This window comes from Pholcus phalangioides, unplaced genomic scaffold (assembly GCF_987345545.1).
Source record: "Pholcus phalangioides strain wild (caught in Gottingen) unplaced genomic scaffold, Ppha-v1.0 ptg000014l_1, whole genome shotgun sequence".
Classification (NCBI taxonomy): Eukaryota; Metazoa; Arthropoda; class Arachnida; order Araneae; family Pholcidae; genus Pholcus; species Pholcus phalangioides.
Window position 1 is genome coordinate 10,367,379 of NW_028301607.1, and position 72,089 is coordinate 10,439,467.

The 72,089-nt window shown below is 37.7% G+C and overlaps 1 protein-coding gene across 4 annotated transcripts; it reads right to left on the minus strand.

Annotated features, from left to right (window-relative positions):
- Nucleotides 1–1,847: 1,847 nt before the first annotated feature.
- On the minus strand, nucleotides 1,848–39,581 carry Nmnat (nicotinamide mononucleotide adenylyltransferase). 4 transcript variants are annotated; one of them, XR_016193905.1, is made up of 9 exons: nucleotides 39,378–39,581; nucleotides 35,553–35,709; nucleotides 34,636–34,787; nucleotides 33,986–34,116; nucleotides 31,599–31,700; nucleotides 26,719–26,777; nucleotides 26,530–26,622; nucleotides 21,815–22,059; nucleotides 1,848–9,593 (listed from the first exon to the last, which is right to left on the minus strand). XR_016193905.1 is itself a non-coding variant. In XM_089241712.1 (9 exons), exons 1-9 carry the CDS (start codon nucleotides 39,454–39,456, stop codon nucleotides 9,564–9,566), a joined length of 897 nt encoding a protein of 298 aa, XP_089097838.1. In that variant the 5' UTR covers nucleotides 39,457–39,567; the 3' UTR covers nucleotides 1,848–9,563. The 4 variants fall into 4 exon arrangements, 2 of the variants coding, with proteins under 2 accessions (XP_089097838.1, XP_089097839.1); XR_016193904.1 differs by lacking the exon at nucleotides 21,815–22,059 and adding an exon at nucleotides 16,281–16,485 and having other exon boundaries at nucleotides 39,378–39,567; XM_089241712.1 differs by lacking the exon at nucleotides 21,815–22,059 and adding an exon at nucleotides 16,392–16,485 and having other exon boundaries at nucleotides 39,378–39,567.
- Nucleotides 39,582–72,089: the final 32,508 nt, after the last annotated feature.

The window sequence follows — 72,089 nt, forward strand, 5'->3', positions numbered from 1 at the left end:
CGGTCGACTGGGATTCTGTGTGCTAGAACTTTGCAGCTGTATATAGTCGCTCTCGTCTTGAATCTTTTCCCACGTCAAATCGAAAGATTTCCAATATTCCATATTTATTACTTTCAGCTTTCGAACCACTCACGAAATTATGCGGCTGATAAAACTTCAAACATCGACGAAGTAGTAGAAACACAATGAGGGGGAAAAAAAAATATCAAAACTAAACATCTAAATACGCCTCATATTGGCAAGTTATCGCTTCCAATGGCAGTTTTTTTCTTCGCCAATCACCTAAATACAAAACAAAGATTTTCGTAACGTATCGTGATACTTCTGTATATATTTCGTATGTTTGATAAAAATTTGGCTATTCTTTTGTTGTTGTTGTTCTGTTCCCCCCCCCCCCCCCGTGCTGGAACCATATGGTGTGCCCCTCTGGTAGTGATAACCCTTTTATCTCGCAGCGTGATATCAAACATCATGTGAGTGAAACCAAAACTTTTCTTTTCCCTATACACAGTAGGCCTATATCATTTATGAACAAAATATATATTAAATTGATACAAGTGTGCTTTCCGCTGCGCAAACAACGTGAGGTGCTCTTGCGAAGAAAGTTACCGGATAGATACTTTTATCGTAAATCAGGACCTAACTATGCCATTCAATTTAAAAATGGTTATGTCTTACAGAAATTTGTAATATTATTTTTGTTTTAGAAAGCTTTTCATGCGGAAATGGGAAAGCAAGTTTTAGATGACTAAGCTTCTACGTACATAGAGCGTGCACAACATGCTATCGAGCGTTAGATGTGCATTGTCAGCAAACTTGATCACATTAGAAATGCAGATATCCGTGCAAAAACAAATGTGAAAGATATTGTAAAAGCAAATATAAGCAAGAGGAGACCGACAAGTCACACAGATTCAAAGACACCAAATGGACATCCAGAGTCACCAGCTGGTATCCTAGATATGGTCAACGAAAACAAGGTAGACTTCCAACAAGATGGGAAAATCCAGTTGTCGGGGTGATGGGGAGGACATGTAAGAGAAAGGCTACAGACAGAGAATGTTGGAAGCTTTGCGGCCTCTAGGATCAACGCTTAACCAGTAAAATGCCATACCCCTGTTTTCAATGTATTCTGTATATTATGACTCCCTCTCTCATTATACCCCTTTTAATTTTCAAAAATTCCTTCCACTTAGAAAGTTTTTGTCTCTCTATTGAGCGAAAAGGGAGGTGGGACATGTTTCCAAGTTCAATATTCAACGGTATTGGCTGAAAATTAAGGAGGAGGCATCTTAGAATTTAGGAAAGTTTTAATAAACCGCAACTTAAAAGAAAATTTGTGCTGTTTTTTTTCTTCTTTCTCTTGAGTTTATCAATATACACTGTTCTTTCATTTTGAGTGGTTTTTAATTCAAATACTTCAGCTAAAATCACACTTAGAAACATGATTTTTTTGGGCTTGGGAGAGAGAGAGCGAGCAACTTTCTGATTGGAAGTTAAAGGACTTATCTCAGTACATATACACCCCCTCCCCATTAAAATGAATGGTAATTTTAGTAATAATAATAGTAAATTAAAAGAATGCTTCTATAAGGAACAGTTCAAAAGATAAAGGGTGTATGAGAATTTAACTTTACACCCTATATAATATAATGTGGGTAGCAGATACACATGAAGTGAACATTGAGACACCATTAATAGGTACCTGTTTATTTGCATAAATCTCTAAAACATTACAACATTAGAAGGTACATATATAAATTTTACTTTTGTCCATAGGATGAGAAAATTAAAAATATTAATTTCAGGAAAACTGAGCACATGCAGTTGTACCATTTTGCTTTATGATTCAGTGGCCAAAAAAAAAAGTTACCGTAACAAAAAAGACAGTTGTCGTAAAAAAACCCCTTATTTTTCTGCAATATCAAAGCTACTCGATTTGTGTTGCTGAAGTTTATTGAAGTTAAGGAATTATTACTACTAAAACAAATATAGAAATTCGGCAACCTGTACTACAAAAAATAATCCTGATACAGGTATGCAAAATTATTTCCAAAGTAATGGTAATTAATGGCCCAAAATTATGAGAGTATGTTCAAGATAATCTAATTCTGTTAATTCCCCTATAATCTAGTAGAAATGAAGAAAGATGTATGGTACTAACTTTAACAAATGAGATATATACAGTACAGCAGTGCCTCAAAATTTGATGCCTTGAGATTAATGACTGAATGTTTCTGGCGAATGCAGCATACACATGAAATTACAGGATAGATGTAAAGGAAGCATGCCCCCCAATAGAACATTGTTCTTTAGTTGAGGCACCACTGTATGAAAATTAGGGAAGATAATTGAGCACTAGGGTAGGTAAGGGTAGTCCCTGACATGATATAAACTGCCAGTCTCTGGTAAATTACTGACCACATTTTTCAATGGCAGTTATCCTAATGATAGCCTTTTATAAAACTGTGCAATAAATATCAAATTTTTCATAAAATTCCCACAGTTACCATCTAAATAATGATCTGAAATGGTACAACTGCCTGGAGACACATTTTACATTCGTACACTCGAACAAATATCATTATCACAATTTTGTCTCGATTTTGAGGTGTAACTAGAATTCGTGGCTTATTAAAATAAACTATGACTAGCTTGTGCTCATAATATATATATATTTTAGTCAAGTAAAATATAAAAACGGCCCCAGTTTTATTTTGTACAATAGCGCCGGAAACGTATATCGATCTAATTCAAAACACATTCAGTGACTATATTGCATATAAACTGTCACTAAAAAACAACACTCAGCACACAAATGCACACAAAATGAGAAATAACCTATTTAAATTAATTTATCGGCAGTTGAGATCCCATGTTTTTCACGAAATATTCTCACATACAACTACTATTTATAATATTATTTTACTATCATTGACAAACAAATACTTGCATAGCATTCTTGTGAAAATTACAATAACAATACAAAACCATGCAATATTCCATTATGAACAGGGCCATAGTGTGCCTTTTCGGGGGGGGGGGGGACAAGGGGCAGACTTTCCCTTGGGGCCTTTCTTGAAAGGGTTATTGTTATGCAAAATAAGTATAAATTTTTTTTTGGAAGAGGGGGGGGGGGGGCTGATTGTCCCCACCTAGTTACGACCTTGGAAAAGAAAGTAAGTCAATTTAACTATCTCAGCTAGATGCCAACCAGCATTGGCTTCCCTCCCACAGGGAAAGTAAATAATTTATTTGGCAAATATTCTGAAATTACAAGGATGGCAAATATATGGTTTGCATTTGACTTGGGAACATCAACTCACATGCTCAAGAGAAAATATGAACTGTAAGTAACCCTTTTGCGATATCTTCTTGACAAGTGAGGTGTCTGATGGTAATTTGAACCATCTGCCATATTTCTTTTCCATTTTGAACAGAATTTGACCAGTGGTGCTCATATTTTATGCAGACAATTTGTGTGAATATATGCATAGTTTGCACCATTTTAGTTTTTCAATTCCATTATTTCAGTTAACACATAAGAAATTCATTTTCTGAATGAAGTGTACATTTTGTTTTTGTATTTATAACTTTCAATTAAAAGTTTGTTTAGTTCAATAAATTTTGTAAATTAATAAGTTCTCATAAAGATGTTGATTAGTTCAGGTAAGTACATTGAGGACTTTATTAACCATATTACCTTCACCTGTTGGGAATATAGCCAAGATGTAGACTAGGGGTTCTTAACCTATGGGTTGCAAGGTCTTCTGAGATGGGTCATTCACAAATCCACTAACAACCAGCATCTCTTCTGCTATCGGTCATGACCAAGTTGATTCGTCAGGTCTTTCAAGAAGGGTCATAGAAATCCACTTAGTCAGGAATTTTTGGCTTCCGAGATAGGTCGTACAAATACACTTACGCCCAGTGGCCTCTTATGCTAAGACCCACACTTGATTCGTGGGGTCGTCCAAGAAGGGTCGTATGAATCTATTCACAGAAAGGGATTCTTGTAAACAGGTAACCTGCTTATACGGAAAAAAACATCTTGAACCAAGAAATTTTCCATAGAGACAATGTTAAAAAGTTCCCAGTTTAATAAAATAACTTTAAATTTCCCCCACCAGTAATGGAATACGATTCACACGAAAACTATAAATATATATTAATAACTGTTACTAATGGTGTGAAAAGACAATAACCTGCCTAATCGAATGCCCTGCTTGACTAGATATTACATGCTGGAAGCATTGATATCTGCTTAAGCAGGGCACAGACTACCTTGAATTATGTTTTTCTTTCAACAATGCTTCAAAATATGTTTTTTTTACATTACCTGTTCTTAAGAATTTATCAGGCACGGGTAAGCAAGAAGAAGCTTAGAATGACCTTATTACCCTCACTTACTTCAAGAATTAATGGAAGATGAGTGACATTAGTAAACCCAAAACAGAGTGGGGGATACACAGGATCAACCTTTGGACAGGACACAAAAATTTTCTTCCGGAGAGTTACTAATGTTCAAAAAACATTTAAATTAAAAGAAATTGGTTAATGAAGTTGTATAAATGGTATTTTCTTTTGATACTTCACATTTCTCACTGAAAAATATTACTTTTTTCCTTGTAATTTTTGGTTGCTTGGGAGGGGGGCACATGCCCCTTGAGCACCCCCCTGCATATGCCTCTGACATAGAGTAATAATAAGTGCTCTATATCTATATAACATTGCTCGTCTTCCATCTAGTTATTTTTTTTTTCATAATTGCTCTTAAACAGTTTAAACAATGATAGTTCTATGGACATTAATTGCATAGTACAGATTTGTAAGCTAAAACAAAACCAAAGAAAAATCACAATAAGTATTTATGGCAAGATTGAATTCCTAATCCACACACAAAAATAAATTTTTCTTTTTTCAAGTATACTAGCTTATACACTATGCATATTTTAATATTTTGAAATTTCTTGCAATATATTTTATCAAAATATAAAATTACTTTCTTCTTTTTCCATCATTTACACAGTAAGCGAAACCACCTCTGCACATACTCATTTTGGCCACACAATAATTCAAATTTTGTTTCTAAAAACCATGTCCGCTTAGACGATTACAAAAGGTCACATTTGGGAGAATTTCAAAACAAAAAATTTCATCCACACACACACATAATGTAAAAGCAATGTATTTGAGTAAGTGAGTGATAGCCACAAATTACAGTGAAATGCCTATATAATTATAATTGAGGGACTGAAAAGCATATCACTATAAAGGAGTTATCATTACAGATCATTGTGTACACTTCACCCATGAGGGTCATGACAGGCTTCATCATCTGCAACTTTCGACCAAATCACTGGTAGATTCCGCAACCATTGGCGACAAGTGAATGATGGATATGATTTCATCACTGCTAGAAGCTGGTGACCTTGTGAATATAGAATGGCTTTTTCAGTGATGCTAACATGACATGTGAATGAGTTTCTGGCATCGAGCGAAATATTTGATGTAACTATTTTCCCACACTGATTGGTGGCGAGTGCTCACACATATGATCCACCACATACTGCTTATCTGAGAACATATTGTCACAGACATTGCATTCGAAGAACTCTTCCTCATAATCATTAAACTTTATGGGATCCTGTTCTTAGTTTTCTTTGCAAAGTATCTCTTTGGTGGCTCAGAGACTTCCTTCGATCTCTGGGTCTTCATGTGGTGAACAAAGGCAACCACCATTGATAAGTGGGGATGACACTCATCACACTCTAAGTGCTGGACCAATCCTTTCTATAGCTGCCTATACACTATAATAACTGCATATGACTAGGGAGTAATGTCCTTATAGAGGATAATATTTTATAGGATTTCCACTGTATTTGAGTTAAGGTTAACGTGCTCACACAGAAGGCTGGCAAATAAGAATCACTTCAGTCATGCAAACAACATTAGGCCTACTTGTGAGAACGATGTGGATGCAGCACTGATCATGTAGAAATATAATAAAATTCTGAAAAGCTTCTATAAACTGGTACTAATAATAATTAAACCACCTTAACACTAAGATTTACTTATTACACCTAATTCAGGGAAATGTATCAATAGGAATCAATGCAGAAGCACCTTGAGTTATGGGGTTTAATTCAATCCTGAAAGTTAGTAGTGTTGTGAACAATTTGTAAATTAAAGCAAACTTTCTCACATAAAAAATAATAGGTCTTTGTCAAAATCCTCCCAGTGATAATATTTGCATAGAAATTGATTGTGTGTAAAGTGTGTTCTATGCATAAAAAGGAACTTTTTAGAAGCATCAGAGCTTCCATGTGTCCCATTAGCATTTTCTTATAGCTTTCATGCCAATATAAGTTTTTTCATTCTCATTAGTTGAATATATTATACTCACTCACAAATTTAGACACTCATAACTCAAGGTGAGACTGCCAATCAAGGAAATGAGCAGAAATTTATTTGAGGCCTGTATAAATTGATAGGACAATAACCTTGATCATGTGGCTCTTTTAGCTGTCATTTTCTCACATTTTTTAAGGGTCTATAATATGACTTTCATGACTGTAGCCTCGATATAATGAGCATGAGAAAAATACACATATTATAATCACTCAGAATAACAAAAATGAGACACCTCTGAAAAAATATGGTGTTTGTGAAAATGATTAAAAATAACCACAAGACAATTTTCATACTTGAACTAGAATCAGAAAGAATAGTTTTAGATCAAACACGAAATAATATCTGAATGACCAACTTGAAGTCCTTGGGAAAGTAAGGAATTATACAGATTTATATCTCACAAATGCAATAGGTGATGAGCGCAAGTTATCTAGGAAAATATATATTCATCCATTCAAAATACTATATACAAACACTGACAAAGGCAGCACACAAGTAATTAGAATAAGTTTTGGCCACTGCCAATTTAGGGATGCAAACTTCTAATTTGCTTCGATACTCATAAATAAGAAGCCTAAGCCTAATACTCTCTTTAATGATATACACATGACGAAAATGGCGTGAACATTTAGGCATTCAGTTAAAATTTCATATAGTACATTTGTGAAACCCAAATACATATTTGTTGTCCCAAAATCTCTGAGCATTAAGTGAATGAAGAACATAAAAATACAAACGTGATAGATGTTACACAAGTGCATCCATGAATATGCAATATGATCACAACACAAGTAATGGTAAACTACTTCAAATCTACATACCCATTTACAGCAATGGGTTTTTGAGAATCAGTAAATATGTAAATTTTTGACAAAAGTAAACTCAAACAAAACAGAGCAACAAAAATTGAAATTCACAAATCACAAATAGAAAGAATCATGTGATACAGAGACTAGTTCACGATTTGCACAAGATTGTAATATATATCAGTGCTCATTTGTATCTCATTCTGGAACTCATGATGAGGGCCAAAACCTGACTAGTACCAAAATCATTCAATACGTAGCACCCACGCTGTAAGACAGTGTTTCTCAAAGTGTGCAGTGTGGCTCCTAGAGGCAGCACAGACGTTTATCAGGAGTATTTTTTATGGCGAGCTACATGAGCAGATACAGACTCTATGAAAGTGAGTGGGGGAATGTTTACTTTTGTTCTTGTACCTATGCTAATACAATTTTTTCACTGAATGGGAAGGGGGCATTTACCCTTCCCCTGTATCCACCTATGGCAAGCTGTCCATATTGGTGTACAAATTATGTATTCTATATTTTTATTTGATTGTACTGAAAGAAGGAGGAGGGTGAACAAGCAGGTGCATAATAAAGGGTTCTTGTAAGAGGTAAGGGTCTCAGGTTGAGCTTAGGGAGCATTTCTGGTATCGATATACACAGTTTTTTCCATGAGAATCATTTTCTTTTAAACAACTGGTTTATATCCCTTATGAGGATGAATGGGGGGTCGTGGTCGATTTGTTGATGCCTATTCAATGCTACATAGTTCTTTTCAAGACTATCTTGGGGAGTTTGAGGTGAATGATGTCTAAGGCAAGGGAGCCACGCGTTGCAAAAGTTTGAGAACCACTGTTATAAGGTAAGGGGTGAGTAAAAGTTCTCTGGACTGGTTGTTTCCTTGTCAGTTGAGGGGGGGGGGCCGAGTTCAGAACATGTCACAAGTCATTTAATTAGCATCAAAATGCAATGAAAACTGAAATCGACATGTTCTGAAACTGTTGAGTATCAAGGTATGACCTTCTACCACATTGATAATTTGTATGCATCCCTTATAAGCGCAAAAACAATGTAAACAAAGCTGATAAATGCCAAGTAAGTTGCACAATTGTCATTGAGAATTTCGACAAAGACACTAGGACAAAATATCTTCTGCTGTATATATTATATATTCTAAACATAACTTACTCCCATAAAACATTTCATAAAAATAAAAAGCTGCAGTATTTCTCAGTATAAGAGTCACTTTCCCACGATAGAATAATACCCATGTGCAGCTTCTGTCTCCCTGTGCTTTACAAACACGTACATGCAAGAAAATGCTTTCTAAATGCTTGAAATTAATTCTGAATAGATGAAATGCAATTCAATTAAATGATATTTGAACATTACAAAATAAACATTCATAGCCAATTTCTTAAAAATTATGGTTTTTCAGAACAAAACTGATGCACATAAGCACCTGAAATCATGTAAGTGAAAATGCAATTGTCAGGGAATAAAATAGAGGATTTTTTAAAATGCAACAAATCAACAAATTGAAGAATAAAATTACTATTAAAAAACAATAATAAAATATTTACAAATTTTGGATGCACAGATCCACAATTGAAAATTAAGTAAAAAGTTAAATTTGAGCCGAGTTAGTAAGTACATACATATGGATGATCTGAAGACTATACTGGCTCAATTGCTAATATGAAATTTTGGCCTCTGCATTGGACACTAGTCATTATCCTCCAAATTTTCAAGAGATCAGTGACCAGAACTTCCACACATCAACTCAAAAATTGCACATAAAAAGTGTCAGAAACATATGATGTAAATTACATTTTGACACCCATTAACAAAATAACACAAATGATGTCCATACTCCACAGAGAACAAACATTTGCTTCAAACTTGCAATCCATGACATGTGATGCAAAAATCACATTCATTAGTAACATTTCATTAAAACAATTTCATGTAACAACAACGGGCACACCACAGCAATCTCTTGAACATCAGCTTTACTCACACGGTAAAAAAAAATCCTTATAAGAAGACTAATCTAAAAATGTCACATCATATATATATATATATATAGCGGATTACAGTGTCTACCGATGAATTATATTCATTACAAACCACTGAAACTGAAACTACATTTATGTTCGTCAGAGTTATTCAAATATTTTAATCTTATGCACAAGCTGTTAAAAACACTTATACACTGCAAAAAAGACATTTATTTGTTACGAATGACTAGAAACAACTACTTTTTTTAAAAATTTAATTATAACTTCAGACATTCTAAAAAGTACTCTGCAAAAATGTTTTCTATAAATTGATGGCAAAAAAAGAAATCACAGGATATTTTCAGTAATTTCTGAAATTCAGTATCAGCTCCTGAAATTGAAAAAAAGTTTTAGAGTAATTTTAAGGAATAGGACTTGACACAAGAATAGCAAAAAAAACCCTTTAAAAGTGTTAAATTTAAAATTTCATCATACAGCTAAACCTTGCTGCAACAATTAGTCAATAAAAAACAATGAAATCTCTCTACAACAACATTTTTCTGTTACTTCCAAACAAGATTTTTCCAAACTTGCTTGAAATTGCCTGTAAGCTCTTATAAAGTGTTTCTCAAAGTGTGGGTTGCGGCTCCTAAGAGTGTCACCAACATTTGTCAGGAATGTTGTGGCAAGCTGGAGAAATTAATGTGTGCTTATCAATGCTTTAACGTGGTTCTTTTATATGGAAAAATATCTACCAAACTACTCTGGAAAAGTGCAGATGAATCATGAATTGGGCAAGGGAGTTTGGGTTGAGAAAAAGTAAGAAGTTACAGATCAACTGTTCTAATGTAAAACTCTTCATATATCATCCTCTACATGAGAGAAGTATGAATGCCCAAATTTCCCCCCTTTTTTTCATCAGCTGGTTGGATATATATTATCTTATTTTGCTATCTAAGTTTTGCTTGAAATGTGAATGTTTCCCTATTGAAACATGTTACAAAACATTTCAGGAAAAATAAATTACACATTTATGAACATTACACATTTATGCTTCTGGCATGAGGGAATGATATCATTTACCACAGTAAACGACAGTAAATCCCTCTTTAATAAGTTTTTGAAGAGATTTAGAAACAGCTACAACAATAACTTTTGATATCTTGCTCAAAATCACCTGTTATGTAACTTAATTTTTTTTTCTTTTGCTCTTGAAAGGGTGTCTATATATATATATATATATAAATTAAAACCAGCATTTTATATCAACTTATGGTAAAAATGTTAAAGAATACGCCATTGCCGCCATTTTCTATGCAATTCATGGAAGTGTAATATGTCCATATAAAACAGTGTTTCCCAAAGAGAGCAATATTGCCCCCCTGGTAAACGATGGAATGGTATAGGAGGGATGATAAAACCTACAAATTTACTATAGGATCCTATGGGTTCACTTGAGTTGGGGGGGGGGGGGCGATGAGAGAAAAAAATTTCTGAAGGACGGGGAGATGGAATGAAAAGTTTGGGAAACTATGATATAAAATGACACTGCAAGCATATAGGAAATCTAAAAGTAACAAAAATTGCTTGTTGTATAATGTGGGTTTGATGATATATTTTCAATTACGTTTGAAACTTTATTTTAATCATATTTGAATGAAACTAGAGAAGGTTGCATGCTTACACTGGAGAAAGATGAAACTTTCCTATTACTTGCTCAGGAGAAATCGCTATTTATCTGTGCTTGGTCTAAGATGACTCAAATGTTTACAAATGTTATATCTAAATTACTGTTTCCAAAGCAGAATGTTTTGCAATGAGCCCTCAGCCGACTGAAAATGTTTATGGGGAAAAATTCCCATAATAATGTTTTCTACACACAATAGTTAATTCTTATCAATATTCTGCAGCAACCCTGATTGTTCTGTAATGTTCACCACATTTTTTGTATGTTCAGCTTTGGTTTGTGACTGTTATCCTATGATTATATGATAGCTCAAATTTCTTTTGGAAACATGATTTCATGGATATGTTCTTAATTCTATCAGATAGCAAATTATGTTTCATCCAAAAAAATGTGCATGAAACATATCTATGCAGCAACAGAAAAACAAGAATACAGTGAAATATCTTATCATGCAAAACTACAATAAAAGCAGTATATAATCATGTAAAAATATAATTGTAACTAAATCTTATGAAGTATTTTTTTTTTTCACTGAGCTAAAGATACTTTAATTGAACTGAAATTTTTTTTATGAGTCACAGAAATAGAAAAGGGAGAGAGCCCAGTGAATACCAGAGCAAGCTTAAATTAGAAAAAGAAATCTGTATAATTTTTTTTTATGCATCCTCTTACACTGTACAGGGTTATTCGGTTTAAACCCCGTTGGTTTTAACCAAGTATTTTTTTTAAAAACCAACTCTGTTTTTTTCAAAAAATCAAATAAAAGTGGTCTAAATATATATTTTTTTTTGTTGAAGAATATCATATTGTTCACATTATTAGCCAAAATTTTGCATTCTCTCCACATTTTATATTCTTGGGGTACACTCTGATAGTATATCTTTAAATGATATCAGATGATACAAGTGTTTTTTTTTCCAAGAAGGCTCATAAAAGTGGCCTGAATATATAAAGATATAGTAGGAACAAAAATGAAGAGATATGAAGATATAGAATGAAGAAATAGCAAAAATAGCTTTTCGAATGACAAAAGCGATAGTTCTGCTCACTTGTTCATTAAAAATTATATACTTAAAAGGTAATTATTTGAAGAAAAAATGAATACAAGATGGAATTTTATGAGAGTGAAATAGAACCTATGCAGTGTGTCGCCATCAGGGGGAACCCAATGCATGGTTCAAACAGATTAGGCGTTTCTGAAGGATGGCTATGCCTGATTGCATTAAAAATGCCAACCCTTGTTCCCCGATGCCTTCCTTCTCAAAAAATACATTGGACAAAAATATGACAATTAAAAAATATATTGAAGAAATACAATACAAGAAAAAAATATATACAGAACTTCAGATTATATAAGGAAAATGAAGCACGAGGAAAAATATATGTAAAGTGACGAGAATACAGAAATTACAGAGAATATTTTACAGAGATTACAAAAAAAATAATTAAAAAGTCCAAAATACAGTCAAAAATCATCGGACACCTTAACAATGGGGAACTGTTGTTGTTTTGAAGATTTTTTTTCGAAATGTCGTTAAAGAAGGTAGTGGGAATACTGTTGCCAGATGCAGCTTTGAAAAGATTGAGGAATGTTGTATTGAATTCCTGTTTATTATTACAAATGTGTCTGAATTTACAGATTTACAAAATGAGAGTGTTTCTGAATATTTTGGTGTTGATGTGTTTGAATGCCAGTGGCTTAAACAGTTAATGAAAATTTAAAGTATTTTCTTTTGTCATATACACCCGTTTCCCATTTATTGTTGTTTTTATATATTTTTATATCCAGGAAATTTATTTGGTCGATTAACAGCATTTCCACCACCTTCTTCAATGACATTTCCAAAAAAATCTTCAAAACAACGACAGTTTCCACATTCTTAAGGTATGTCCGGTGATTTTTGACTGCATTTTGGACTTTATTTTATGTATTTTTTTTAATCTCTGTAAAATATTCCCTGTAAATTCTGTATTCTTGTCACTTTGCATATATTTTCCCTCATGCTTCATTTTGCTTATATTTATATATATATACTAGCTATAATACCCGGAGCTGCCCGGATTTTCTTCAATGAGGCTTTTTTGGATCACGTGATATCTCCCTCACTTTTTCTTGAGGGACATACAAACCGTGTCCAAGTTAACCAATATGGCGACCTGCGCGATTCATGAAATAAACAAATATAGATTTACACAGAAACGTAGAAATGAATATATATTTTTCTTTTTTTAAGGGGCGATAGGTATTTCGATCCCCCCCCCCCCCTGAACTTCAAGTTATCCATCTGTCTGTTCCAGCTTCCAAAAATCCTTAGTTAAAGCTGTGGAATTTTTTCGATGCACTTTTCACGGGCTCATAACTAATTTTAAAATATCCTAACCCACATGAATTTATGCAAATAAATATCAAAAAAGACAATATGGAGACATTAATTTTCATACTTGAGAAGATATAAATGAAATCAATGATATTGCTCGAATATCCAACTCAAAAGTATAGGTTTGGCTAATTACTTCATATTTAATCTCCTGGGCTTCGTATATCTCTAAGCGAACTGAATATTTCAAAAATCGAGAATTCAATACAATTTTTAAAATTATTGATGGGGCGGAAAATCCCAGTAATTTCCGCATTCCTACAGTAAAATCGACAATTTTAGCACTGATTTCTATAAGGATCACCCTTTTCCTGACTCTCAAAGCGATGCTGATGATGATTATGACATCTATTCAAAAAGCCTCATTACTGAGAGTATATTGAAAATGTGGCAAACCATTATAAAGGCATAAACTATTATACATATACTAACAGGATTAAAGAAGTGACAAACCGTTGTAAAGGCATATACACGTCTGAAACGCATTGCTAGGGAACCACGGTAACCAAAGTAAACGTTCAGAAAGTGATTGTTGAGGCCCAAAAACCATTGTTGCCGGACAGTTTTTTGCCCGTTTGGGGCATTTGCCCTGGGCTGACAAAATTTTAAAGTAGCCTATCGTTCAAGTCGGGTCCCATTTGGTATATATGCAAAATTTGGCGACAATCGATCTAAAATTGTAGATTTGTATAGGAGACACACAGACAGACAGAAAATCAATTTTATATATATAGATAATCTGAAGCTCTATATATTTTTTTCTTGTATTGTATTTCTTCAATATATTTTTTTCATTGTCATTTTTTTGTCCAACATGTTTTTTCAGAAGACAGGCATCGCCACCCTTCAGAAATGCCTACTCTTTTCGAACTATGCATGGGATTCCCTTCTGATGATTACCCACTACATATAGGTTCTATTTCACTCTCATAAAATTCCATCTTGTATTCTTTTTTTTTCTTCAAATAATTGCCTTTTAAGTATGTGTGTGTATATATATATATTTTAATGTTTATACTTAATATTATATATATATTATATACAGAAGCCAAAATTTCTCGTTCTTACCACATTTTCTAACCTTTGGTTACATTCTAATGCTCTATCTTTAACAAATTCATGAATAAAGATTGCATTAAACATCTAAATGTAGTGGTGTATTATCTCACTGGGTTTTTTTCCCTTGACAAAGAAGCAGTAACAGTAGTGATGCCATTCTGCTAGGGGCACACACACACAGGTGGTCTTATAATCCAATAAAGACACCAGCTGTCCCTAAAGGACAAAAGACTGGTGTACTAGTAGTTACATTATCCCTCAGACATTTTCATCTTCTTTCCTATAAGAATTTGTACATCTGATACTGTATACCCCCCCCCCCCCCCCCAGTCTCACTATTCAATGTTTTTTTTATACTTTCACCATTAAGCCCAGTTAATCAGGGTTCCACTGTGTAGTAGTCACAGATTTATGAAAAATAATCAGCTATATACAGGGTGATTATAATTAAAGTTTTGATTCCAAAATTTTACAATAAGAACTACTGATCAGAATGACTTGAAAATTTGCATGGATATTCCTGAAGCAATGGAAATTTCTTTGGGAAAAGAAAAAAGTGCAAGTAGTGCAAGTAGATGATGGATGCTGTACTTGGCCAGCAGTAGGCCTATAATTTATGTTGTGCAACCTCATTTCCGCATTTCAACAGCATCAGTGTGTGGATGGCACAACTTTTATCAAGATGCACACTGTGATACCAGCAAAACAGCTGCTGAAGAGACATTTTGGCAATATCAAGATGATGCGACACTTGGCCAGCTGCCAGTTCACCTGACCTTAACCCTTGCAACTTCTGGCTGTGGAGAGGTATCTCAAAATGTTATGAACAGTGGCTGGATTGCAAACTTTGGTGAATTGAAAGCACATGCACATGATTACCATGACATAGCCTGGCCTGTTGTTGATCAGCTCATCTCACAGCCAGAATGTGGTGGACAATATATTTAACATTTCTTGAGTAAGTTGCAGTTTTTTGCTTGTTCAATTACTTCATTTTTTGTGATGTTTTCCAGAATTATGAAATTGTGCAATGCCAATTAAGTTATCAGTTTTGCCCTGAACGGCAATTGTTTCCATTCTGCGAGCAAATTTCCCACATGTTGGATGAGTACAGTGTCATTAATTTTACATTACTAAGTATTTTTTCCCCTTTGTCATACAAAATTCCATTACTTCAGGCATATTCATGTAAATTTTGAAGTCATTCTGACAATGGTTCTTTTTTTACAGTGTTTTAAAATCAGAATATTATGTTAATACTATTTAACCCAAAAAAAACCCAGTTTTTTTAGTTTTTTTACCAACCCTGACTGTAAAACACTTTTCTCAACTGACATCTTATTGTGAATTACAGCAGTGAATAAATTTGCTAGCCGGTCCCTGAATCATAAGGGAGAAGTCTGAATCCCTTTTGACACCAGTGAAAATTTTCTGTTTTTCCAAGGTGCTCACGTAAGTACAGATTGAATAACACACTGGACTAAACAATGAAAATCAATGATAAATTTCAGTGGATTCAAAACATTTCACCAGTAATTTAATGACCAGACACTGTTCTTGTGTTCTAGTTAACTAGTAAGATGCCATTTTGAATAGCACAGTGGAAAAATACAAGTGGACTCAAACTTTCACCATACATTATCACTAGCATGCATTTTACACACACTTTGAGTGGTTAGTAAATTTAAAAATTAAAACTATTAACAAGGTCCAGACATTTACTGGATGCTTTATGCAGTTTTTCTCATGTGTTTATGTAATTTTATTAACAAATTTTATGATTGAAAAATAAATAAATTAAAAAACAGCTCAAACATATAATAAAAAAACAAATCTTGCATAAGCATTTAGTTATGTAATAAAATGTGTATATTCTTAAAAGTGAAGACCAGTAAAGACTTTTTGCAAAAGCAGAGTTAAGAAGAAGAAGACGCAAATAAAACTAAGCTCATACTTCGGCAGCGAATGTGCATTTGGCAATGACATGCATGAGCGTAACAGCGGCTTGCAGGTGCCGTCATACAGCAGTTTCTTGCTCATGATCAAAACACATTTCATCACAAACCTTATTCGCGTAATTATCGTTAACTACAGATGGATCATAGAAAGGTGCGGGTTGAACATCTTGTGTCTGCATATTATCAAGTACTGTATACTTACTGCACATCACATTACGATTGCAATTAAGAAAAAAGAAGAAAACATGGGTTAAAAATCTGGGAAATAAAAAATTAATCAAATAGGAATCAAGACAATTATTCAAAGTGTTTATTTGAATTTGCATTCAATAAACTGCTGTTTAATTCGGGAATATGAGGACCAAATTCAATTTCTACATCTCTGTAGCAGGAAATTAACCAACGACTGTGCTTTAAAAATGTCATGATGCCTTTTTTTAAATGAAAAATGATGAGGGTTAAGAGCATTATATCATATTTTAGTGGCTCATATTCCCAAGGGTTAAGACATGGTTATGTGCACAAAAAACTCAAAATGTAAAAATCATCCAAACTCTCAGAAAACATCTAGCCTATGTTGATTGCTGGTAGTTTTTTAATGTCACTGATACAAATGTAACCTAGGCTAACGAATGCCTCAGCTTACAATTTTTTAAAAAATTTTCTTGCCTCTGCTAATGAATACAGATTCGGCTAATGGAAATTTTTTTATGTGGTTGCACACGCTAATACAGAACAATCACATTGTGAGATGAATTTTCGCGCCAATCATCAGAATTAGTGTTACTTGAGCCCCATTAACATATGTCTACCTCCAAAACCTTTTCCCACATGTACCTCCCTTTTTTTCTGAAAGTTTTTGAAATATTTTGTGTAAAATGAAACATTCAATTAATAGAAAATGCATTGAAAAAATAAAAATAAATAAATAAAGGAGGCTATGCTTTCACAGCACAACCTCCTGCTGGTACAAGACCCTTGGCATCAATCTGAACAGTCTGGATATTTTTGGAGCTTATCTTTTCCATCTGCATGCATCAAGATGGGGATACCTACAAACTCGATTAGGCTGTGTCAACATTAGATTCAGTAGACTACAGCTGATTTTGGTGTATACATTGCAAAATAGAAAGATTTTCAGAGAGAGTGTACCATCTTCCTGTAAATTCTCATTTATCCAATTTTGAAGCTGTTCAGCTTTAGTCAGTTTTATGTTTTTCTATAGCACTCCTTGGTGTTTTGAAAAACTTATCTTCATATTTTAGGGAGTACCTTTAACAAATTGAACTATTTTATAACACAAACACAAATACAACGCCACAACAGGCAAAATGCCCAATGAAGTGGCTGAGAAAAAGATGCCCATAAAAATATGGATGCCATATATTTCAAAAATACAGCAACCCAATTAAAAATGCAATTAACAAAAATTATAAACAATATATACACGTGATAAAATATTATACAATGCCCATAAAGAATACTTATGGTTGTCTTACTCCAAGCATGGATAGCTTCTCGATTTACCCCAACATGTTTATCATATTTCTTTTTGAACGTGTCAATTGTGTTACAATTTACTACCTCTAGGGGTAAGCTATTATAAGCTCGTGGGGGTAGACACTTTTGAAAAATTGTGTTTCGGCTAATGTTTGTACATTGCACCCTCTATGGTTCATGAATAGCGTGTGTAACCTTTATCTTGAAAAGAAAAGAGCATTCAGAGAGGAGACGTGCCAACTTTTGGATTTCAGAAATCCAGAGATTCTTCCGAAGGGGGTACCCCCCCGGCACTCATAGACTCAATCAAAAAAAAATGTTTCGAAACATTTTTTAAAAATAAATTATGAAAAAGTTCCATTGCCCCCCCCCCCCTCCCTGCCCCGAGCAGAACACAATTCCATGTCAGTCTTTCCATGCAGAATAGAGAAATCACATTTCCGTATACTGTTCATAAAACATAAGTTTCCTTTCATGGATGCTATTAGTGATTGATAATCTTGAGTATATGAACTCTCAAAAGGTTTATATCTAGCTTTATATAGGTTAAAGTTTTATATTTTCTTTCTGAAGACATATTTAATCGGAGGACACAATAAAAAAAACTTCAAAATACAAAGCTGCTGACGAAAAAACTTGTGTTACCACATGGCTGTTAATGGACCACAATAACGATTATACAGGAATTTCAGCAACCAAGGTCATGCCCCTGATAAATGATTGCCGATAAATGCTACTTAAATAGTCTTTGCCAGTTGCTTAAATGCGGTTACCAAGACTTTATTATACGGCTGCTCGGTGGAAATGACCACGGCTGTCCTCTATGGGTGTTTTTCCCCAAATGACGACTACTTTCATTGACGTCACGACAACGTGAAAGCTCGCAAAAATCTAATTTTCTGCGAAAATCCTGAGAAATTTTTAAAAATCCAGAGAGCGGGAGGGAGGATGAAAAATCCGGAGTCTCCCGCCTAAATTCTGAGAGTTGGCAGGTCTGAGAGAGTATAAAAGTGGATGAGGTGACCTATCATTGTTTACTGATAAAAGAAGAGTGTTGAAGAAAGCGATAAGGGATAGTAAAAAGGGAGTTGAAACTAGGTTGGCAGATAACATTGGCTCTGACCCAAAATCATTTTTCCGTTACATCAATAATGGATGTAAGGGGACAGTTGGTCGCGCTCGATAGGAGGGTCTAGGTTAGAGAGCAATGAGGCATGTGTAGTGCTTTCAATGACTTTAATGTGTGCCAGTTTTAATGGAGATAATGATATTCAATATACGGGTGTTGCATGAGGTAATAAAATCCTCAACACTATTCAAGTGGAAGACGTTGAGGTCCTGAATCTCCTAAAAAAGGGATGCACAAACAAGGCACCAGGACCAGATGATATCTATCCCAGGGTCCTCTGGGAATGTGCCAATGAATTGTTAGGGCCAGTCGCACAGATATACAGGAGTAATGTTGCTGAGGGTATCGTCCCAAGGGATTGGAAACTTGCTAATGCTGTTTCAATATTTAAGAAGGTATAGTAGAGAAGCTGTGTTCAATTATCGTCCAGTGAGTTTGACGAGCTCCCTCTCAAAAATTTTGGAAATTATCATCAAAAGCCAGTATGTGAAGTGAATAGACGAGAATAATGTATTGTTGGATAATCAGCATGGGTTCAGGCAGGAGACGTCACGTGTGACTAACCTCCTTTGCTTCTATGATCATGAGACTAAGGCTTTGGGTGAGAGCAATAATGTAGATGTTGTTTACTTTAATTTCCAGAAGGCATTCGATCGGGTCCAACATAGTAAACTCTTGAAGCGTTTACACAAGATTGGGATTGGGGGTAACTAGCTGAATTGGATAGAATTGTGGTTAAGAGATAGGTTGCAATGAGTTATGGTGAACGGGGAATTCTCTGGTTGGACAAGCGTCACAAGTGGAGTTCCTCAAGGAAGTGTCCTTGGCCCCATACTTTTTTCACTTTTTATTGATAAACTCAATCAGGGTATCGATGGGATTACTAGCAAATTCGCAGATGATGTGAAGCTAATGGGGGTAATTGGGAATCAAAGCGATAGGGAGTTGCTCCAGACCACCATACCTTCAGAGAGACATAGACTTGGTTCGAAGGGGTGCAGAGAAGAGCTATGCATGTCCTTATTGGTACACAGGGATTGAGTTATAAAGAGTGACTTCATTTTTTGAATATGTTTACGTTGGATGAAGGCAGGTGTCAAGGAGATATCATCGAAGTGTTCAAAATTTTCAACAGGATGGACCATGAACTTTGCACTGCCAATTGACTGCTTTTACAAGGGGACAGCAGTATTAATTGGAAAGGGGCAATGCAAGGTTACGGTGTCTCAAGAAATTTTTCTCTACTATGGTTGTTAATAAATGGAATAGCTTATCCCCAGAGGTAGTAAATTGTAACACAATTGACACGTTTAAAAAGAAATACGATAAACATGTTGGGGTAAATTGAGAACCTATCCATACTTAGAGTAAGACAATCATAAGAATTCTCATGGGCATTGTATAATATTTTATCACATGTATATATTGTTTGTAATTGCATTTTTAATTGGGTTGCTGTATTTTTGAAATATCAATATTTGTTATGGCCATCTTTTTTCTCAGCCACCATGTCGTGCATTTTGCCTGTTGTGGCATGGTATTTGTAAGGAACGTGGAAACAATGGAACAAATTATCTTTGTAAGCCAAAGCACCACTCTATAATATAATCTTTATTTATACACTATCTACAAATAAGTATTTGGACACCTATGCAAATGACGATATCTGCGGTCCTGAGATACGTCACGCCCTCCGCCGATATATATCGTGTAGGAAACAACATCGGCATTAGTCGCATGCAAGATGCAGCGCAGTTCGGAGCTCTCTGATTTCGAGAAAGGTATAATTATCGGGTATCACAAAAATGACCGATCCTTAAGGGACATATTTAGTGAGCTGAAGTACCCAAAATCGACAGTGGCCTATGTGATTAAGAAGTGGAAGGTGAGCTGTGATTGTCGGAATTTGCCCCGAGTCTGCAGACCATCGAAACTGGGAGATAGAGACTGACGGGTGCTGTCCAGAGAAATTCGGAAGAACCGCACCCAACCGATGGCCCTCATCCGCAAGGAGTTTCAACAGGCATCCGGGAGTATTGTTTCAATGAATATCATCCGTAAGGAAGCACATCTGATTGGTTTTCATGGTCGTGCTGCTGCCCATAAGCCTTTGATCACAAAGTCCAACCGCGGTGCTCGGTTAATGTGGTGCAAAGCACATCGAAATTGGACCGTAGATCAGTGGAAACAGGTTCTTTGGAGCGACGAATCAAGGTTCACCCTCTACCATTCGGATGGCAGGGTCTGGGTCTGGCGTCTGCCTGGAGAACGTCTCCTGCCAGAATGTATTGTGCCAACAGTCAAGTTCCGCGGAGGTGGAATTATGGTCTGGGGGGTGTTTCTCCTGGTATGGACTGGGCCCTTGGTCCCCATTCATGGTAAGCTCAACGCCGATGCCTACTGCACTATTTTGGATGACAATGTGCTTCCTACGTTGTGGCAGTTTTACGGGGTGGACCCCTGTTACTTCCAGGACGACGATGCTAGCTGTCATACTGCGAGGTTAACAAAGGCTTGGTATGGTGCCAATGGGGTTCATTGAATGGACTGGCCTGCCCAGAGCTGAACCCTATCGAGAACCTCTGGGACGAGTTGGACCGCCGAATTAAGGGGTGCCCTACCCGTCCAAAATCGGTGAAGGAACTGACATGTTTTCTGCAAGCGGAGTGGAAGAAAATACCACTAGCCGTCACACAAGGACTTGTGGAAAGTATGCCCCGGAGGGTTCACGCTGTAATTGCCTCTCGTGGAGGATCTACCAACTATTGATTTTGAATAAAGTTAGTTTTTCTTTTCTATCACAGGTGTCCAAATACTTATAGGTAGATAGTGTATATTTAAGAAAGAAATCTGAATTTGGAAATAATTCTAAAAAACAACAACAACAACAATGTCACTAACCTTTTGTAAGAAGATACTGAAGTAGTCCTAAATATCTTTCTGAGCAGTCCATGGAAAAATAAGGAACGTAAATGCAATGGGAAGAATTTTTATTATTTTTTTGGTACATGTATGTTTATGAGATTTGGCAGTTGATTGAGCGGCAGCTTGGGTATATTTATAAGGCCAGGACAAATACCCGCTCGCGAAATCTGTCCGCAATGCGACTCCCTTTTTGCGACAGAGGTGTTGAACAAGTGGAAGACCTGCCAAGAAGAGAGGCATTTGATTACACTTTGAGCAGGACAGACAAGAAGAGAGAGAGAAAAAACTGGGTACAACTTTAAAAAGCAAGAGAGATTATTTTGACTATTCATTTTATATGTCTGAAGTCTTAAACATTTAATTTGAGATTTTAGGTGAAAATTTAGCAATACTTTGGATGATAAATTTTTTACGTGATACATCAAAGGTATTTTGTTGCATTACTTTTTCTCCATGAACAGCTCAGAAAGTGTCTCCTTACCAAAAATATTATATTTTTAGAGTTGAAAAACTTATTTCCAAAAACTAAATAGATTTAACTAATTTAGTACATTTACTAAAGAAGAAAAAGTGAAAAATATCACATAAAACATATCATTACTGAAAACAAAGAAATTTATTGTTCCTATCTATCTCTTCTATCACTTGAATATATTTTTCTATCACATTTTTCTACAATTTTATTTTTAAATAATATGGTGATTCATATGGTGAAGAAAGATGAATGTTACTTTTCCGATCTTAGGGGGGTGAGCATTTCAGTAATGATCTATATTTATGCTAATAAAATCACAAGGATTGGGGAAAAGTTATTGGTCACTTTGTAACAAATCAATTTTACTTCAGTATAGACATTTTTACTAACTGTCTGTGGCCTTATACTACACAACATGATTTGTTTTGTTTATGAGTTGCTAAAGGAAGGTGAGTAAAAAACAATCTGCCATGAGAGGAGAAAATATGAGTTGGAATATGGCTTCCACTCTTGAAAGTTGTGTGTTTTGTGAGGTGTGCAGTAAAGTAAAGATGCTTAGTTACACTCATTTGGTTATCTTGTGAAATAGTTGGAGATCCCACCAACATTTAACGACTAGAAGCCCTCCGCCACCATGCAGAAAAGGACATACGGTCATAACTTTATTTCTTGGGAAGGGAAAGAAATGTTAATCCTTCTACAAAGTAAATGATTTCCCAGATTGATTCAAATAATGACGTGTAACATTAGACAGAAAGCAGGCAGGACACAATACTAACATGAACCTAAAAACGCAAGAAGGCAAATGGTATGCATTCAAAAACATGGAAGGCAAATGGCAGCACTGCTCAAATATGAAAACCCACATTACTCATAAAAGCCACCTCATTGGGCATTTTGCCTGTTGTGGCGTTGTATTTGTACAACCTCTGACAATAAAGTTCGGTGAATAGTCCTATAACATTAACGTAGATGAAATGTTAACGAAAGTTATCTTACTGTCCTTCGAAATAGTCACCTCTCATTACTATGCACCGCTGAGATCTCCTATATGTGTCCTGGAAACTTTGCAAGAAGTCTTCTTTTGGGATGGAGTTCAAAAGCCTCGTCACGTTTCATTGGATGTCAGGAATATCGTCAAATCTCTTTCCTTTCAAAGCGAGTTTGAGTCGTGGGAATAGGAAGAAGTCTGGAGGATTGAGATCTGGCGAGTATGGTGGATGTTCAATTTGCACCACCCCCATTTTTCCCAGGAACTGTTTGAAGATATTGGCTGTGTGAGGGCGAGCATTGTCATGAACAAAAAACCATGAACCTTGTTGTGTGCACTGAGGTCGTACCCTGCGTAGGCGTTTCATGAAACGGGTCAAAATTTCAATGTACCTTGCAGCATTCATCGTCGTTCCCTCGGGTAGAAATTCTTTGTGGATTTTGATGTTCTCAGTTAAGAACCAACACACTAAACAAACTCTTTGTAAAACAAGTCTTTCACGGAACATAAACGATGCTCAACTGAACAACGGTGACGGCAGATGGTCAACACCTGCTGCTACGCATGTGCAGGGTTTTGCTTCGCCAGTGTTGCCAGATCAGCCGTTCTGACTTCATTCACCGAATTTTATTGTCAGAGGTTGTATATAAAAACATTGGGGACACACATATGTTAACATAGCATTTCTGGCATGCACCAATTAATTAGAAATCTTTCAGAAGAATGTTTGCAAGGTGCATGCAAAACTGAGTAGTAGTAGTGTAACACATTAGAAGTAATGCTCAATCAAGTATGAACATGACAAGGAAAATAATCTGCAAGAAGCACATGCTACTACCACTTTACTACATGTCAATTCTGGTCACATCACAATACTACAATTTATTACTAATTGAGTTGGGTCAGAAACCTTTCTCTGAAGAGAAAAAGTCAGGTTATAACTTCTGTCTTTGTCGTGGACAAAGTGAACTTCCAGCAAGAGCATATTGAGGTATCATCTATCACGGTTGCCTCAGATCTGATAGGGAAAAAACTTATCTCTGCTCTTCTCCAGGATCAAACCTGTGGAGCCCATACTAGGAATTACATGCATAAGGATGAGTTGGATGAAATTGTGAAGCAAGTGGTATTTCTTAAACATATGATACATATATATGCAGTATGATCCAAAAGGTTAGGTCCTGGGTGCTTACTAGTTTAAATTTCATACCATAAATAGTTTAAAATACTGATGCCAACTATGTTCAAAGTAATCTACTGGAGCTGTGATTGAAGATTTAAAATTTGGGCTCATTAAATTAGCCATGTAATGCAGTCCTTAAATAGCTGTGATGTTGTGTTATTACGTGAAAAAATTTTGTTCACACAAATAAAAATTTAAAAAAGTAAAAATTTTTTAAAATAGTCAGACACAAAATACACTAAGCCTGGACGGAATAAAATATAATCAACAGGAATGATGTTTTGTGTCATCAGAGAATGTGAAAGAAGAATCGTTAGAAGCATTACAAGTAGTAATGAGACAGCTTTCAGAAACTCCGCCAGCTATTGCACATTTATATCTCCACCCATGGGGGATTATTTTAAAGATGGTTGTGTGTTAAAATTTTAAACTACCGTATATACTCGTGTATAAGCCGACTCGTATATAAGCCGACCCATACTTCAGGACCACCAAAATTGTAATAAATTGAAAACCCATGTATAAGCCGACCCCAAAAGATTCGTGCATTTCAGAGAAATAAAATTCTTATATTTTCATGCAAAATTAATAGTTTACGGAAATTTGCAATAGAAAGCAATTCAGAACTTTTTGAACAATTCAGAACAAAGAACTTTTTAATTTGTTTCTTCTGAGTCTCCAAGCTCATCGTAATCCATCAGATGATCATAGGGGGTGCAGCATCTTTGTTTTCATATCCATCTGGGCTGTCATCGCCATTGTCACTTTCAAAGAGGATAATTTTAATTTCCGCATATCGCATTGCTGATGCAACACTTTTTGAAGGATTGGATGATAATTTCGGTGGAAACAGAATTCCACGCCTCGTGTACCCACTGGCACACTAGGCCAATGTCAGGTTTTTCCAAGGCACCACTTTTTTTAGTTTCTTTACCATCGGAACTCATCCATTCGATCCACAAATTCCTCAAATAGTCTTTGAAAGACTTGCTGATGCTCACATAAGACTTTACAATCGACGTTAGCCCACCTGGTATCAAAGCCAATGATGTTTTCGATTTCTTTGCCTCGTCTTTGACATTATTGGGTTTTGAACATATCTCATACCAATAATGCCGGTTTCTTGAACACTGCTACGAAAATGACTACTGATTGTGGGGTCGAAATTTTCTCATCAAAAACTGATCAGAGTATAAGCCGACGCCCCACTTGAGGAACGAATTTTCCCACAAAAAAACTCGGCTTATACACGAGTATATATGATATTCAAGGTAAAAAATCCTATGGTAAGTCCCTGAAACTTTGGATTTTTCTACAAATATTTCCCTATTGCAATAAACTGAATCATTAACATTGCTGTCTGTACAGAATTAGATTCATGTAAAGGGTGTATGAGAAGTCCTGGGCACATTTTAAAAATTAATAACAAATCAACCAATCAACATAAAAAATGTGTGGTTTGCGCTAAAATACTTAACATGGCCTAGAGTTTTTTTTATAAATTTAAAATTAAAAAAATTCAAATTTAACTCACAGGTGATGCTGCAAAATGGAAAACTTGACATAGCGCATGAGATGCAACACCAACAGAGCATAATTAATGTCTATGGCTATTTTTGTTGCATAAAATTACCGTACTTCAACATTTGTGAGTACCCTTTCACCTGTTTAGATGTAGCCCAAGTTAAGCACGGGTTCTCATTTCAAGAAATGAGTTTTATGAAACGCAAATTGTCATAAACATGAATTTTTCCCTGTTTGTGTTACATTTTACGTGTTATATTGAGTTTCTTGTTTTACAGTGAAGTACATGTTTTTTCTAATTTATCAAAAAAAACAAAAAAAAAATCCCTCTAAGCTGTAATTTTTCTAGTGCAAACCACACTTTTTAAATGTTGATTTGTTATTAATTCCCAAAATGTGTGCAGGACTCCTCCTCTACCCTGCACAATGTAAAAAAAAAAATTGTACTTCATAGTCATTGTAAAATAAAACTAAGTTAGGAAAATAATATGGAAAAATGAATATAATATATAACTTACTTGCTCGTTTGGTAAAGACAATGCTCTGTAATATACTTCAAAACAGGATCAGGGATCAAATACTTCACACTCTCATGCCGGCGCAAAGCTCTCCTGTGTAATAGAAATAAATTTTCAGAATAAGCTAATTCTTAGTGTTAATAAGCTTCCTTAGTTTTGCAAAAAGATTCAAAGTGAATTAATCCATACCTTATGCGTGTGGAGCTGACTTCATTAGGAATCCATTCCCTCACAATATGGATATTCCTCTGAAAAAAAAAAAAAAAATGAAAGCTATAAATCTTTCTTGCCGATCTGTGTTATATAATTTTTAACAAAACCTATTTATTTAATCACAAAGGTTGACATTAAAAACTCCAGCCACTGATAATTCTGATCCTTCAGATTTCTAACATTGATTTTGAAGTGTGTTTTCCAAGTTCAGAACTGGACCAGGTTGTTATAACCTGGTTTAACCTTTTACAGGCCGAATTCAGATTCCAACTGATTTTGATTATTTTTTTTGTTAATTTCTCCTTCTGATTTTTTAGTTAAGAGATATCAATCAAGAAATTGAAGAAAAAAAATTTCCCTGTGCGTTTTCTTGAATGTTCCCAATTGGGAACATTGGCCGGATCTGACTAAACATAATTTTCGCAGTGAAGCCATCTTACAGGATGATGCAAAATTTGTCATAATTTAATAAATTTATTTAAAAAATTAAAGAGTATACATATAGAACTTTAAAAATGATGGAAATAAATTTCTCTTGAATATACTCAAAAGGCATGTATATTTGGATTATAGTAAAGTGCTTATGATGAGCTGAAATGCTGGTCTAAAATTCACAAAAGAATACATACACACAGGTTTCGGTTTTTGTATGGATCCCTTGGTAAGTTAAAAGATATTATTTAAAAATATAAAGAGAGAGAAAATATTATTTACAACTCTGGTACCTAAAGGCACAGGCTCCGATGACTGCTTACTAGCATATACTTATTTTATATGGAAAACCACATTGTTTGAGCAAATCATCCAAATTTTAAATCCAAAGCAAATCGGTTTTCCTCATATAAGCATCTTACTTGAATGATGAGCGTAATACGGTACTATTGATTCATCGATGCTTAGTTTATCATAGAACAACCCAAACCGAATGTGTGTGAATTTTTCATTTAATTCATCATAGATAGCCAACTTATCACCGGGTTGTAAGAAAGAGTTATCCATCAAATGGAAGTTATTTTTTATGTCTCTAAAGTTATTTCTCAGCATAACAGTGGGGACGATCGGTACTGCTGTGTCTACTGAAAGTACCCCTGTAATAATTTTCACTTGGTATTCTGTGATACCCATTTAGCAAAACCAATCCAAAAAACTTTGCGATTTTTTCCCACTCAATTTTCAAATTCGATCCATGTTGTGCGACATAAATATTTATCATCTCAGCCAAGTAACTGAGGTACTCTTGCGATAAAAATTTGAAAAAAATATCAATCGAGTTGGCTTGCACTTAGCTCAGGAAACTTATGACTGATTGCTTCAGTAGGTTCACTTATATTTTTGTCGAATGCAGTACTTTTTTTCCACTTCGGTTGCATGAATTTTAGTTTTTTGGCACTTGACACATGATGTTTTCTTATTTTTTGACTGGGTAATTATCTGATCTTTGAAAGGCAATTTTGATGTAGAAGGCATGTTGATAGGATCTGCAAATTCACCCACAAATGAACTACGTGGTGATCTTAAAACACAGATATCCACAAACACCTGCAGGAACGACCGAGCCAAGCATGTTGTCATCGATATCTTCCGTATCTGTAACCCGCTCATTTTCATCAGGTAGTAGCTGGCACATTTCGAATTCTTCATCAGAGAGATGTGATATATCAGAATCCCCCAAACTCAGTCTAATAAGCTACTAGTATAACAAAAAAGATGGTAAAAAGAAGTGTAGAAAGTCACAAGACCAGATATCAACTGAGAACTGAAAGACCAACATACCAACAAAATATCGCAGACGGAAGGCGGGGGGGGGGGGGGGCAAGGTGAGTCACAGAAAAAAGGGGGTGCTGCATGTAAACATCGGAATGTGAAATTTGATACTTTTCCTTCCTTTTGAGACACACCAGAGAGAGGGAAAAAGCAATAAATTGTTTTTGAGGAATGCCACTCCTCTGCATTGCACTTAGAATAGTCAGTAGTGGCCAATGTTCCCAATTGGGAACAATCGCAGGAAAAGTTCCCTGGAATTCGAACAAAATTTTTTTTTGTCTCATTGAGCATTTCTTATCATTCTTGGCAATATTCTACAATTAAAAAAAAATTGAGATGCATGTATGTTTACAAAAACTATTTTAATAATTAAAACATAAACTTACAGATATTTTGCCTTGAAAATGGGTGATTTTAGAATAATAAATTGATATGATAAAAGCTGAATCGAATAACTTTTGTCTTTTCTAAATTAAGTTCAGAACCTTATATGTTCAGGGAAAAAAAATCAGTAATTTTCGTGAAAGAGAAATATTTTTTTTGAATTAATCAAAAGTATGTTCCCAATTGGGAACATTGGCCGTTAAAAGGTTAATTTTCGTGCAAGTCAGTGGTTTTCAATCAGAGGTTCCACAGACTTCGTGGAGGAGAAAATGATTAACTAATCGATTTTATACTCTTATCTGCTAAATATTATACTGAAGAGGGTCAGTGACCTCAATCTCATGGGCACAGTGATTCCTGACTTTCGTCTCTTATTGACACAAAGGATCTGTGGAACAAAAAGGTTAAAAACTCCCTGGTGTAAGTGAAAATATGGAAATTTCTGGTGATTTATTGAAGGAACAAGTCAAAGTAGTTTACAAAGAGCTAGGGTTGCAACATAAAAGTGAATATTCAGAAGATAGATTGCTTCAAGTAGAAACATGGCTTAGAATAGTAATGAGCAAACTTTTTTTAAAAGCAGGTCAAAAAACCAAAAGAAAAAATTTTGGCGTGCCGGACATATTTGAACATGGATTCACATGTTGCATTAGCCAGCATGCCGCAAAACTTGAGGGGCATCTGCTTTTTGAATGTTGGGGGGTCTGGTCTGTTCTCGATACGCTGGGAAAAATGAGGTTTAATAACACACACCATGTGCATTTAGCTAATTGATGGATTTTTAAAATAAAGATCAGTATTTAAGAATTTTCCAGAATCTGTGACTCAAATTTTCAGAAAATATGGTTATTCTCAGCATGTCGGTCACTCTTATTGTTTCCCTGCATGCTAGCTAAAGGGGGGGGGGGGAGATACAGTAATTGGGATTTTATGTTTAGAAATGAAGTGGCGGAATGTGGTGTATACTTTGATGACTACTATGGTTTCGTTACAAATGATACAATGAATTATCCTGTACAACTGTGGAAAAATACATGCAATATGCATATTTTAACAACTTCATGCATATTTATTACATATGTATTTAAGTTATTTGCATATGTATAAAAGCTTTTAAATAAATTTCTATTTAATTTTGCACAACTATATTTTCTATATGCAAAAAAGGAATCATTCTCCCCTACTTAAATGAGTTTTCTTTATAAGCACTGAGATTAAAAAGTTTCTATACTATTATTTTCATACCTTCAGCAGGCCAGATAAAACCTCTAAGTGGGCCAAATTTGGCCAGACAGAAAGCCGTAGTTTGCCCATCACTAGAATGCTGTGAGGTGTGTGGGAAAATGCGTACAGCAAAGAGGCAGCTAGTGCATTTGTAGACTAATTTGCAGAGTTAGTAATATGAATATTTAAGTCTTGAACGGACAGTCTTTTTGATGTTACAGTACATAATTACAGGATAATGATGGAAATTCAAACTGTTTTATTTAGCTAAAGTGCTTTTCATTTTGTTAATTTTCTTTTTTTAAAGAATGCTTCAGGTAGTGATTTTCTGTTAAATATATATGTTATGGTAAATGTAATAAATATGGCTATTATATGTAATAACTAGTTATTATGCATAATCACCTAGCATTTTTGTAAGTGTAATCAATTTCACAAAATTAATCACTTTTACTAGGGGTCAAGCATTGTACACACAAGTTTCATTGGTAAATTTAATAAGTACCGAAAAAATTATTACATTTACCAGCGATTATGCATAATATCCAAGTGTTGCATTGTTGGTCAACATGATAATATATTGATAATAATATCATGATTGGTAAACTATGATATAGTATATATGACAATTCATACATGTATTGTATCATTATATTGGGGCATTAACATAAAATTGACTTTCATTACATCAAGGTCTGAATACATTCATCACAAACTAGACCAATTTAGAATTTTTTCAATATTTATCAAATTTATCAATGGCTTATCAATGGCACTCGGTTATTATGCATAATCACCAGCAAAAGTGATAAATTTATCAAAATTTCCAAGACAATTGGTAAGTATGCATAGCAAATGATTTATCACATTCACTGGTAACAAATACAGCATATATATAATCGAAAATTCTCAACATTTCTTTGGTCTAGAAGAAGTTATCAGCGTTTGGACTGCCAACCTGTGTAATCATTGAGCTAATAAATGAGTAAGGTTTGAAACGCCAAAAAAAGATTTAGGCATCAAATTTTTAGGGGAACCAGCATTTTTTTTCCTTTTAAAAAAACGTCCTGCTTTTTGAGGATTTATTGAAACCATTTTTTGTGTTGGTGCACATGCTGACATGAATTCCCCCCACCACTCTGAAAAAAAGTTGTTCCAGACTCAAATTTAATAATAGCACATAGAAAATTTTAGGAACTAATACCAAGTTTTTAGTTGCTGTGACAACCTTATGCCTAGGGATTTGTCAAGGCCTGTAAATTAGTGAAAAGTTTTTCACTAATTTTTTGGAGACTAAGGTTTATTGTGAATATAACAAAAATTTCCAAAACTAAGATTTCACCAGAGAATCAGACTTCTTAAAATTAGTAAATAAATTATACAGAGAAATAATTTAAAAAAAAGTCCACCTCATCATATTAAAATAAGCGCAAGCACTCATTATAGTGATAACTATTGAACTCAAGAGAAAAACAAATGATTACCCTGAGTGGATAAAGCAGATCCGAATCATTTATGAATTGCTCTGGATCACTACCTTTTCGAGTGATGGTCACAAGTCCATAATTCCCGACTATTTCTTTGATCTATAACCACAGAAAGAAAAAGTTACATATTGGAAGTGAAAATTTTTTGAGTTCAAACAGTCAGACAGAGATCACCCGTTCTTATAATGCAAAGTGTTTTTCTACAGTTAAACACACTACATCAGTGAGAGAGAGTGTTCCTCAATCTTCCTGAACTCAAGAGCCGTAAAATACCAAAAACACCTAGATATGACACGCATATTATGTAGCAGCCCCCCTCACTCAAGAACCCTCACATCAAAATCGGATGATGAAGATTCAGTAATATGTTTTCCCCCTCTTCTACACATGAGGGAGAGCCAGCTGAAAACGACAGATTAGTGGATGAGCCAGACTAGGGAGATTATACAGAGCCAGATTATAGAGAGAATCTACTGTATTACTTCACTCAACTCATGGCTTCCAAGAAGAGGGCCTACTGAAATTTCCTCATATAGAATTCTTACTATTTTTTATTATGATTATATATTTTTTATTATCTATGATTTTTTTTGCACTAGCAACAGATGATATATGAAGAGAAAGACCTCCTCTCTTTTGTTAATGCAATATATACATAAAACTGGATGTGAAGTGATATTAATGTTTACAGTGTGAAGTGATAGTAATGTTTATTGCAGGAAAATTCATCTCTGCCCCCTCCCCCCACAGAGACTTGGACCCATCTCAAATATGCCAGACAATTGAGCCACCTCTAAGCTAGAATATTTCCTCTTTCAAGTGTATATATACAGGTGGTGGCATACAAAAACCTGGAATTGTCCCTCACTAAACAACACTAACGTCCCCTAGTTGAAGCTGTTGATTGACTGTGTATAAATAACTCATACTTCATCCCATCCATCCCATTGAAAATATTAAACACTTTGATCATATCCCCTAACACCTGCGTTCCTCCAAACACATACAATAAATCAAGTCTTTCTTCGTAGCTCAAGCCTTGTGTGCCAACAACAGCATGCTTAGCTCTGCTTTGCCTCTGTCAACCAAGTCTATGTCCCTTTGTAAGTATGGTCTCCAAAACCTTACAGAATACTCCAGTCCAGGATGAACTAAGCCTCGGGAAAAGTGAAAGAATCACTGTAGGAGAATGAGAAGAGACCTTTTTGAGAATGAAACTGAGCATTCTATTCGATTTTTTCAACACAGCTGAACAATGTTCAGAAAACCTAAGCCGCTCATCAATAAGAATACCCAGATCGGTGACTATAGTTGCATTCAGAATAATACCATTAAATTCGTAAGTGAAACGTGGATTGTTCAAACCAAAGTGAGTGACCATGCACTTGTCAACACTAAATGCTGCGCTCCATTCATTTGCCCATGCTCCAATCCAGTTTAAGTTGATCCGAAGCAACTTCCCATCACTTTGATTCCAGACTATCCCCGTTAGCTTCACGTCATCTGCAAATTTGATACAAATCCTATCGATACCCTGATTGAGTTCATCAATAAAAAGTGAAAAATATGGGCCCAAGGACACTTCCTTGAGGGACTCCACTCTTCAAGCCAGTCAAATCAGACAATTCCCCACTAACTATAACCTGTTGTGACCAATCTGTCAACCATGATTCTATACAATTCAACAAGTTGCCCTCTAATCCCAATACCATGTAAAAAAGCTTCAAGAGTTCACCATGTTGGACCCAATCAAATGCTTTCTAGAAATCAAGATAAACATTATCAACATTTAGAGAGATAGATCGCTTTTTCTCAGCCCAAGATATCAAGGAAACATTTTATTTTCTGGATATTATGAGGAGGTGAAGTCGGAAAGAAAAATCATCTTGTCTCCCCGGGGACATGAACCCAGGCCCTCTTGCATACCGGCAAGCACGCTACCATCTACACCACTGGAAATATGACCCTGCCTTCCTTATTTCACGCACTGTGTCATGAGGCACTGAAGTAGAGACATTAGTAGCCTCTCTTAACTTTAGGAATTGACCCCCAGGTGGGACGATTTAGAGAGATAGATGGCCTTTTCTCAGCCCAAGATATCAAGGAAATATTTCATTTTCTGGATATTATGCTAAGGTGAAGTCTCCAGTGGTGTAGATGGTAGCATGCTTGCCCGGTATGCAAGAGGGCCTGGGTTCGGGTCCTGGCGGAGACAAGATTACTTTTCTTTCCGACTTCACCTCAGCATAATATCCAAAAAATAAAATGTTTCCTTGATTATCAACCTTTTTTTGCTTCTCCCCGCCCCCCAAAGTCTTAGTCACATGATCATAGAAGCAAAAGAGGGAAATGTAAGGAGATACAATGAATAAAAGTATTCTCACATCTTTCTCTGACCACACTTTAAGGTTTGCAAAAGATTCCAACAAATCAGCTCCACACAACAGCATTATCTTGGTCGGCTCGCTCAGATCCCAGTTGCTGTACTTTGTTGGGCTGGCGCTTGTAAAAGAGTCTAAAATAAACCACATGAGAAATAATTTTTTTTTTCATTTAGAAAAGATATATATATACCCAAATGCCACAATATAGTGCAATAGACATTTAGTATGAGTATGATTTAAAATTAAAATTTAAAAATGAGAAAAATAACGATAATTTCAATGAAGCAGAAATCTGACTCCATAACATGCAATGGGAGATTGCAAAACCATTTACTAACAACAAATTACTTATAAGCAAAAGAAATATCTATTCTTGTGGAAGAGCTGGAATGTGTTGCAAGTGAGACGGTGGTGTGCACTCAACCACCATGTACAACACTTTGCACAAGCATGAAAGAAGGCGGCAAACACAGTGCAATCTCTCAAACATACAAATTTCATTCACTACATGCACATATATTCCAATTGAAAAAAAAAAAAAAACTTGATTGTAGCCTATATGTTTAAAAGATATGTGGGTCACCCTTGTTATAACAAATAAGTTAGGGGGTAAGATGTACATATTTGAAGTTTGATGATTCAGAACTCACAATTCAAGTTGTCATAGTCGAGTTTCTGCTTTTTCGCAACCGAGTCAACCTGATCATTTGCATTCACTATGGAATCCAGACATTCCTGATGGTGAGCCAACACTTTCAGAGTTGGAAGCCACGTAGGTTGGTCACTCTCCCAACAGTCTAATCTATCGGATAAAATGTGAGACTCATAAACAAAGGTAAGCATAACGTACTGTATGCATATCACAAAAAATAACGACAGTCTATGTTTGTTTTTTTAGGAACATATACACACTTGAGAAATTAGTTTTTAAAATTGAAATTTGTGGTGTTGCTACAGACACATGTGAGAATAGAAAGCCACACCTCCAGAGCAGTGATTAATGTACGCGCTCGAATCGCTATCATGTGATGATTCGAGTCATCACACAGTTCATTTCTTGTCCTAATATGTTGTGTAAATAAAATATGTCCTTTCATATAAGATAAAATGCATGTCTGTCTTGAACTGAAACTATACGAAACCTTCTCATACCACGGTATAAGTTCATAAATGGGAAAAGACATTGACAGAACAGTATAAACAGGTGAAAAAATGTTTCCTCTCAATATTTCTAGGTCACAACAATCCCTTCTAAGTTGGCAGATACACTTATATGAATTTTGAAAATTTTGTGTTTTTCTGATTCTAATTTAAAAAACCACATATAAAAATTTTTAAGCATCAATCCTAATATTTTAGTCGCCATGGCAACCTGGTACCTGGGATTTGTCAAGCCCTGATCTACTGTAATAAGTGGTGAGAGTAAACGGCCTAGGAGCAATCAATGAATTTTCATTTCACCCATCTGTTTTTTCATAACCAAATACCCAAGAACAGCACCCCCTCCCTTCCCGCACCTGAGAAAAACATAGTAAAAAGTCTGCCAATCTAGAATTTTTGTACGAACCGAATCCAATCACTAGTTCTTAAAGCCAAATCCACCATCTTGCAGCGATGCTTTGCAGAGATCAGTTCGCTTTTGAGATAACCATCATTAACTGGCGATATAATACCTCCGACTACTTGGTGCAATCCATTGTGATTCAGATGGTCACGAGCAAGTTCTATATGAAAAACAAACAAATGATTAAGTTAACATGGTGATTGAGGAAAAAGGATGGTCAAAGAGATAGTACATGCATAAACACAATTTGGACACTCATGGAAATTCCATGAGGGGTGCCTGTATACTAGAGGTCTCTAACCCTTTTCTAGTCATAAGCACTGCCTGTACATATCAAAAGAGAAACACTAAATGACAAGTTTGACATGTGTATGCATGAAAAATCAGGATGATGTTGCAGTTTGTATCAAGCAGTTTGTACAAGAAGATTAATTGGGACATTGATCAAATACCCGTGAGCACAAAATCGAACAGTTGCATTAAGCACTCTGAATTCATCAGAGAGCACTGTGGTGCTCGCAAGCAACAGGGTTGAAGATGTGTCTTCTGTATACCATGGTTGATTGGAGGCACTCCTTTGCAGTAATATGTGTGCAGTAAATATGACTGAGCGAACATCCATATTATGTACGTAAACAAGCACTATATCTGCTGTGAAAATATGAGAACTTTGATTATAAATGTAATTACTGATTATTTTATTTATTTATTGACGATTTTCATTGATTTATAGCTAATTTTTATTGATTTATTGCCAATTGCAGATTTTTATTTTATCTGCGGCTGATTTTCACTGATTTATTGTATCCAGTTGCCAAGATCTTTTCCTGCCTAGATAGCTGCAGCTTCTGCTGCTGTAAATAGAGGTTCATGGCAGACATCAGAAGCACCAAAATGATGAAAGCATTCGGGGCCCTAAAAGTTGTCAGTTCTCCCATACATAAGGGATCAAGTTCTTATGCAGGAGGAGGAGTGATGCTTTGTTTAGATTTGTAAATTATTGGAGGGGGCTCGGCCCACTCTTGAACATTGTAAAAGGTGCTGGAATTTCTAGTCCTGGTACCAATGGCAGACACCAAGATTTCCTATGGTGGTGGGGGGGGGGGGGGGGGAACCACAAGATAAGAAAGTGCTTAATGGAGACTAGCAACGAAAATTATATTGTTTTGTTCTACACCTCACCTACTCCAGAGTTGCCAGGTCTTTAAAAAATTTCCAGCCAAAATCCTCTTCAAAAGTAGCCAAAAAGTAGCCCAAAATATTAGAGCTTGTGCTGCCATCTATGAAGCAACGATCGAGCTACAGTTTGATGATAATCTAGCCTGCAACGATGTGGCTTATAGCTTTTCTTGTGCTTTTATAGTCAGTAACTCCTCCCCCCCCCCCAAACTTTTCACTTTTTCGTAAAAAATATGTTTTTTTTACCGAATAAATTGATTTCTTTGAAAAGTTGCGAAAGTCAGGGCTACACATTCTCTCTCCTGGAAAAACGGCCAAGAGATGGCCTGGAGTCGGGCAGTTTTCAAAACATCATGGACCCCCGGGCAAATTGATTTTGCTCAGCTCTCTATCCTGACTGCGAATGCCTCCTTACCAATTCACATGCTTAATCTCGCAAATCTTAACCATATCTCATTTTTTATCCCTCCCCCGACCTTCATTAAAGGCCTCCGTGACGTGCACAGGTTGGCCCATGCGTCAAGACGGCACTGCCTCAAATTGTGCATAGGTGCCTACGAAATTTGGTACAATGATTTTAAAAATTAGGTATGGGTCCCAGACCAGATTTTTCAGTCTACATAGTAAACAAAAAATTTGAGAACTCTTCTGGGTTCCTGGCAGGACCGTTTTAAGAGCATCACGGGCCCCAAGAGTCAAGTGATTTTTCTGATGCCCTACATGGAAAATCCCCTAAAAATACAACTGCCTCTTGTTTTTCTGAGGCCCTCGGGCCATGCCCAGTTGGGCTCATGCGTTAAGACAGAGCCCTGCCATGCTAGCTCCACGCTTGTGGAGGCTACGGTTTCTTTCACAGGCTTCTGTGGTCTATATACTATGTTTCCCAACCGTCGGGCCGGAACAACACCTATAGAAGAAGGCGTCCGCGCGAAGATCGTGACGTCACTGAAGTCTCCCATTTCCCTTATAGTTATTGGATATACTCATGGCCCCCACAAGGGATGGGCTGACAAGGCTCCAGCCCTGGGACCCAGGGCAATTTTCACAATTTTTTTTTTGCTTTTTCACGCTATAAATTCATCATGAAGGGGCCCTGTGAAAGTCTGCTCAGGGGCACGCAAAAGATCAGAGCCTAGGGCCCTGCTTCAGGATGTGGGGCCTTGGATATACTACTTCCCTTATACTACATTGGATATATTATAACCGACCGGCCGCGGTATCATAAAGATTGAAAACCACTGATCTAGAGCCTAGGACAGTTTCTCAAGTTTTTGTGTTATGGATTCAATTATTGGATGGCAAAGGCATTATGGTTGAAAGTTCTGGCTTTCCATAGTTGGCCGAGATGCCCTCCACCCCTTCTGCCTTGTCAGGAAGAAAACACATGAGGTTGGGGACTGAAGTGAAAAAGAAAAACTTTTTTGCTCGCGCAAGCAAAGAAAAATAAAGGAAAATAGGGAGAAATTAGCCATGAACACAATTTTGGAAAAACCGCCCAAGAAACCACCACCCGCCAAAGCCAAAAATTTCCCGCCGAACCGTTTTCAAACCAGCCCAATTTGGCGGGAAAACTGCCAATCTGGCAACTCTGACCTACTCGAGCAGGAAGACACAGAAGGCAAAAAAGCCTTGAAAAATCCAAATTGTTTCATCTCGATCTGCTGATTTTCATTATCTGTTGCTTGGTCTGTGTGTTTCTTCTTTTTCCCCCCCCCCATCCCTCTTCTGCTGAGAAATCATCATCACCACGCCCTTATTTTGCAACCCCTCGAGTCATTCCCCCTATCCATCCTCTTTTTTTACTATGTGTGGACGTCTGTTCCTACACTCCTATGCAATTTTTTCTTCCTACTGCTTACCTCTTTGCTCCTCTATAACCAAAGCGTAAAAGTATTTGGGAACCGCATTAGCCTATCCCCATATGATACAAGTTTAGGTCCTCTGATTTGCAGTTTACTTAAAAATTTTATCAATCAAAATTATAACCTATAATATAACTACTCTGGCAAGCATCTTGACCAGAGTAGCAGTGTGACTAGTTGCTCCATCTTGCATAAACGTGACAGTAGAAACCACGTCTCTTTCATGAAAACAAAGCATTGCTGGATTTGTTACTTGCCTGCAATGTGTTATCCCCTGTGGCCGTGGTCATGTGGAACACATACTGCTGTAATACACGATTTAGAGGCATTCTGTTCGTTATTTGCGTATCTTTTCTTTTACTTGTGTACTTCAGCACCACCTATCGGCAGTTTTTCTTCTTTCTTAAAAAAAATTTCTGTGACCTAGTGATACTGACTCGGCAAACCACTTTTTATTTAGGTTTTTACTCATTTTTAAAGTTTCTACAGACTTTTTGCCCACCCTGTATATATTACACAAACATAAATCACTAAAACAAAACCGCAAATGTGTTAATGGCTCGTCCTAGACACTCAAGCACAAATCAACACTGAATACAGTAGGTAAGGAAAAAAAAATCAATATCCGTAGATAATGAATATTCAATCAGTTTGATTGTTAAATATCCCATAAAAGCCTTTTCCTTCGCAATTTTATATTATAAAATATGGAATAAAATTTTCTCATACATTATAGTATGCAGTAATTAAGCATTCAAACATATCTTAATGTAGGTCGAGCACTCACCAAACATACGCAAGTGCATGTTCGTAACGGGGTTGAAGCTGCCACAGCTGAGGAGCACGACTCGCTTCTCGGAACTCATCCTCAGTCTGGCGCCAAATATTCTCCTGATCGATGGTTGAATTATTAGAAAAATTTGTCGGATACTTCTCTGCCTTCTGATCAGCCACCGAATATACGGGTTTGTTGTTGAGAGCGCACCAGCTCTATCCTACAGACGACAAAAATGAGGAGAAAGAAATAAGCGGAGTAATTTTGTTTTATTCTGAAACCATACGTCCATCGTTACGGGACGCTCTCCTTCTGATCAGAATTATCTGATATACGGTGACCATATGACCCGTCCCTCCCAAGAAATCCGGTATTTTTCCGACGAGAGTTTCTTTCAAACCGAGCCCAGTGGCAATAACGTAGACGACTGATGCATATATATATAAATTGGCATCATCCATCATCCTCGCCATAATCCCCCAACTTTCATTATCGTAGCACCGTAGTCTTTCACGTCCGGTTCGAACTCCACCGTCACCACAGTGGTGGTCGGCTGAAGTTGGTTTTCTGTGGTTCCCAACTTTGAAGCCCAAATGTGAGCCGATCTCCCCGTTAAATAATCTCGCCGCAGAGAGCAACTGGCCTACAACGATACAATTATTCAATCATTACTCTTCGCATATAGTTAGAAAAATTGATGGCAGAAGTACACATAGCAATCATTACATAGAAACAAACTTCACGGAAGGTTCACTACACGCACACACACACATTCCAACATGTACCAATTCGTTAGAAGTTCCTGTTTCCGCCTGTTTCATATCGTAAATATTCACATTCTTAAGAGTGTTCATTTCTCGAGTTAGGCACTCTGATTGAAGACTGTAGATAAGTACATTACCTACAATTTCACAGCACTTGTGTGGACGAAAGCGAAAACGATCAGCTCAGTTGTGATAACGTGAAAATAAATAAAGCCCAAAATTTTGCTCGAATCATCACTCGTTAATCGAATCAAAATTTGTTCGAAATTTTTGCTCGTTAAGCGACTTGCTCGTTAGCTGAAGTTCCACTGTATATGTAAATAACCACCACTGCGTTCGAAATTATCGGTGATCCCCTGGTCCGAGACCACTGATAAATGGTGATGTTACGTTTTAGCCGACTTCATTTTCCATCTTATTTATGCACCGAAATACAAATAATAAAAAATAAGTCATAAGCACTAGCGGAATAGGCTGGCCCACACACTGGCTACACCTGGTCCAATGTTCCTCGGCGAAAATTTGCTATTGGAACCGGGGCCGGATTAATCATTAAGCAAAATAAGTACGTGCTTAGGGCATCAGTACTAAAGGGTCACCACAAAAAGATATCAAATGGTATTTTTAATGCACAAATTTTTTTTAAACATCGATTATCCTACAGAAGATCCTAAAATTTTAAGAACACTTGATCGTATAGCTGAAGATCATTATCGCAAGGATGGCACAAAAGATGAGAAACTATTAATATTGCGAACTTGGACCACATTATTTTGCTGAGTTTTTTGATTAGCTTTTCACAATTTTCATAAAGTACGTCCAGGGTTGTCTTAACATTATCATACACCCACATACAAAGCGATTTTCCTGAGAGAGGCACTACTACCTAGCTAAAAATTCTTACCTACCTATTTGCATATTTACTCTTGAAAATCGGAACCAGATCGAATTTATTGTCACTTGACACCCCGATGTCGGAAGTGCCCATGCAGTAAACAAAGTTCTACAGAATAAGGACAGGATTGTGGGTCATTAGTAGATCAACTGTGTAGTTTGATCTATAGAAGTAAAAGAAATGCTACCAGGTGTAAATTACAAACTTGAGAATGTACCTGAAAGAAAAAATACCCAATGTAACGGTGATTCGTCAGAAATAAGATACCTACTGGCAGGGCCGCCACTGGATACTTGGTTAGCCAGGGAACCACTCATTTAGGCACACCCCTCGTAATGTTGAAGGATAGGTTGAATGGTCAAATTTACGCCCCTTTTTGTGATGAGCCCCGGGAACCAGACCCGCCTGCCCCCCCCCCCCCACTACTTGCGGATCTGCCTATTGGTATTATTATGGCCATTCCAAAATTAAATGGTTTCTCCTTGGAGTGTTGTTACAGCTTTATTCTTATCAACCGTTCGTTTGGTATGGCTCTAATTTTAAAAACTCTCAAAATGTGACCAGAAATCACCCTGTACGAGTTTTGAAGATGAAAATACAGTGTACACAAAATAAAAAATTTAAATTTTTATACGACAACACCCCCCCCCCCCCCCCCCCCCGTCGTTTAACTTCCAATTAGAAGTTGTTGTTGCTCGTTCTCTTCTGAGTCCAACAAACAAATTGCACGTACGTTTTCAACTGCATTATTCCACGATATATTTAAATTCAAAAATCGGAGACAGGTCCAGGCTTAGGAGAATTTCGCGGCCCAATGCAAAGAAAAGTTTTGCGGCCCCCTCTAAAGAATTTTTATGTAGCTGCTTCCGACTTACAAACTTTTAGAGTAACGAACGTAAATCTTGAAGGGGAAATTTTTTTTTTCTCACAAAGAACGCATTTTGTTACTCTCACTATTTCATTATTTCAGGAACGCGTTGATGGTCTGGATTCGTAATCAAACACGATCCATTGACAGGGAATGGCATTTAAATTAATTTTACAAAATTCATAAATTATTAATAATAATTAGCGTGGTCCACCTGCCGTATTGTGGCTCGAACCGTATTGAACAGGCATAAATTTATGTCAAACATTTAAAGCGCTTCATCATCTCTTTATCAAATGTATGTTGCAATTCGATAACTTTGATCATTTTTCGATTTTTTATTGCTATTTTTGTTTAATTAATGTAAATTAATAGAAGTAAAGGAATCAAGTACTGGAATTCCATGCCCCCCCCCCTCCCTCCACAAGGGTGGGTCTGACATGCAGGATCGTCGTAATAGCATCATGGGGGCCCCCCGAGCAAAGGGATATTTTGGAGGCCCTACCTGAAAAATTCAACTACGTCTCGTTTTCCTGAGGCACCTTCTCTTCTCTTGAGGCCCTTCGGGCACGGCCCGGGGTGGGGGAAGCATGCGTTAAGACGGCACTGCCTAAGGTTAGCACCAGGCGTCTTCCTTTTTTCAGTTTTGAATCTGGTAACCCTATCTGAAGACCACATAATCAGTAGTTTCACTTATTTGTTCGATCAGCCATATTGTCCGATTTTTTTTGGGGAAATAAATAATTATTTTTGCCACATAAAATCGATTATTGCAAATGTACGAATTTTGTTGCCGAAATTTCCGTCTCATAAAAAAATTTTATGCTAAAAAATGACAAAGAACTCTTCCTTTTTTCATCATTTATGAGTTGCCTGAAATTTCGAGATTTGATGGCAGCACCAACAGTATTCGTTTATTCGTTAATTCCAGAATTAATGAAAGAGAATATTTCAGCATTAATGAAAGAGAATATTTCAGCATTAATGAAAGAGATAATAATAAAGTTAATGAAAGAGATAATAATAAAATTAATGAAAGATAATTCCAAAATTAATGAAAGATAATTCCAAAATTAATGAAAGATAATTCCAAAATTAATGAAAAAGAGTTAGTTCCAAAATTAATGAAAAAGAGGTAGTTCCAAAATTAATGAAAAAGAGGTAATTCCAAAATTAATGAAAAAGAGATAGTTACAAAATTAATGAAAGAGACAATTCCAGAATTAATGAGATATAATTTCAGAATCAATGAATTGAAAGAAATAATTCCAGAATTAATAAAAAAAATAATTCCAGAATTAATAAAAAAAATAATTCCAGCATTAATAAAATAAATAATTTCAGCATTAATAAAAAATAATTTCTGCATTAATGAAAGAAATTCAAGAAATGATGAAAGAAATTATTCCAGTATTAATGAAATAAATAATTTAATCTTTTTTCACCTTTAGATGAGTTCTTTATCCTTTTTTTAATCTTTAAAACCCAATATTTAGAAACCGAACTGTACATTTCTATGGGCTAATTGCCAGGCGGGAACTTTGTTTTCTCCGAGTCACGCCTCGCATTTGATGTCGCTGCAGTCGCGGCGGCTGGATGCTCCTTCCAGTAATATAAGCTGGATGCAAGCCTCCTCTGTCGTCTGCTTCTCTCCAGGTTACTTGTTTCGGATGTCTCCTTGTTTCCTGAAAAAATGATTGAACTGGTAGTTCGAACGTCCAGTTCTGTTTGTGAGCGTAGCTTATAGGGAACCGACTTCTTGTCCGTCGTCTGCTCATTAAGAGGGTATTTGTTTTGGACGTCGCCTTATGCTCAATTGAAATAACCGAACTTTCAGTTTAAACTTCCAGTTCAGTTTATGAGCTTTGTTTATAAGGAACCGAGCAGAACAGAGAATATAGTTTTTTTACTTTGAACTTCATCATCACCACATGAGTCACTTGTAAAATTAATATTAGATGGCAGCACATGTACTATGAAGTGGAGTGTGGAAAAATTCATTTTTTACGATCTTACCTGTTGTTTGGTGGTGTGGGGAGTGTTTTTTCCTTTGTTTTGGATGTCTCCTTGGGTCGTGAAAAATTACTGAACTGGAAGTTTGATCTTTTAGGTCAGTTTATAAGCTTTGTTTATAAGGAGCAAAGCTGAATGAAGAATTTAGTTCATACCTGAGCTTCGTCATCACCACATAAAGCACTTCTGATTTTGAAGTAGATAGCAGCACCAACAATATTTTTAAAAATGAATGTCTTAATGTATTCTAGAGTATTAAATTAATTATAATAAAATTGTTAGTGTCATTGTGAATTCGCTGCAAATGCTGCAAGGCAAAAAAAAAAAAAAAAAAAAACTGCTATTGGCGGACGACGTAACGTTTCGAGTCACCCGATATATACGGGACTCATTAATTACTTCCTAGATACAATAACTATGGGACGTACTGGCCTAGCGGGAAGAACTGGATGCATTTATCGCACCCACGTTCTGCAGCAGAGGTCGCTACGCTGGGATCTTTGTTGGGGCCTTAGAGGCCAGATTTTTCACTGGTCCCTCGATAAAGAATTTATAGTATGAAAAAAACAAAAATGATAAGAAATTAGGTTGACGCCTTTTAACCGCCCACAGAGGCCGTGCGACCTGTGCAGCCACATGGGGCATCTCTCTAGGAAAGGGGTGCCAAATCCGAGTTGGAATGTAAAAAAAACTTTGTTGAGCTGAGAAACGTCATCGGGGGCACCAAAAATAGATCCCACACGGGCAGGGATTTTCTTTTCTGTCCCTACCCATTTGTACATCAAGGCCACCTTAAGACCATCGTAGACCCGGGGCCACAACTAGAGGTTTAGTCAGCTGCGTCAAGCAAGCATTTTGGCATCCTCTTGTAATGTTGAAAACAATTCAGAAAAGAAACCATAATCGGTATTCTTAACTAGGAACGGTTCTTTGTCCATGCGACCTGCGCGGCTGTATGAGGCACCGCCAGGTATGGATCCAGGTCGATGTATCGGGAAAAGCCAATCGCGTAAGTTCGTTGGATCGTCCCGTATTTTACGGGAAAGGAAAAGTTTCCAATATTATTCGTTCGCCCCCACCCCTGGATCCGTTCCTGAGCAAAGGCCGACATCTTCAGCTGGTGCGAATAGAGCAGAGGTGAATATCTTCTGCTGCGAATGGAGCAGAGGCATACATCTTAAACTGCGAAATGAGTGGAGGCAGAAATATTCAGCTCCGAATGGAGCGGAAGTACAGGCATTCAGCTTCGAATGGAGTGAAGGCTGGCGGATCCAGGGTGATGTGTTAGAGAAGCGACTTTCTGTGTAGGTGCATTGGATCATCCGCATTTCAGGGGATAGAAAATTTTTTTCCATATTATTCGGCTCTTGGGAGGGGCGATCGTTCCCCGTCAGGATCCGCATTTAGGCACTGCTTCAAGGGGAGCGCGAAATTCGAATTGAAAAAGTGAGGAGCTTTGTCGACAAAAAAAAAACGTGGGCAGGGGACACCAAAAATAGGTTCCGTGCAAGTACAGATTTCTTCTCGAGTCACCCCTGTTCTTTACTTCTGTGTCAGATTTTTTTACAGGGTATTCATTATTCTGTAATGAATTTATGAAAGATCATGGATCCCATATCCTACAGCATGGCTCCTAGGCTGAGAACTCTGGCACGCCTCCAGGCCAAACTTTCATGCCCCCCCCCCCCCTCTGTAGTAAGTTTATAATGTGGGAAAATACACAATATATACACTGCTGGCCACCGTAAATGCAACACCCTGAAGGAAGCATGCAAATAATATGAAATTTACAACATGCATTAGCGGAGGTGAGATATGCAAATGATTAGAATTTCAGCGCAGACGCACATCACGCGCGCCTGTGGCGCCACTTCAAAGCGCTATTTAAGGCTTGGAGATTTCGACGATTTGAAGTACGGCAATTGTGTTTTTCTTGTGGTTTTTTCAAAAAAACGATCAATTATGCCTCGTAGAAGACAGCGATCATCTTTTGATCAAGTATCCGAGTTCGACAGAGGAAGGATAGTGGCCTACCGAGATTGTGGATTATCTTTCAGGGAAATCGGTAGTCGTGTTGGACGAAACCAAACAACTGTAAAGCGGATATGTGATCGTTGGATGAAGGAGGGTACGACGTGTTCGATCGCATCCACCTCAGTGCACCACTTCACGTGATGACAGGCGTATAGCAGTGACGGATCGCTCAGCCACATCACGAACCATAGCACAGCACATTCAGTCTGTACCGCATCATCCAGTGTCTGCGCGTACCATTCGACGCCGTTTACAGCAGAGTGGTCTGTCCGCAAGACGTCCATTGCTTCGTCTACCCTTGACGCAGAACCACAGACGTCTCCGCCGCCAATGGTGCGATGAAAGAAGGATGTGGACGGCACAATGGAATGAAATTGTCTTTACTGACGAGTCACGCTTCTGTCTGCAACACCACGATGGTCGGATTCGAGTCTGGAGACACCGTGGAGAGAGGATGCTGAACAGCTGCGTTATGCACCGCCACACTGGTCCTGCACCGAGTATTATGGTATGGGGCGGTATTGGATATCACTCTCGCACTCCTCTAGTACGCATTGCCGGTACTTTAAAAAGCCAGCGCTACATCTCCGAGGTGTTGGAGCCAGTTGTCCTTCCTTACCTTCAGGGCTTGCCCACAGCCATATTTCAACAGGATAATGCGCGACCACACGTGGCACGCATTGTCCAAAGGTTCTTCGTCAATCGCCAGATTGAATTGCTTCCCTGGCCAGCTCGCTCTCCGGATCTTTCGCCGATAGAAAACATGTGGTCCATGGTTGCTCAACGATTGACCCAGATTGCATCCCCAGCTGCCACACCAGATCAACTTTGGCAACGCGTGGAAGCTGCTTGGTCTGTTGTACCCTAAGAACACATCCAAAGTCTCTTTGAATCAATGCCGAGGCGTGTGGCAGCGGTGATCTCCAACAATGGCGGCTACTCTGGCTACTGATTTTGGCAGTAACCACACTTCACAGAAGTCTATAAATTCATTTGATGCTTGGTCAACATGTTATCTACAAAATAAATATTGTTGCGATATCTCTTGTCTTTCTTGGTGTTGCAATTTGGGTGGCCAGCAGTGTATTTCAGTTGCTCAGAATTTTCAATATGTTAAACAAAATTGAGAACGTTATGCGATTAGAATAGATTTTCTCCAATGTTTCAAAACACTTGGATAAATATGGATATTTTATTTGAAATTCAAATGACTGGTAGATGACAATGCTCTCATTTTTTTGTTTAATCGATTACGTATACATTGTATAAGCAAGACCTAACTAATTGAGCTTTACTTTTTCCTCCCATTTAACGTATAGTCAAGCAGTCGATTTATCTTGGTCTTTCATTCAACCACGTTTTCATAAATAAGATAAATAAAAAATGATACAGTTATAACGAACTCCAGGAGACCGGAGAAATCACTTCGTTATAACGAAATTTCGTTATAAAGGAATTCCAGGTTTTTGCATTACTCCTATATAAACTTAAAAGGAGGGGGATTAGCAAAAAGTGTTCGTTTAAACGAGAGTTTTACTATAACTGTATTCGATTGTATAAATAAATAATTTTTTATAAGTTACTTGGTTGGTAATTTTTTAGTTCAGACATGGAGGACAAAAAAAGATTTGCAAACAGTTAGTTGCATTTAACAAACTATATTACCTCAGGTGCTTTAACCTCGATACCAACGTCTGAAATGTTTTTCCGCAAATATATCGATGTGAATCGGTAGTGTTGATATATTTTTCATTGAAACAATAAACATCAATTACAGAAAAAAGTGTGCATATTTCTTATGGGTTCTTTTGTTTTGTTTAATTTTGATAACAGTAATAGTCATTAATAATTCCGTTTGGTTGATTAATTCTGTTAGTTAACGCCACGATAATGAACGGCAGACAACTTTCATCTGAGCATATAACGTCGGATTTTATTTGGCAACAAGATGAAAAAATTCTGAATTTAATTGATAGGTGACGCTTGTGCCCAACAGAAATGGATGTGCGAATCAAATAGACATAAAAAAACAGCCGTCCATCAAATTAACTCCAACTTTTACTTATGAGATAGGCTTTTATTCTCGGAATGTCGTTTTCTTTCGAGGAATAAACATCGCAAATTTCACTGTAAAACATTGATGTCATTTAAGTGAAATCCGTTTCGTCAAATGTCACTTTTCGGAAAACTTCTGTGGTGTTTGGTCATAACTCCAAAATCACATTTTTGAGATATAAGCATTTTCATTGTCATTTAATAATCATAAGTGAAGCATACACACAAATTGAAATGAAAATATCATACATTAGCATGTTGCTTAGCCATACGCACGTATTTGTGCATTTATCTCGCTTCTAATTAGTTATCATTAGCAAGACTTACTTTTAGATCAAAAAGTCATTTTTTGGAGATATCACGTTCTGACCAAACACCACAGATATTGTATGTGAAATGTGACTTATAGGTATTTCATATTTCGAATGCTTTTGTTAATTAGCACGACAATCAAGAGCAGATTAGATTCTTATTTTGACACGTAATGCTAATTAACTCATAATAACCATCGCAAATTTGATGCCGTGAAACATACTGATAGTGTCGGTTAAGCAAAATCCATTGCATCAAATGTCACTGTTCGGAAAATTTCGGATGTGTTGTTTTTTCATCGCGAAACTAAATATATTTTCATGATACACGTTTTGCCACAAAACGAGTAATGTGTTGCTTCAAAAGTCTCGCCGCATAGAGCAACAGGCTTACACACAATGGTACAATTATTCAATTATTACACTTCACTCATAGTTTGAAAAATTGGTGGCAGATGACGGCACTACGCATAACAAGCATTACATAGAAACAAACTATCCATTAGGTTCACGCACATTCCAACATGTACCAATTCGTTAGAAGTTCCGCAGAGGAATATGGACGAAGTGCTTGTGTTGTCTCTTTCATTAGTATGTTTGAATGTGACTTTTACAGGCTTTTCATTTTCCGAATAATGTTTTTTTATCAATTAACGCGACAATGAATAGTAGATTAGATTCATTCCGACACATAACGTGAATTAATTCACGTTATGTGTAAATTAAACTAATAATGACGTTACACAATCAGTGTTATCCTCTTTCTTTTTCTCATTGTCTCTCTCATTCTCTCATCCAGGAGATTCCTTGATAATGACTAATTTGTTTTTATCACTTTGTGAACATTTTGAATACAAACTAATGCCGTTCGCTGCCTACACACGGAGAGACTTCCTTGACTCAAACGGTGTTAACACAAGTATTTGGACGACAGCGAATTTAATGGATGAATGGAAATTACACGAATGAAAGAAGTTAACGAGGGTAATTTATCGAATTGAGATAAGATTAAAACTTTATTTCTATACCGACTAAAAATCCATTTACATACAAAATCGTGAATTAAATTGATAAGTTAATAAAATAAATAATGAGATTTCGCGCGACTGGCAGCCAATATGGTTTGGTAAATCAGAATTATTCATTCCATTTAATGTGATCACATCAACTTATGGATAAATTGGGAATTCTCTCATTTCCTAATCAGACTGGTCAGGCAAAAGCAGTTGCAGTGATAAAACACATACAGTCGAAAACCCGGCTTTGATTGCAATATACAGGGCGTCCATAATTAAAAGACCCTATTTTAAAGTAGGCTACAGGCGAAACCAGTCATCAGAAAATTGTAAAATATTGTGGGGGACATCATGAAGTATGTTCTACAGCTGACCGAAGTGTGTGCCGGAAAATGTTCATTTCGTTTCGTGAAATGCTGCTGCCTTTAAGGTCAGGTAAAGTTCTTGGATTCTCACGACTTACCAGACATTTCAAATTCCCCCAAAGCCAAAAATCGATTAGATTAAAGTCCGGGTATCGGAGAAGACATAGATTAGGGACGAGCCAACTCATGACGCCCTCTTCTGTAAAATGTGTTTTAAGAACATTCTGAACACACATTGCAATGTGTGGAGGAGCTCCGTCTTGCACAAAGATTGTGCCTGCAGAGCCGGAACAATTTCGTTCTGTAACAGCAATGCATATCGCTTCCCTGTGATCGAACATGTCACTGGACCTGTAGAACGTAACTCCTCGTAGATGTAGGGACCGAGAATAAATGATGTAGTAAATCCACACCATACCGTCACTTTTGGTGAATGCAACGGAACCTCTAAGATAGCGTGTCAATTTTATGGTCCCCAAATTCGGCAGTTGTGAATATTGACAGCTTCGTCTGTCCAGAGGATAATCCAAAGCTATTCTGAATCGATTTCAACGCGAGCTAGAAACTGCAGTGAGAACCGGAGTCGAGCGTCATAATCATGTCGCTGCACAAATGAAAGTTTGCACGGATAATATCGGAAGATATTCCGCATGTTCTTATGGACAGTTGAACATGGCCTATCCAACACCTGTGCTACACGCCTGACACTAGTGCTTGCTACCACGAGAATTTGAAGCTCTGTCCTCTACCACCCGAAGCGAAACCTCCTGTACTGCGTCTATAGAAACGGGTTTTCTTCCTCTTCCAGGACGAACAGCCAACGATCCTGTGGTCTGAAATTTCGTTATCTTACTCCGAAGGTTTTTAACATTCATATAGGACCTTTTCAAATCCTCTTTCAAGTCCGATATTTCCGCAGAGCAGTAGCTGCGCAATTGCAGTTTTGGTAAAAAAATTTGACCAAGTAAGCGCGATCTCGTAAACTTATTGTCATTGTGAGCAGCAAACACATTGGGAAACAAGATCTCCGCGAATGTTTTTAGGTTTTGTAACAGCTGCAGCGTGACATCACATAAATTTACATGTTTACTACAGGTATTCAAAGTGAAACGACCTCTGGTGGCAACATGCGCAACCAATGTTTTTCTCCCTGAAACAAATTCCCATCACTTTATGATGTCCTCCACAAAATTTCACACTTTTCTGATGACTGGTTTTCGTTTCTTTAAAATATTGTCTTTTAATTATGGACGCCCTATATATAATTTTTACATAGGTTATAATTTCTATTATAATGAACATGTTTACAAACACTCACATGACATATTTGTTCATATTTTTTCGTTAAACACATCCTAGTGGAGTTGTTGCGTCACTGAATTTCTCTCCAAAGTCCTATATAAGCAGAACTTGGAAATTTCGTCTACCGCTACCAACATTTTTGGAGGGATGTCCCGTATTTATGATCCCTACTTTCCTGCGTTTCCATGATTAAATATGGCCACCCTTTTTTGTCAGAAAATATCAGTATATTGGTTGTAACAGCACCTCAGTTACAACGAGAAAATTTTGTGGAATCGTCGATGTCGTTGTAACCGAGTTTGACAGTATAACAATGGGAAATATTTATGGAATTCAATCAGTGGTGAAAGCTAATCTCTATGTCTACTCAGGATTGGAAGACAATTGAATAAAAGAGAAAATGGGCAGGGACATCCATAATGAATCCACGTAAGAAATAATTGAATCGAACATGGCATGTGTGGGACTCTGATTCGTTCTGTAATAAGTAGAAGCACGTCATCTGGACATTACAACGAGCTCCAATCGTTTCACGGTAAAAGTATTCTGAGTCACATTATAGACGTCGACAACAATTTACATATTTCTATGAAATATTTATAAATTCACTCCTGTATGAATAAGAAACTTATTTAATCTCTAACCAGAGGGTGAATATGATGAATCGGTTGCACTGCTCTGATAAGATTTGTTAGTATCTGACCGTTCATGTTAGCAGAATCTGAATCAGATATAAGAGGATATTCAAGTATTACGTCAACATCGATGGTGGAGAGGGGGGGTTGCTGACTTTTTATGACAAGTGGGAGGGGGAAAGAGAGAGGTTTGAATGATGCTTACGTCATCAATCACCCTTTATAAAAATATGAAATATTCTGGAAGGGTGCCGCGGGTCACTTAAGCGATCTATAAATGTACCGCATTAGTTCGTTTTTACAAAATTACGTTTGAGGTGGCGGGCTACAGCAGATAACTCCCGAGGGGCATGGGGCCTGCGGGCCACGGGCGTAGTATATATGGCTCATAGGGCGGGTCGCAATGAATTTCTTAAATATATAAATTTAGTGTTCTTAGCCTTCAAGTAGCATTAAAATTAACAGAAATTGATTATAATGACATATAAAAAAAATAACATTTCTTTCGAAATTTTAATTTTTTAAAAAAATATTTTTGATCGTCTGGAAAAGAAGAGGGGGCCACAAGTCTCCTACGTCCTTCCCCCCGTTTCTGATCCAAATATGCGTTAGGAGGTAGGGGGCAAATCTGACGGAAATTTTGCTGACGGGGGGGGGGGCGGTCAAGGGTAATAATTGAATGCCCTCCCCCCTTTTGACTCTGATTTAACGAATTTTTCCGAACTAACTCCTATTTCACGAATTCTGAAATTAGATCTCGATATAACGAGCTCCTATTCAACAAAATTCACGTCCGTATCCGTGCATAACTAACTCTCATTTAAATAATTTTGTTTGTACCCCAATATAATGACTTCCTATATAACATATTTTATGATCGTACCCTGATATTACGAACTATTACTGAAATTCTTCGATTTAACGAATTTTTACAAGTATTTCTGTGTATTCAATCAGACCTAATTAAAACTTCTATTTAACGAATCTCACAATTGGACCTCGGTACAATAAAGTCTTATTTTAAACATTTCCCGATTGTTTCCCGATATAATGAGCTCTATTCAAGAAATTTCACGATCGTACCTTGATATTACGTTTACCGTTACGTACAATTTTTTCAGTATTCGTCGGTATTTTGCATGATCGCCAGTGTAACTCACAATTTTTAGAGTTCATCAAATTTCCAAAGACGCTTTGGTATTATGCATAATCGCTTGTGAAGGTGATGAATTTACCAAACTTACTGAAACAACCAACGATTATGCGTAACCGGTTATTATGCACAATAACCGATTCAACACATTTACCGTAAAATATGAAACTTTCCCGCGCATTAGAAATATTTATAGAATCCAATCAGTGATGAAACCTAATAACGTTCATTTATTTTTCCAGGAAACGGATGATTCGAAGGAAATTAGATAGAAAGAAAAATAATGGTCGGGAAAAAACAATCTATAACGAAGAAGAAATGATTGAATTATACATGTCAGGTCGATTCTAATTTTTTCGGTTATAAGTAGAAACACGTCATCTGTGGACGTTGCTAGATATAATATAATACTTTATCTTATGCATATGGGACCAGGGCCGTCTTAAGAGCATCACGGGTACCCGGGCCAAGTAGTTTTTCTGAGGCTCAACCAGGTAAATTCTAGAAAATTTCAACCAAATCTAATTTTTGTGAGGCCCCTTTTCTCTTGAAGCCCCCGGGCCGTGCCCGGGTGGGCCCATGCGTTTAGACGGCACTGTATGGGACATTGCAACGAGATGAAAGCTGACTGACTGACTCAGGTAGATACATTTTCTCAGGGTGGGAACCGAGTCTTTTAAGACTTTCATAAGCTTCCCTATTCGATTGCTGGATGAAGAAGTTAAGAAACTGTTTGTATGTGATAGTTGAGTGTGTGAGTGTAAGTGTATAAGAGGCGTGTCAGCAAATAAAATTATATTATAATAAAATTTACAGCCTATGCTGTACTCAGAGAGTCAGTATACGTCAAATTAATTGTGAGATCATTTTAGAAAATATGAATTCGGTAAGTTGTGGCTTACTTATCACAGAAATTTGGAAATTGTAGAGCTATATCCGAAGGAGGTGAATTATCAAAATTCAAGAAAGCATTTCATATGCAATTATAAAATCTAACAGTCAATTATCGGAGCAAATGACAAAAAGTGTGGAATCCTGCACCTATAATGGTTAAAATAGAGTATATACACATATATATATGTTCATTCTAATGAATTGCGTGATTAAATACGATATACAGGGTTATTATAAAAAAACTATCCCGACATATGGGCCCCTAACTATCATACCATTCACAGAAACTGAATGGAATTTTGGCATAAGGTATTTTGATGTATGCGCTCAATAATGATATGGAAACCAACAGTGTCACTCTAACAGTTACGGTTACAGTGAGAAAATATCAAATGGCAACACCAAGTTTTTTGTATTGGAATGTGATCTCCATTGTGAAAAACCCTAAATAGCGTTCAAACGGCAACTGTAGCATGAAAATCACCGGCGGTAGATAGGCTAAAAGTGAGGACAACCAATAAGGACAAAGAAGCAGCATAAAATAAAGCATTTTATTGTGTTTCCACATGACCTTGTGGAGGACTAATCAGGCTGGGATCTCAGCCGAAGAAACGGTGTGACAAATGAAACGAACATTAATGCTCTGGTGCACGGCAAAGTCCTTTTTCCTTGCCTAGCTCCGGGGATTTTCGTGCTACAGGTGCCATTTCAACACTATTTAGTGTTTTTCAGTATGGAGATCGCATTCCAATACAAAAACTTGATGTTGCCATTTGATATTTTCGAAATTTTCTCACTGTAACCGTAACTGTTAGAGTGACACTGCTGTTTTCCATATCATTCTTGAGCGCATACCTCAAAATACCTTATGCCAAAATTTCATTCAGTTTCTGTGAATGGTATGATAGTTAGGGGCCCATATGTCGGGATAGTTTTTTTATAATCACCCCGTATATGATTACATGTGGATACAAGATTAAATGCGAAAATATGGGTAGTAGCGTTCAGTATATATGCAACACTGTCTCCAATCAATTAAGAAAGAATTACACTGTTTTTACAAAACTAAACAAATTCACTGAACCATATCAGGCAAGTATGTTCTTAGGTCGAAAAAACTTCAACATCTCTCCCGCAGGATTATGCGAGATGTCTCTTATGTGCTGATATTCTGATGTTTCAGCCCTATCGAAATATCCTCTGCGTAGTTTGACTAAATATTCATGTATGGTTTCAATGTTCAAATCCTTCATTATGTCAAGATTTCTAATATACCATTGTGTCCCGGTATATCGCTGCGTGGTGCTTTCGCTGTGGGAAGAGACGAAAGCTGGAACCATTTAATGATTGAATAATTCTAAATCGTTTATATAGAATTCAACCACAATCTTCATATTTCAATAAAGTAATTATAAATTCGGTTCGGTAAATAAGAAACTCAGTTAATCGTTAAGGGGCCGTTCAAGTATTACGTAAGCAAATTTGTCAGCAAAATTTCATCAGCTCTACCCCTCCCCTCCCCTCTGAATCCTAACGCACATTGGTAGGATCAGAGACGTACACAGTCTGGGGGGGGGGGGCATACAGAGGCTCATGCCCCCCCCCCCCCCCACATGATCAAAAAAAATTTTTGTAATGCAAAAAAATATAAATTATTTTTGATTTGAAATTTCGGAAGACAATACCTTTATATGTTGTAATCAATTTCTGTTAATTTCAATGTTATTTGAAGGCTATGAACTCAAAATTTATCTTTAATTGCGGCCCACCCTCCAAGCCATATAATGATGAATCGCATAAAGGCCCTTGGCCCGCGAACCAAATATGGCCCTGGCGTTATCTGATGCGGTTTGTCCTCCTCAAACCTAATTTTCTAAAAATGAACTAAGCGGCACCTTTTCAGATCGATCAAGTGTCCCGTGGTACAATTCCAGAACATTTAAGCGGCCCGTGACACATTTTCAGATCACTTGAATGACCGGGGACACAGTTCCAGAACACTTGAGTGAACCGACATATTTAGAGGTCCCTTGAGTGACATATGACGTAGTTTTAGATCACTTAAGTGGCCCCCAGTGCGGTTCTACATCACTCAAGTTACCGCGGCACATTCTCAGCTTATTTAAGTGATCCACGGCATATAATTACGGATCACTTGAGTAATGCGTGGCACAGTTCCAGAGCAGCCCGTACGCATTTCCAGATCACTTGGATCCGCGAAACATTTAGAGATCACTGAAGTGACTCTGTAGGGCACTTATCAATAGGGGGAGATGTACTTCAAGTGCCCACAAACTATCGAAAGGTTTTTCTCGTTTTTGGCGCACCGAGTAAGATGCCATTAAAAATATTTCATATTTTCGTAAAGGGTGGTTGATGACGTAAGCATTATCCAAACCCCCTTCCCCCCCCCGTCATCAAAAGTCAGCAAATCGGAAACCCCCTTCCCCCCTCCCCATCGATTATGACGTAATACTTGAAGGACCCCTAACGCATAGAGGGATCTTTAGACACGTCATAAAAAATTGACACCCCCCCCCTCCTCCTCCCCTCCTCCTCCTTTTAACCAGATCATGACCCTCCGTTCTGTCTCAATAAATAGATTTCAGCAGGTAGTCGAAGAGGACCCGGGACATGCTGAAAGATGTCGTGAAGTCTGTTTCCGTGTAGTGCTGCTATCTGCCGTAAGTGTTTCTAACTATGAGTGACGTGTAACGATTGTATAATCGCATCGTTGAAGCGGAATTCGATTCCTTGTAAAGTGTAATAGTGTTTCAAGTGTTGTTAAACATGTACTTTGGGGACATATTCATCAGAGAGCAGCATTTAAAGTGGAACTTTCATTGGGTAACGCAATCGAAACTACTTTTTCAATAACTGAATATATACATGCGTACGATAAATTTAAATATATATGTGTGTGTGTGTGTGTGTGTGTGTGTAGGATTTTTATTTTTAGTTAGTTTTGTTGTCGGTAGATGGTGCTGCGGCACGCAAGTGAATAAGTAGTATTGTAAAGATTAGTTTTGGCAACAGTGAGTTTGCCGGGAGTAAGACGCTTTCATATATCATATAACATATGTATTAAGGAGTTCTAGCCGGGAGAAGTCAGCGGGAAAGGCCGCGTTTTTTTTGTATGTCTGTGTGTGATCTTGTCTGGGTGTGTGTGTCTTGTATGTTTTGTGCGCGTAATAAATATTTAGAAAATGGAGGCTGTGTGTTTTTCTCTGTAAAGAGCTATATATATATATACAGTCAAACCTCGTTAGTGCGTCACCCGGTTAATACATATATGTATTCATTGATCAAGGTTTTCATTTTATAAATAATTATTGAAAATTTGCAATTTTTTATACTAAAATATCACAGTGCGAGTTTCATTCTCATCTTTCTTTCCACCATCTTTTATTGCCATATCAAAATGATTCTACTCATACATAATATATGCAGTCCACGCTGGTTTATGTGATCACATTGGAACTCGGGAGGGGGGGGGGGGGTTCTGATAACAATAGCCGAATGATAGTTATACCCGAGGAAAATCCCGTTTAGTCAAAGGGGACGTGTGGTAAACGGATATTAGTAAAACGGGACGATTTTTTTTTTTTACCCGCATAATTGGTTGCAAAATGTCCAATTTGCTCCATTATCACTCTAAAACGGGATATGCCCTTTAAACTAAAAAATCCTGCTTTTTTTTTAAATTCAACCATTGTCAGGAGTTCGAACTGCCTACTGCGAATTAGGATACGTTTGACAAATCCTTTAAGAAAGTCTCTAAAAATATATATATATTTGAATCTGATCACACAAATGAAAGAAACTGATCAAGAACTGAAGGCAGACATTTTTTCGTCATACGTTTGCGTTCACTATAGGGAAGCCGTTACAAAAGCAGTTCCACACGCTCATGAATCACAGTGAATACTACAGAATGATTACTTGAACTGAAATGACGAGTTTAGCTCGCAATGACATTGTATGTCTGAGCAGTGCTGCCTGAAAGTATATTGCAGTTCAATGGGTTAAGGTACGCAAATGTTTATCAACTACAGAGAGGGGGAGGGGCCTTCTAGCCTCCTACATAGTCTTGCGGTCTGATAACGGCATCTGATGGGAAAGAAATAAGTTTGGTTAAACATTAGCTTCTGGAAGTATGCACGAAAAAATTTCGACGGAAAAAAATTGATAGCATTATCCGAATTTCTCGCAACCGTAATATAAACAAAAAATTTTCCCACGTTATGATATTTTTGCCTCTTTCTTAGAGAATGGTGACTCATTTCTCTCCAGGAGAATATTCATCGAGTGGAACATTTCCATGCAATAACACGTTTGTACCATTAGGTGGCTCCGTCGAGCCTCTGGGCGGTACGCACGATTGGCTGGCTCTCACAGCTCAAACGCCAATCACCAACACACGAAGTGTCATTGCCACGATGTTGGTCCGTTCCGTACTTTAAAAAAGTGATAACATTATCCATGATTTCATTAATAAGTGGCGTCGACTGAATGATCATTATCTCGGCACAGAGTGATTATGTCTTTTCAGGTGTTTGCGTTATAACTTATGTTTCTGATCCTCCTGAACATACCGTATATTCTCGTGTTTTCGAAATTTCTCAATATATTACGGATTACATACAGATTTTTTTCCTAAGAGACTGGAACAGAAATGGATATTTTCAAAGTGAATTTATAAGAAATAATTATTTTAAAGATTTGTAGATGGCGTATAGATGAGACTACAAGAATCGCTATTGCTTTTCTACGGAAATAATGACGTGCATAATTTAGATTGTGTTTAATAGTGGCAACAGCGCAGTAGCGACGCCACAGTGCTAGGCCATATATATAAGTAAGATAAATGCCTACCTCCTTAACAGCGAATGAACTAACCCCCCCCCCCCCCCAATGCACGTGCACAGTGATAACAGGAACGAAACAGTTGTGGTTGAGCCGATCGGAATACTCACAATATTTTACAATATATTCAAGAGCGCAGGAGCTGGTGAAATATTGAATGAGCTAGATATCGCAATGCAGGACGGTGTCACCAAGGACTACCGCACACTCACCTCGTCTATATACCTCTATGGAATTTCTAACGAATGAGTACATGTTGGAATGTGCCTGTATGTGTTGCGAACCTAACGTGTGAAGATTTTTGTCTCACTAATGCTTGTCGTGCGTTAACGCCTTGCCGATTCATGAAGGATACTCGGAGAACCGTGAAAATAAACTGTTTTTGCTTTCTAAAATGGACTCTTCCAAATTTTTACTGCTCACTTTACCCCCCCCCCCCCATCCTTTCTTACCATTCAGTTCCTACATTGTATTGCCACCAACAACGAGCTTTATTGTGAATTTTTTGAAATCCAATTGATGGGGCTTGTACGCTCTCTTGTTTTTCTCGTTCCCTCCAATGATAAGAATTGTCACTCATCAGGGCCGTAGCTAGCATTCCTGTGCAAGAATTTGAATTTTGGCCCCCTTCTGGCCCCATTTAGGCTCATTCTGGGCCCTGTGTGGGTGCACCTGTTTTGTTATGGTAATGATGCACATATCAACCCATCTCGGACGTTTCTTTATAGAGCCGTCTACGGCCGTTATGACAGTTAAAGAGTTAAACTAGTGCTGTCATCAGCCTTCGAATTCGGAAGCAGATAACTTGTCACCAAGGCCTGCTAGAGGCTTGCGGTGCATCTACTACTACTACTCAACCGTACATGCAACTCTTACACATTCCTCTACGGATTTCTAACGAATCGGCACATGCCGGAATGTGTGTTCCAGGTGTATGTGTGGTCCTAACGTATTTATGTTTATGTTGTCGAGTTGCGCTTGTTCCTTGTTCATGCTGCCATCTTCCTTACATTTTCTGAAGTAAAGATGAAATGCTTGGATTTTCTTGATATGTCAGTATCGTGTTGTAGGTCTGCCGGCTCTCTGCGGAGACTTTTTCAATCGGGAGTCCGGCTCGTATTCGCACCTCGAAGCTGTAAAACCGCAGAAAACCAACTTCAGCCAGGCACCACTATGCCGTCAACGGGGTTCGGACCTGGATCTTCAAAGACGAGGGTCCAGCACGATGCCCATACGACCGCACAGCGGCTAACGCGACGTTGTACGATGAAAGCTACTGGTTTAACATAGGATCCTATGGGTTCACTTTAGCTGGGGGCGATAAGAGAAAAAAATTTCTGAAGAGGGCGATGGAACAAAAAGTTTCGAAAGCTATGATCTAAATAGTTGCCACTATACTAGAAAAATTTAAAGAAATTTTCATCAACACCGTCTTACTTCATATCGATACACCCAGAGCTGCTTTAGCAGCTCCATCTACAAATACATAAGTATAAATTGTCCACAAACTACATATCAGATTGATATTAAGATTATATAACATTACAAACTTTTTGAAAATTTCAACAGTGAATTTAGTTCCTAATTATCAGACACTTTTTTAATATGTTTAAGAAAACTGTGAATTTGATGTGATGAAAATGGTTTTCTACTTTGAATATTCAATTGAAAATGGTGAAAATAAAACTTTTGATTGTTGAAATGACTGACAGATGGCAAAGCTGACATTTTGTTCGTAACTTCCACATTAGGAAAGCAAGGGAGTGGGGGATACAGAAGAAAATGGTAATGAATAAAAATATGACGGCATATCAATATAAATAATTAAGCTGTAAAATTATTTTGTTAGTCATTTTAGTCCTGATGAAATGCAAAAGAAAAATTTGAAGCTATTAGTTACTACATAAATTATCTAATCTGGTAATTTAACCCTCTCTGATTCGACCCCCTATGAAATCGTATTGCATTTTTTTTGCAAATTTGGATTGAAATGGATTTGTTTTTAGTATATCTTTAATTGAAACATCAACAATGAAATTTAACAACTAGATTGTATATATTCACTAATTAGCTACAATTTCACATTTCGTTTTCCTTTGTTTTACTGTTATCATATAAACTGATGAAATCTTGCTTAGCATAGTTTTGTAGTTGTTATCTTGAATTTTAATTCCCTCAATTAGGTGGGATTTCATGAATGTCTGAACACGTAAAATTTCAGCAGCTCCCAAAATAAAAGACATAGATAAGGAAATCCAACTCAATCTACATTTAAAAAGAAGAACTAATGTGCTTTATATAGCTTTATTTCCCGCTGAAATAACACTAGAAAATGTACTTTCTAAAGTACCAGAGAAATTTTAGAAATTAAATTTTAAAGAATCAAGTGGGTTTTTTGACCATACATTTATATTTAAATATACACCGGACCATTAATATCGAACGTCTGTGGTCTATAAAACCGTTAACACGGAAAGCACACACAACTTCCACTGGCACGTATTTTCACGTTTTCGAGTTATTTATTGTTAGGCATACTCACTGACTCATACGATCACTCAATTCTTTATGCATACGGTCACACATTAACTCGTATGGTCACGCTTACATTCATACGATCACTCACTCAGTTTCTCACATGGTTAGTCAACTGGTTGCGCATACACGCTGTCTGGGAGGGCAAAGTGTCGGTGGGGGACGTTGCCGATTGCAAAACGCTTATTAAATTTCTTGAAAGTATTTCTTAATGCCGTTGCTAGTGGTTATATAATTCACAAAGCGTTCATATCATATACCTTTCAATTAATATTTAATTTTATGAATGACTGTATTTACATAAACTGTTCTCACTCCACCAATGTTAAAAATGGAATTGACCGGTAGTGATTAACATTTCCATCATTTCACAAAAATTGATGAAATTTATTTACAGTAATATTTATCTATATAAATAATGGAAGGTATTTATTTTCAATTGAAATCTTCATTGAAATTTTAACCGTCAAATTTTATTGCTCAATTTCGTAAAATTTTTAATATTTTGACAAAATTGCAAATTTTATGAGGCAAAAATAGTTTTTTTTCTCAGATATTAAATTAAAACTTGATAAATGTAACATTTCTGATTGAAATTTGAATGACTGATAGATGGCAGCGCTCACATTTTGTTCTATCGCAACTTACACATCAGAAACTAAGAGAGGAAAAAATATGAAGAAAATTATAATAAAAATGGAAATAAAAATGTATTGATATTATTAAATAACTATACTAATTATTTTATTAACTGAATTTATTAATTATCTACAATTTTCACCAAAATCGTAAAATATACAGTTTTTCCTTGTTTTACAGCCATCTTATACGCTGGTGAAATCTTGCTTAGCATAGTTTTACAGCTGTTACCTTGAATTTTAATTTCAATTCTATCAATCAAGAAGGATTTTATAAATCTTCGAACACGTAAAATTCCATCAACTCTCAAAAAATGACATAGATAAGGAAAAAATCAACTCCATCTAGATTTAAAAGGGAAAAAGGTTAAAATGCTTATACAGCCGTATTTTGTACAGAAATGACACTGGAAAATGTACTTTCTAAAATGACAGAAAATTTTTTAAAAATGAAGTTTTAAAGTACTAAATGGGTTTTTTGACCATGCATTAGCCATGTACATATATTTAAATGTACACCGGGCAATTATAATCAAACGTCTATGGTCCATATAAACCCGTTAAAAGACTACAAGCACTACTTCGACTTGAATATATTTTCACGTTTTCAAGTCACTGTTACGCATACAGTCACTCACGGACTCGTACGATTACTCAATTCGTTATGCACACACTGTCTCTCATGTATTAAGGCCCACGAGGGATGGTTGGGACACGAACAGGCAGAAGAGACGACAATGAGCCCATATCGCAGCATATCGAGGCTAAATTCACGAAATAGATGATAAACTAATGTCAACACTACTGGAATAATTCGACAAAGGCATGGTTCAAAGATATACCAGGTAAACCCAAGAGTCCAATTGAAGAAACTTCAGTGGCCTAGAGCAGCGGTTCTAAACCGGTACTCCGCGGAGCCCTTGGGACTCCTTGTGCACTCTCCAGGGGCTCCGCAGCCGCTTCAGGAAAATATAAAAAGCAGTAAAATTAAAAAAAATAATTGTAAATATTTTTAAATAGCAAAAATAAATCAGTAACTTTGATGAATAATTAAGAAATGGACCTACGGGGCTCCGCCATGGAATTTTTTTACTAAAAAGGGCTCCGCGAATCAAAAAAGGTTGAGAAACGCTGGCCTAGAGAATTAATTTTCTTCATCTCAGAACATGGCCCCTTCTCCTCTTACCCAGAACGTTTTAAACTTAGATCATCAAATCTACATAAATACGGGGAAAAGGGATGGGGGAATACATACCATTGCGCAACATCATGTAAATTCACGAAAAATCTTCATTTTTTTTCATGGCTGTGCAGAAGAAAACTTGATTGTCTGGAAACAACAAATAATTAAAGGCAAGCCAAAGAGACAAACGCTACCGAAGATTATCCAGTTCAACGATAGCAATCAAGAACAGGGTGATCCCTGCGAAAACAATCCAGGGAAAGATTCATTCCTTCATCACAAAGCATTCCAACAGCTACAACGTCTGACCAAAGCCTCATAGATAACACTAGGAGGGTCCTGGGTACTTCTAAGAGGCTTTGGTCTGACTCCGATTCAGACCTATTAATGGTTTGAAGAAGATGGACAATGAAGTTCGGAAAAATTAGCATTTCCGTCAGATATTGCGCAGGGTTTGTGTTTTTAATGGAAAATATGATTGTGCTCTGCTTTATAACCATGTAGTGCATTTAACAAATTTGTTGCCTGCCCATTTTTTCTGAAAATGTCTGGTACGGTTAAAATCCTGAGACTGGTAAAGTTGGTAAAGTTGGCCAGAAATATACGCTCATGGACCTTTTAATTTCGGACTAACTACCAAGTCAAAGCGCCCGTTCTTAATAAAGCGGTTAACCCATCTTGAACTTATTCTGTTCCTGACTGTTCTCTTAACTGTTCCTTATTAATTAATAATATTATAATTATTAATTAATAAGTATTAATCAATAACTATAACTGGTTAATAATTAACAAATGAATTTGAATTAATAAACTAATTTCCTAACACAAATTAAGCAATTATTAATTAGATTTATTTTACTCCTGACGCTCATCAAGTGATTATTAATTAATTTTAACTAACTACCGGGACCCAATACGCAGATTTTTAGTGGGGGCTCCCAAACTGGATGTTTCTCCGGCTTCCATTGTGTGTGTTGCAAGTTTTACAATGTTAAACAACAAAAAACAATGACATTCATCCAGGGCTCCTAAATGAAACCTGTTAACTTCTCCATGGGCCCACCGACCTGGAAGCTTGTCGAACATCCCCTCTGTGAGGGCCACGAAAAATGTTCACTTGTATTCAATTTGCCAACAATAAATTCAAGGACCCCCAAATCAAGGACCCAGGAACGCAATTCGTAAAATTTTAGAAACAATTCATCTAGGGCCCCCGAAAAGAAACCTGCCAACTTCCACATGGGGTTCCCGACCTGTAAGCTTGTCGGACAACTCCTCTGTGAGGGCCACGGAAAATGTTCATTTATATTCATTTTAACAATGAATGATATCCAGAGCCGCCCGATAAAGGAGCCGGGACCCAATTTGCGGATTTTTATGGGGTCCCCCAGAATGGATATATCTTGTTCTTCCGCTATAGCAAATTTTTCAATGTTAAAGCAACAAGAAAACAATGAGATCCGTCGAACGCCCCTGGAAATGAAACTTTTTAACTTATCCCATGAAGGTATATGTGCAATGCCACGCTCTGGATACCCCGACCCAGTGTGTTGCAAGCATTGGTGATATATGTGTATTACACATATACATACCTCTCGACATGGTCCCACAAGGGCAGGGCTGACAGGGCCGGAACGATTCTTACCACTTTTTGATTTTTCACACTATAAATTAGCCACAAAGGGGCCCGTGGAAAAGCAGGTTTGGGATTCCGCCAACTTAAATCCCAGCCTTGGGGCCCTGCTGCAGTATATGGGGCGGGGGGCACGCCTCTCGGTACATACACATAATTTGGTCCCGATGAGTCAAACGGTTCCCGATATATTCAATAGATCATTTTAGTCCCGATTAAAAACAAAATATTATTATCTTTTCGTTAGAAATTAACAAAACAGCACATTTACATCGCCTGCTGACCTACCCCACATTTAAAGAGCACTTATGGGACCCGCGGCACAGTTCCAGATCGCGTAAGTGACCTCCCTTGTACAGTCCCAGCTCGATTAAGCGATCCGCAACACATTTATAGGTCACTTAGGTGACCCGCGACACATTTACAGTTCGTTTGAATGACCTGCAGCACATTCACAGATCACTTGAGTGATTCGCGACGCATTTAAAGATCCATTAAGTGATTTTCGGCACATTTACGACCCGCGGCATTTTTTTCAAAGAACTTAACGGATCCGTAAATTCAAAGAAGTCACTTTGTACTACTTAACATGCAACTCGTATGCATTCCTCTACGGAATTTCGAATGAATTGGTGCAAGCACCGGAATTTGCTTGTACGTGTTGTGAACCTAACGTAAAGTTTGTTTCTTTGTAATGCTTGTTGTGCACCGCTGCCATCTGCCAGCAATTTTTCTTACTCTGAGTGAAGAGTAGTGATTGAATATATAGTACTTTGCACATCTGTTGCTTTCTGTAGGCGAAACTTTTCAAATATCTTTCAAGCTTATTTAAGTATTGCAAGTTAACACAACACATCAACACATCACATTCGTATGAGACACCCACGAGAGAAGTCACACTTTTTTTCAGCTCCGACAGACACTGTACGCTTGGCCAACGTTCTCCCGTAGGGGTCCGGGTGAGAAGGATATCTCAGCCCGGCCAAGGGAGTAGAACCCGGGGACCTAGGCCACAGTCAGGCCGGACGGGTCCCAGTGATTGCTGATCTCTGATCTCCAACTCCAGCGATAAAACTTCAAACACGCCGCAAGAGAAATCGAGTGCTCTTCGCCGGTAGTGACAAACAAGGCTGGCGGCACACGGCAACGGTGCGCTAGCCGCAGATTTTCCACAGTGCACGTCTCCCCTCCCTCCCTTTTTCCAGTGACTGTTCTCCCCCCCCCCCTCCAATGGATAACTATTGGATATCTCTAAACAGGTAAGTGACTTTTGTTGTGCGCTTGTCTATTTTGAAATGAGTATTTTGTGCCCCCATGCCTCGGCCAAGGATGACGTCATCCTTAGGCAACTAATCGAAAGCCACGAGAACTACGACGAGCTCTCGAAAGAGCAACAGTTAGCTTTCTTGAAGGTTCTCCTTCCATGGCTTCAATCGAAAGAAAGAGTCATAAATGACTCGCCAACAATTCAGCATGACAGCTGCATCATCGATTCCAAACTTGAATCACTTGTAATCAGCTATGCTGAATTAAGTAATCGCCTTGACAGTGTCAATAATATCTCATCAATCGCAATAATCGAAGATTCAGAAAAATCGATAATGGACTCCTTCGTTATTGAAACACGCGATTTTCTGGATTTCTTCCAACAACATATTTGTATACATAACAAATCGAAAATGTTCAGAGTCCAAAAAACATCGACCCCAATAAACCAGGGAACTTCCCGAAATCCCGGAGACAGCACTCCGAAAAGAAAAACAAAAAAGAAGCGTCGCCCCCAAAACGGGACTGACACCCCCAGTGCCGACGCCCCCACGGACAGCACTTGTAGTGAAGGAGAGAACCCCAGCTTCGATCTCCACCTTTCTGTAACGGATACCACCCCCCGTGAACTTAGCACAAGCAAAGAATCGTCAAATAATTCCACTGACCATTCATCCAGCAGTCAGAATAATTCGACAGATTTGTCCAGTTCAACCAACAACAATGCATCGGAATCTTCTCCTAATACCTCAACTGACCACTCCATCGAAAATTCAGCTCTCCCCAAACATAATATTTCTCGAAGCAGCATCGACAGTCCCCCCAAATCGCCCCCAAAGGACATACCATCTGTCCCGCAGAAGGCGAATATCTTGTTAAAAAATACAGAACCAGACGAGAGCCAGCCTACAAATCCTGTTGCAGGCACTTCGCAACAATATTCGCCCCCTCCGCAAGGCTCGCCCCCTTCATCTGACTCCCCAGCGGAACATGAAACGGACACCACCCCAGAGGTGGACCAGGACGGCTTCAAAACTGTCACTTACAAAAAACAAAATAAAAAATCGAGCACAACACAGTCGCCCCCAGTTCAAAACCACCCCCCTTCAGTGCAAACTTCAGGGAGGAAAAAGTTTAATATACCACCGATCATCCTAACGAAATGGGGGGATCACTGGCTCCGGGATTTTGCCGCAGTCAGAGCTCTCTGCACTTTCGCCCCCGAGGCAAAACCCACGTCAAATTCAATCGTTTTTCAAGCCTATTCAGAATTAGACCATCGCGCAGTAACTAAATATTTTGATACAAAAAAATTCAAATATCACACGTACAAATTACAGGGCGAACCCACGCTCAAGTTTGTAATAAGGGGCTTGCCCGCTAATGTAAAAACCACCGAAATCGAGGAGGCTCTCCGCACCCAGGGCATTGAAACAATTAAAATATCGCCCATGAAAAATCACACCACTGGAAGATTATACCCTCTTTTCCTTGTGGAGGTAAACATCGCCAATAAAAATTTTGCCAACATAACAGACATCGAAGGCGCCCCCATCGAGGTAGAACGACTCAAAGGAGGAACTTCCCCCCTGCAATGTAGGCGGTGTATGGCCCCGGGGCACTCAGCCCCATATTGCAAAAATTTACCTGTGTGTGCCTTCTGCGCTGGGGGCCATGAAACGGTCAGGTGTGTACGCAAAGGGGACAACAATTTCTTAAAATGTTTCTTCTGTGGTGGCAAACACACGAGCACCTTCCCAGGGTGCAAAAATCGCCCCCAAGCATTAAACGCCCGGGGTAGAACAATTCTACCCAAAATATCACCCACACTAATCGCCCCCAATCCTTTCGAATTCCCAGCGCTACCAGGCGCCACCCCCATCGACGACATTGATGAAGACTTCATATTGGGCACGGCCCCCATCGAGGTTCGACCAAGTAACTCCCCGCTCAGATCGCCCCCAATACCACAAGAACACACCCAACGCACCAATTGCCCCCAAAAAATCAACAATGACATCGAAAAACAAAAACAACTGCACGAAAAAATCAGACCTGGCGCCCCCCCTTTTGCAAAAACGTTCGAAGTCAAATCCCAGAAGGAGTATGAAATCGAACTCGAAACATGTAATAATCGAAAAAAATTCCAACTTTGCCTCTATGAACTTATTTACCAGAGGCCCAGACTCAACATAAGCGGTATCAGTGACATCGACGTCTCACAAGAAAAAATCAACTCGCCCCCCACCGCCCCCAAAAGTGCCCCATCCCCCCAAGCCCCACGGCCAGCCCTCCTGCCCACACCCAACATTCTCCCAACACAACCTAGCAACACAGTCGCCGAAAACAACCCAGATCCCACACCCATTCACCAGTTGCCCCCCGCCCCCAAAATTAACATTCACGAAAAAATCGCAACCCATCTCGCCACACTCTCACAGGACACTATATCAGCTCTAATCGAACTTTTATCTGCACTTAAACAATAGCTAATACTAGAGTCGCCCCCCCCCCCAGGCCATTTCTAGTGATGGCCTGGAACTGCAATGGTATAAAAAACAGCCTACGTGAGCTCCACGCAGACGCCACTAGACTTCAAATCGACGCCCTTCTTCTCAACGAAACATGGCTTCTTCCGAGTAATAGAATCAAATTTCCAGGATACACCATCTTCCGGAAAGACAGAACACACGCGCAAGGCGGTGGCGTAGCAATTTTCCTGAGAAACGGTATTCCCTGCCACCCCATCTCTCTCCCCCCCTCCACAGACATGGAAGCAATAGCCATCTCCATACATGTTCACCGTCTCACATTTAATATTTGCGCAATCTATAAACCACCAAACAAAAAAATTGACACACAACTACTGGATTCACTCTTCACAGATCGCACCCCTACTCTCGTAGGGGGCGACTGGAACTCGAAGAGCAACTTATGGTATAGCCAGCAAACCAATATCGAGGGAAGAAGGCTCCGGACTTATTGCCTCAGGCACTTTCTCCAAATACACGCTACTACAGACGACACACACTTCCCAAACTGCCCGGGACACCGGAGTGATATCCTGGATTTCGGAATATCAAAAAATTTTATTCACGAAATATCAACACACACAGCGCCCTTACTAAATTCGCCACACAACCCTGTCTTCTTCGAGATAGAGCTCCTTCTCCCGAGAACAAAACGTATTATCAAACAAACTGACTGGTGTAAATTCCAGGAAAACTTGTCCTCGGATCCCCCCCTCGAGCCCTCGCCCCCATCGCCCAACATCATAGACCAGGCCGTTATCCATATCACCGAAAGAATTAAATCTGCCCTTCTCGACTCTACAGCTGAAATTGTCGGAAACGACCTCCGTTTTGGGATCCCACAAGAAATCCAGAAAAAAATCGCTTTCAAAAACAGGATCAGGAGAAAATGGCAGCGATACAGACGTCGTATAGACAAAATGCTTGTCAACCGTCTCCAGAAGCAACTGAAAAAAGAAATTGACGAATTTGTAAATAACCGCTTCACCGAATTTATAAGTAATGCCACATCTGAAAACGGGAATCTTTGGAAGGCGTGGCGAATCTGCAAACCAAGAAATCCCAGAATTAATAAAATTAAAAAAGATAATACATTAATATTTAACGATGACGAAATAGCTGAAACCTTTGCCGACACCTTTCAGCAGCAATTTTCAGCCAATCGTGTTCAACCACTAGAAACGTCACGGCGAAATCGGCAGAGATGCTCCGCCTACATACATCGTCATCTGCAACAAAACACTGACCATATGTCCCTCACAAACGCCGACGAAATTTTACAGTACATTAAGCAACTCGCCCCCAAAAAATCACCAGGTATCGACGGAATCGGAAACAGGGCAATTAAATCACTCCCCCCGAACATAATTTCTTCAATTACAAACATATTTAACTGTTGCCTCGCCACAAGCTACTTCCCATCCCCCTGGAAGCACGCCATTGTCAAAGCGATTCCCAAACAAGGAGCCGACCCCCTCAACCCCCAGAGCTTTAGACCGATCAGCCTTCTTCCTTGTCTCTCCAAACTTTTTGAAAAAATCGTGGCAAGCCGCCTGTCCGAATATAATAAGCAACACAACATTATTCGGCCAGAACAGCATGGCTTTCGCCCGGAGCACTCATGTGTTACACAACTGCTCCGGGTAACAGAATATATCACAAATTCTTTCAATTACAACGACTCCGTGGCTGCACTGTTCTGCGATATATCGAAAGCATTCGATAAGTGCAATTTCGCCACACTTCTTCACAAACTTATTAACCTTAACTTCCCACCACATTTCGTAATTTTCTTTTTTCGTTATCTCACCCAACGCACCTTTCAAGTTAAACAAAATGAAGCCCTCTCATCGAAACGTAACATCACTGCCTCGGTCCCACAGGGAAGCGTCCTCGGCCCACAATTATTTTTAATCTACATCAATGATTTTCCATCCCCCCGGAGCGGAATCTTAGCACTCTTCGCTGACGACGCAGTCGCCCTCTGTGGGGCAAGAAATGCATCATACGCCCTTTGGAACCTACAAGACGAAGCCCAAAAAATAGAACAATGGTGCCTTGAATCAGACGTGGTCATGAACGTCAACAAATGTGTTTTCGCCTGGTTTTCCAGGAAAACAAAGCTGCCCCGCGCCCCCCTCCGTTTTGAAGGACAACGCCTTGAACCTAAAACAACAGTTAAATACCTGGGGGTCACACTCGACAAAAAACTGCTTTTTCGAGAACACATCGCCCACGTCCGAAACAAAACAACAGGAATCATCGGTATGCTCAATAAAATTACCTTCCCAAACGCTAAACTCACCGTTAAAAATAAACTTATCCTTTTTAAATCAATAATTCGACCCACAATGCTGTACGCATCCCCAGTATGGACAGTGGCCCGCAAAGGAAACATCACAATTCTTCAAAAACAACAAAACAAAGCATTACGTCGCCTACTACAAGCACCACGCTTCATTAGGAACGTGAACATTCGTTCAGATCTGGATCTCCCACTTCTCCTTCCATATATTCTCCAACTGAATGAAACTCAATTCAACCGTATGCTTGAATCCGAACACGCCCACATACGGGCCATCGTTGACTACGACCCCGGTGAGCGAAGAAAATATCGTCATCCGAGACAGTTTGCAGATCTCGGCTGGGACATAACCTAGTTCGATTAAACTCTCATAGATGGCAGCACTGAAAATCGTAGTTCTCTCGGCTTTCCCATCGTTCTTCCCCCGCTCTTAATTGTTTTGCTCATTTCAAATTGTAATAAGTGTACAACCGAGTCACTTGCCAGTGTCTCTCACCTTCTCTTCACCTCTTGTTCTCCCCCCCCTTTCCTTTGTCACCCTTTCTCCCCCCTCCCCTAACATACTAATATTTTTTCCTCTATCTCCCTCTTTTTCTTCTCACCTCCCAGGCTCTCCTACACCACAGCTGGTTTTGCCAAATCGAATGTCGCATTGTACCATCGAAAAACTTTTTCTTCACAGCTTCAACTTCGCTATCTCACTTCTCATGTTAACACTAACATCTGAGGTTGTGCCGGCATTTTTTTTTTTTTTTTTTTTTTTTTTTTTTTTTTCTGCAAAAGTGTTAAAGCCAAGAACCATTAATTTAATCGAAAAATTTTCTCCCGAATATGACAAAAAAAAAAAAAAAAAAAAAAAAAAAAGGATGATGATGATGACTTTTCCTCCCACATACATACACTACATAAAAATACATACATTACTCACTTGTCTATCCCTTCATCAGGGGGACGCGACGGGCCCCCAGCCTGTATGGGGAATATATGACCCGCTTAAGGGCCAGGCATCCCCTTAAAATTTTTATTCTGGTTCTGGTTCTGGCAAGTTAACGAACAATATTTTATAAAATAAGATTTTATAATATAAAAGTTATCTATTATATGAAAATCTGTCCTGGTTTCTAAGAATCCACGATAGGGCTCCCGTAAAGTAGAAGCCCGATTATAATCCCACTACCTCTCTTCAGGTAGAACACGGTATATCACCCGAGCAGCTTCGGTTACCGTGAGAGTGTTCAGAGTCTCTTCCATACTCGCGCTAGTAAATGCAGGGTGATCATAGAATAAGATTGCCGATATATTAGCCCCCAAGGCGGATGCATAAAATTAGCGAATGAAATCTGAGGAATAGGAACCTTTAAGGCTGAGATCCCACCAAGGTTTTTCGCCGCTCGTCGATTTGCCGCGAGATAGGGAATTTCGTAGCGAACACTCTCATCACTTTTTTTTGCCGCCTTTTTTT

Excerpts from the sequence above, each read along its gene's own strand:
- Nmnat (XM_089241712.1), bottom strand. The coding sequence starts at position 39,456 with ATGAGTTCCGAGAAGCGAGTCGTGCTCCTCAGCTGTGGCAGCTTCAAC. Across the intron at positions 31,701-33,985 it reads AAGTGTGGTCAGAGAAAGAT|ATCAAAGAAATAGTCGGGAA; the intron begins GTGAGAATACTT and ends CTGTGGTTATAG. Across the intron at positions 9,594-16,391 it reads ACGATAATTACGCGAATAAG|GAGCTGATACTGAATTTCAG; the intron begins GTTTGTGATGAA and ends TTTCAATTTCAG.